General features: G+C 37.6%; 2 protein-coding genes across 3 annotated transcripts in view; one reads left to right on the top strand and one right to left on the bottom strand.

Annotated features, from left to right (window-relative positions):
- Positions 1–7,041, bottom strand: part of LOC125267602 — a 16,117-nt gene extending 9,076 nt beyond the window's left edge. Inside the window, exons 1-3 of the mRNA XM_048189393.1 lie at positions 6,840–7,041; positions 4,365–4,563; positions 2,851–2,991 (exon numbers count right to left, since the gene is read on the bottom strand). Coding sequence (XP_048045350.1) covers positions 2,851–2,991; positions 4,365–4,443 — 220 coding nt within the window. The 5' untranslated portion in view covers positions 4,444–4,563; positions 6,840–7,041. The remainder of the gene's footprint in view (positions 1–2,850; positions 2,992–4,364; positions 4,564–6,839) is intronic.
- Positions 7,042–49,864: 42,823 nt separating this feature from the next.
- Positions 49,865–70,021, top strand: olfm1a (olfactomedin 1a). Of its 2 annotated transcripts, none has more exons than XM_048189392.1 (6): positions 49,865–50,398; positions 56,602–56,751; positions 56,906–57,061; positions 60,081–60,300; positions 66,343–66,449; positions 68,191–70,021. In XM_048189392.1, the coding sequence occupies exons 1-6, from the start codon at positions 50,333–50,335 to the stop codon at positions 68,863–68,865; spliced, it is 1,374 nt and encodes a 457-aa protein (XP_048045349.1). In that variant the 5' UTR covers positions 49,865–50,332; the 3' UTR covers positions 68,866–70,021. The 2 variants fall into 2 exon arrangements, with proteins under 2 accessions (XP_048045349.1, XP_048045348.1); XM_048189391.1 differs by lacking the exon at positions 49,865–50,398 and adding an exon at positions 53,278–53,706.
- Positions 70,022–72,089: the final 2,068 nt, after the last annotated feature.

Here is a 72,089-nt window from a genome sequence, read left to right as displayed (position 1 = left end):
CATCACTCATTTTTAACACCCGGCAAGATGGACTCATATGTACACTTTGGGTGTTAATTTAACACTGTGGATTTTGTTGTGTAGAAGAGGATTAGAAATAATGGGAGGAAAAGGCAATGTCTGAGTGGTTGATGCGGGGTAGACATTGTGGAAGGTAGGGACTGGGTCAGATGGTGTGGTAGATCCGTGGTATGGGTCTGAGTAGGTAGGAGAGGGAAGTGGAAGCTGGGACCTGTCTTACTTAGGATGTGCTGCTATGACCTGACACTGGAGAAAGGCCCACTCCCCTGCAGGAGGAGGGTGGAGTTGCCCCAGAACATAAGCATGGGGCCTGACGGACCATACTCACTCGACTGGAAGTTCAGATGGCTTTGGAAGAAGGGTTAACAGACTGCAGTACAGGTTCTATAGTTAAGCTTTATTTTATATGTGAAATTTGTCTCAGCACTTTTACTGTCCATTTCTCAACGGCAGGGATGGCTGGAGGGGCCAGAGTAGAAGAAGAAGTGGAGGAAGATGGCGGGGTCAATGGTGGGCCTCTGCATCTTGATGTACAGAGACCCTTTTGTGTGGCCTGATACCCTGCAATGATGACAGACTTGGCGGTGGTGTTAGGCAGAGGAAACTCGCTCCTTGGGCCAGCGGATTGCAGCAGAGATTCCTCAGAGATGAACGATTCTTCATTGGATGGGAAAAGCTTGATTTGGGACATGATGAATCCTTAGGGCAAGGCCAAATGCCCGAAAAACAAGGGAGGGTGGTGAGAGACTTCCGTTCATAGGCTTCCTCTTGTACTGATTGGCAAGATTACCTGAATATGCTCCTCTTGTGTTAAGCCCCTGTGTTCGGTCACACTATCAAAAGAAATATACTTATATATATATATATATATATATATATATATATATATATATATATAGAATAAAAAAGAATAAAAAAAAAAAAAATCTGTTTGCCTACATTACGTGCTAACTATGCAGATGATTAAATTTACGTCATGTGCATTGTAACACTAACTTTTATAATTTATTTTTGGGCTGAAATGTTGCAGGGATATGTAACAAGCAGAGTATTTATCATTATGTACTTAAACATTTAAAAAACAAATGTCAGAAAGATATCAGTTCTGCTGTTGTTCATAAATACTAGTAATGACATTGTACAATGAGGACTTATTCACCGGAAATATCATCCATGTCCTAATGTGTAGCAAGCCAGGGTCCTAGCAGTGCCTGAATTCATGAGCATGATATACTGATTCATGACCCACAATGTACATGTTAACATGAGACTAGTTCCATAAAAAATTACTTGTCTGAGCAGTGTTTCCCAAAAGCATCGTAAGCCTAAATTGATCGTAGCTCCATTGCCACCAATGGAGCTACGATCAACTTAGGCTCACAATGCTTTTGGGAAATGCTGCCCTGAGCTTTTTTTATATCTACTAGCAATTCCTGCCAAATTCACATGATACAGTCAAGGATACCAAGGGACTGTTTACAAAGAAACAAATCTACCCACAGGAGTTATGTCAGTAACGCATAACCATAAGTTAATCCACCTACGGTAGTCTCACTGCTCAAAGGATAATTCAGACTGCTTCATAGTGAGGAATCAGTATAGGTGTTGCAACAAAAACACAAGCACACTCTACAAAGACTACCATTGTAAGAGCATTTTTATCACTGAGTGAAGAGTCATAATTATTGTCAGTCACGATCAACAACGTGTCATAGAAACTGTTAGAGTCTAACTTATTTTGAAGCCAGAGCATACCTTCAACTAAAGGAAGATCCGGCCATACACTACAGTAAAACAAACGGCATGAGCAATTGCTCAGGGCTGAGTCATGTGACAGGTCTGTGAGGCATGCTTAGCCGTGGAGGGAGGCAGAGCAGGCTCAACTTGTGAAAGTGGATAACTCTGGAGGATTACAGCTGGCCGATGATCCAACACAGAGAGAGAGAGAAATCCCTGATGATCGCTGTCTAAATGCTCTTATCAGCCTTATCAATTTGACTGTGCAGGCCTGTCACCTATCTGGAGGACTGTCTGGCTGTGTTCTGTCATTGCCATTTGGGTCATAAATGCGGTCAGGTTTTCAGGTTACAAAGAATTTTGCTCATGCAGTGATATCTGAAAGTTGTGCTGGAAGCATCACTCTTAAAAATAAAGGCTCCAAAATGCGTTTTCACAGCAATGCTATAGAAAAAGCATTTTCAGTTCCCCAAAGAAATAACCTTTTCATTTCCTAAAAAGAACCATTTTTTCCTTAGTGTGAAGAATATTTTAATGATCTTAAGAAGAAAGAACCTTTTGAACTGGGTTCTATAGATGCTAAAGGTTCTTATGCCGAATAAAGAACCAAGAGTGTGTAAAAATTCACAGACAGTCTATGAACTCAATGTATTACATACATTCAAAACCCATGTAGGTTTTTTTGGTTGATTAGGAGACAAAGGTGTTGGAAGTACAGGTTAAAGCAGGTTAATTAGATGGGGGGCAGGGAACACTGTGATCACTAACTTCAGTTGGTCTTTTCTGAGGAGCGATCATCCGCCTCTAATGCTCCTTACGCTGCCAAAGTGTGATGACAATTACACGCTGGGAGTCTCACAGGGAGGATTAAGGTGTCGCTGCTGGAGTTCTGTTTCTCAGGATTTTAGAAATCCTCACCATGAATTTAACGAACCAAATTGTCAACAAAAAACAATCATCATGATGCATTATTCTCCACAGTGATGCTCATGTAATGATTGCCTCAGCCATAGGAAGCCAGGCAGTCATTTCTGATTGTTGATAAACTAGTGGTTGCTGGTGGGTGGTTGTAGTCGAGGGCGATATTCTTACCACTTTCGGTCCTGATGCAGAAGCGATGCTTAAAGCCCTTGTGGGAGTGGGAGCAGGTGATGACTTCGGGGCTAGAGCAGCCTACATCCACATACCTCTGGTTATGCACAATGTTACAGGCATAACACTGCAGCCCATCAACTATAAAGCAGAAAGCAGATATTTGTTTTTATCTGAGCTATGGAGAATACTAATAAATCAAAACAAAAGCAGCCTACTGTATTCCACAATAAGTCAAATTCAAAGTAAATGTACAGCAATATCTTCGTTCACCATCAGTTTCTCAATGATTTCGCCCCCACTGCGGCATCAGATCAAACAGGGATGAGGTTATAGCGACTGAGATTGAATTTAGCCCTGAGGTTTTAAGTCACTCAGCCATGTGCTTAGAACCCTGCTGTTGATACACATGGGTTTAGCTGCACAGTGCTTCTGGCTACACTATGACAGGTGGTTGTTAGGCTAATGTACTGCTCCTCTTTGATAACGTAATGCGGGAAGGGCAGTACATTACATATTATTAATGAAACGCTTCGAAAAAAAGTAAATCATTTACATCAACAAGGAAAAGCATTCGCTTGAATGCATTATTGATGCAATTGTGTCCCCCTAATCTTTTGAATGATTTGCAGTGACATGCAATCTGCATCTGACATTGTGCTTTGAAACTATCCAGAAGAAATCTGCATAATGTGTGCAGTTTCTGACAGGTAATTGGCTTTTTCTTGTGTATGGTAATTTATGATTTCTGGTAATGTGATCTCCATGTCCTTTTCAAAAGGCAAAGTTCATCTGGTGGCGGTGGCTCACTTTATATAACCCCCTCAGTGGAATCTGTTCAGACAGAAATGTTGTATTTGCATGTAAGATTAGATCTAAATGAGGCTAGTGAGCTTTAGGAGGCAACACTGCAAGCAAACAAAGATATCTGAATTCATTACTGTCGTATATCTCAGATACATTTGGCATGAAGAATTATATTGTAATATAAGTGTTATTAGTTTCAAATACAAAATGTGTGTTAATTTGATTTTTGTGTTAAGAGTAATGCAATGAACACAAAGGAAATTTTTCTGAATGTTACATGGAGGTCACCAAGCAAGTTTATTGAGGTGGATTGTTCAAAAAACAAGGGCATCCAAATAACACAAGCATAGTATACACACAATTTGAGTTTAAATAAACAAGTACAGAAAAATACTGTTCAAAAACTACAAAAAAACTGTCTTGTTTTCCAGTACAAAATATCCAAATATCCTGATAACAGGATACATTTACTTAAAAAGCAGAATTTAATGAAATATTGCGTGAATTAAGCTTATTTTTCTTACCCAATAGTTTTTTTTCTTGCACAAACCTAACAAAAATTGTAAAATGAATGACAAAACAATTAATAGAGGAAGAAAAATAAAGAATAAGTAAAGAAATAAATATACAAATATATATTTATATATTTATATATTAGTTGTTGTTTTTTTTCAATGTGACTGACACAAACATACACATACACCTACCTTGTGACATGAAAAGTGTCAGCCATGCCAACAAATAATACAATCCATATCCGTGCAGCTGGCGTGTATGGAGAGTCATTGGTGCAGCTGGAGGAAAAGTCACTCAGGCTGGTAGTGAGATGAATCCTCCTGGGAGTAGTGCTCTCTGCCTCTTTCAGCATGAGCCACCACTCTCAAACAAAAAACACTCACACAGATACTCCAAAGGAAAAGGGGAGGGGCGTGATATCAAAAAGGAAAAAAGAAGAATGAATAATGAGCCATTAAGAATAGACTGCATATGTTTCATCAAAATAAAGAGCAGTCATTTGTCCCTTGTTTCTCCTATCCTTCTTAAACCCTAGAGAGAGAATCTTCAGTCCCTGCCAGAAGCACAGTCTGCCTGAGACCCCTTTGCTGGATCAGTGGTAATTTGCTCATTGATAATCCCAAAGCCCTAGATAAACACTTTCACGCCCAGTTTCTCGCTGTGACAGAAGAGTCAGTCTTGATGCTCTTATGTGTGTGGTATTAGTGTGTCTGAGTCCTCAGGCCATATTCCGTTTAATGAAAATTTGAGAAGCAAATCCACACTCGGGAAGTGATGGTTAATGAAGGAGTGGGTGGGTTTTGAAACAAACAGACACAAATCAAAAGAGCTTGCTGTGCTTTGAAGGGTACAATCAGTTTCAGAAGTGATTAGATGGGGCCCTGAAACACGTTCATATACTGTATACAGTCATTAACGTTAGATGTCTCTCTCTCTTCTTCTGCTACTCTTCCTATCTAGTTCTTTTAATAGAGTTTCTCTTCATGATACTGTCATGATCAAGGGAGTAGAGGTGTCTGGCATGTGTAGCGGGTCTAATTAGGGAAGTGGTAAGGATGCCATAAATATTCATGTGAATTAACACATTACATTTAAAGGAAGTGTATGCACATTTTATCCATTTACTTGTTTTCCAAACCACAATCACATAGTAAAACTAGACTTTTACATGTTCTAAAGAAAACGTGACTGCTATTTGCATGTGCGAAACTCCCTGCCACAGTTCTAGGCTGGTTGCTAGGGTGTTGCTGTATGGTTGCTAGGGTTTCTTAGGTGGTTTTCAGGGCATTGCAAGGTCATTGCTAGAGTGTTCTGAATGGTTGCTACAGTAGGTGGTTACTTACTGGCCCAACTCAAGAAGCCCAGCCCAAAATCTTTAAAGGGTTAGTTCACCCAAAAATTTAAATTCTGTCATTTATTACTCACCCTCATGCCGTTCCACACCCGTAAGACCTTTGTTAATCTTCAGAACGCAAATTAAGATATTTTTGTTGAAATCCGATGAGGCCTGCATAGGAAGCAAAGACATTTCCTCTCTCAAGATCCATAAAGGTACTAAAAACATATTTAAATCAGTTCATGTGAATACAGTGGTTCAATATTAATATTATAAAGCGACTACAATATTTTTGGTGCGCCAAAAAAAAAAAAAAAAACGACTTATATAGTGATTGCCGATTTCAAGACACTGCTTCAGGAAGCTTCAGAGCGTTATGAATCAGCGTGTCGAATCAGCAGTTCCGAGCGCCAAAGTCACGTGATTTCAGCAGTTTGGCAGTTTGACACGTGATCCGAATCATGAATCAGGATTTCAGCAAAAATATCTTAATTTGTGTTCCGAAGATTAACGAAGGACGGGTGTGGAACGGCATGAGGGTGAGTAATAAATTACATTATTTTCATTTTTGGGTGAACTAACCCTTTAAGACTTTCTTGTCTCTGTCCGACAGTTAAAATCTATATACTTTTAAAAGATAAAGTAAACCTCTCCTTAACAATTCATTTTATATCATTTCTGATTTCTTAATTTCCAGGCTTAAAATAGATTGTGAATCTCAAATTTTCAGTGTGGTCTCAGACAATTAGACCCTGCTGTAAATAGAATGGAAATACTGTAGTCTTTCATAGAGTTGTTTTTTGATGTTAATTATATGGCAGCAGCTACAGTACGTGCAAATAGCAACAAAAAGTATTTTTTCGTCACTGCAACTCAATTTCTGCACACTAACGAATGCTTTCATCATAACTAGCAGTGCAAACACGATGTAAAAAAGAGATTCGTTGAATATAACGGGAGTTTTAGTGAGAGTCCAGAACACAGTCACCGATAAACTCTGTTTGGAGTCAGCAACACCATCGACCCAGCCATCAGTACCAGATCCGCCCACTCACTCACAGTCCCCAGAATACTGATCATCTGCACCTGTTCACCATCATCAGTGCACCCTTTATAAACCACCACTCCCTTCACCTCAGTGTCTGGTTTCATCACTTGACAAACAGACTCATCTGTACTCACCTGATTACACAGATTATTTTCATCCTACTAGAAACAATGTGAACTGGTTTGAGTCACATAGACAAAGAACATCTGACTGTACATGAATAATTACATATCACAAATCACTGGTCACAGATCAGGCATTATAATTAACATAATTACTTACATGTTGTTGCATTACTGTCGAGTCCACATCATAAAAGTCTGTTTGCAAAGCCTGCGCCGAAAGTGACTGATTTACCAAAAAATCCACAGTGAAATGTACCGAATACAAATAAATACTGCTCAGCTGAGACATTCACATTGTTGAAAATAAATAACCATATTCCTAGCTTTAGGATCCTTTGAAAGGTCATGTTATTTTTAGTCCTGTATCCTGATCCTTTTCTTTCCTTGTCATCTCACTAACACACCAGTAGGTGGGACTAACCTTGCAATGCAGAAGTAGGCGTTGATTTTCTTCTGCAGAGGCGGACTTTTACCTATCTAGGCACATTCCACATCGAGTCCTTATCTGGGCTTGGTTACAATGAAAGCTGTTTTTGGACTAACAAGGAAGTTTTCTGTTCTGAAATTTACAGGATATTCTTATAGTATGATGACCTCTTACATGTCAAAAGCTCAAAGAAAATTTGATTTCTCAGTTCATGACCCCTTTATATATTAACAACATATTCAGTGTATATGATTATATTAAAATCATAAATGGATGCTGCTTTATTGAAACATTACTTGTCCCTGTCCCTAAAGCCCTTCCCTGTATCTACCATGACCCTAGTTAAACACTTTATTCCGACTATTAAATATCCATTAGGCACTTTATTTCCACTTTTTGAACATTTTCTTAATTTTTATTATATAATTATGCCTCACAAAGCTGATATGCGATAAGAAAAGGGAGAACAATGATTTTGGAAAAATGCAGATTTGAACTCGGGTTGGTCACGTCAAAAGCTAGCACCATCCGCCTGTTATCAGCAGGATTGCTCTTCTGCCTGCAGCACAAGGATGAAGTGTAAAGAAAGAGTGGTATTTGCCCATGCAAATGGTGTTCTGATTGGTTTCTGATTTTTTTTTTTTCTTTTGCCAGTTTTACTGTCCTGCCAGTCAAAAACCATTAATTCAATTACTTGTAAAAGTTAAAGAAACCTCTTCTTAACAAGACATACAATTGATCTATCATTCCTGCATGTAGCACAAGCAGTGTTGGATGAGTTACCATCATTGTCACAAATTTGATCATTTTATTAGTGATCCAGAAAATTTTGTAAATGTCGTAAAGAATCCCACATTTTCAATGTATAATACATAAAGTAGAATGGAAATATTATTTTATAGAGTTTTAATGTTAATTGTATTCTTAAATTATTTAAAAACAAAAATGGAAAAACTAAAACTTTAGTGAGATCTTAGTAAAGCGCATTTGTAAGAAAGCACTCTTTCCTTCTTGCAGCACAAAGATGAAGTATAAAGAAAGTGTAAGTGGAGACTGAAAAAGGTCTACGTCTTCACTCCTACTCTATTTGGCAAGATCCAGAAGTGCAGAGATTAACCCTGCAGATGAGGAACAGCTTCCCAAGTAGCTTCTGGCTTAGCTCTGGGTTAGTACACATAATTGCTCATAATAGCTCTGCATGAGTCTGTTGTTATTTAGGACAGCAAAAGAGTGAGCGACAAGCGTGTGGTGCAGGATTCTGAATCCTTCATGCTGTGCAGGCACAAAGACAAAGACAGCTGAGGCATCAGTCCAGCAATATTACAAAAATCATGAGAACACAAAAGCATGAAATTTTCATCTCGCTCCGACGATCCAAAAGACAAGCCTTCTGCTATACCTCATGTCTTTCAGGAGGTGATGAGAGATTCACTGTTTACTACTTGGGCTATTCATCAGGTGTGTGATGGGCTCATAGTGACATTAAGCAATAATCCCCTTTAGAAATGCGCCTGCATGAGAAGAATATATGGTTTCCAAAGACTATCCGATTACTGTAATTTCATTTAAGCTTGATGGTCTCACATTAGGCTGTGGCAGGAATTCAACTGAGCTTATGCATATTTGTTCTCAAATCAGGCGGCATTGTTGGAGTGAAGGTTTCATTTCTTTGCTTATTCAGAACTCGACTATAAATAAAAAATAACATTAATCAAACATTTTAGCATTTTTCATCTTTCTAAAGATGAAATATAGCACATTGTATATACTACGCACTTCTCAGGAAAAAGCTGGTTACTGTCACAATGATGAAGCCTAAGACAGTATATTCTGGCTCTTAAAACAAAGACTGCTGCAGGGCAAATCTACGGCTGAACTCTAGTGACTCAGCCTGCAGTCCATCCCTGCATGTTCACTTTCATACAGATCAAAATAAACTGGAGACAACTCACAGCTACTCACTCTGAACATCAACTCAGGAGTTCAGCACTTTGACTTGTGTTCTATCCACAGGAGCTGCTATCACAGATTTCCAAGGTTGTGATTTCAAGTCTAATAAGTTTGTCAATTCAAGTCAAGCTTAATGTCCCCAAAACACTTTATTAAAGTAAAGATTAGGAATACGCTGGAGATCGTAGGTGTAAATATACTATGTGGTAAATAAAGAAATATGAAGGAACTAAGGTCTTAAGGACTAATTAACATAACATGAAACAAGTGCGTAACTCAAATCAGAAACCATGGCAACTAGCAATGAATGAGAACTCAGGCAAACAGGAAAAGGGAAAATAGTGAAAATGAAACCAAAACAGAACAAGTCCATTACACAAACACTAGAAAATAGTTTTCTGCAATTTAAATAAAGCCTAAATGAAATAAAATATATTAATAAATAGATTAGCAACAAACTGAAATGTGTTGAACTACTAAAATGACTAAAAATAAAATAAAATAAAGCTAAATAGAAATATTTTTGAATAAAAATTGCAAAAGCACATGACTAAATGACACAGTGACTAAAACTGAAACTAAAATACAGCGGGTAAAATACGTATTAAATATGTTAACTTTTTTTTTATTATACAAAGTTCCAGTGTAGTAATTTACATAAAATTCTGACAAGACGTTGGTATTAGCTCAAGAAATCAAAACAAATAAGGAAATCATAATACTACAATCCATTAAAAAGTTATGTGTAATAAAGTGAAATGACACAGGAAAAAAGTATTGAACACACTAACCGAATTTGTATTTAATAGTTGGTGGAGAAGTCTTTTTTGCAATGACAACATCAATGCACATCCAGTAAACTTTAAATCTTGAATATTCTGGGGGTCTCTCTTGTGAATTTTGATCTTCAGTTCCTTCCACAAATGCTCTGTTGGGTTTAGGTCTGGTGATTTACTGGGACATTCTAACAACTTTATTTTCTTCTTCTGGAACCAATTCAAAGTCTCCTTTGCTTTGTTTTGGATTGTTGTCCTGGTGGAAGGTCCACCAAAGTCTCATCTTCATCATCCTGGTGGAAGGCAACAAATTCATTAAAAAAATTCCATGGTACATGGTACAAAGTACATGGCTCCATTCATCTTCCCTTCAATAATATTGATTCTGCCAGTACCATAAGAAGAGAAACAGCCCCATACCATGATGTTCCCACCTCAAAAACATCACTGTTGGTATGGTATTTTTATCATCATATGCAAAGACATTTCTTTCTGTGGTGAGTGTGCATGGAGGCTGTGGCGGTGGAGTGCATTTCTTATTGTTTTCTGTGATAGAAAACAATAAGAAATGTGACAACTCTACCTGCTGCCTCCAAGTCATTCTTTCCGAGTGGTCCTTGGTTCTTGGGCTACACTTCTGACTAACCTTCTGACTCCCTGAAGAGAAATCTTGTGAGGAGCTCCTTTGCATGGCCAGTTGATGTTTCTTTCAGTCGTGGAAAATGGCCCCAATGGTGCTTACAGGAACATTTAAGAGTTGGAAAATCCTTCTGTAACTAGTATCGTTGTTATGTATAGCATAAATCTTGTTGTGAAAGTCTTGGGAGTGGTCTTTGCCTCTACCCATCATGAGATGTCCAATACTTGCATTCAGATGTGGGTAAGCCTTTTTCTAACCTAACAACATGCACTAATCCAACTGATTCTAATTTGTGCAGGTAGCAGGTAGAACTACTTAGTGAAATCTGTTGCTTTCTTGACTTGTTCTGCCTTAGTGTACTGCTTTTTCTTAGTGTGTTCAATACTTTTTTCCTGTGTCATTTCACTTTATTATACATAACTTTTTATATGGATTCTAGTATTATGATTCCCTTATTTGTATTGATTTCTTGAGCTAATATGTCTGGTCAAAATTTTATGTGAATTACTGCATTGGAATTTTGTATAATAATAAAAAAAAAGTTAATGCGACAGCAGCATTATGTCAAGTAATGCATATAAGAGAATAAAAACAGCCTGATGTGCGACCACCACAGCAGGTGCTTTTAATTCTTAAACATAATAATGTCCTTTCAGAAAATGAACCAACTAAACAATTTGTGGCTGTGTGGGTATAATCTGATTTGAGAAACCATTTCATTGGTGCTCTTGAAGAGTCAAAAGCTTACAGTAATCCGTAAAGTGCAAACAAGTCTTAAAGTAAGTGCCGATAAGCAGCTAAAGGATATCTTAAGCACAGACAGCATGCTGTCAAAACAGTCACTGAGGGTGTCACGCTGTGTATTGCCATTAAATGTCCACTAGAGAGCAGAGTGGGTTACTCATCAAATCACAGAATACACTTATATTGCGGGAGAGGTTGTAAAACAAACCTTAATTCTCAGTGGTTTGTATGTTGATTTCAGTAACATGGCTAATGGTTTGACATTAAAAAAATGTCTTTCCTTGACACTGCTTGAGCTTCTGATTCTACACTTGCTGTCCTTTTGTCATTTTTGGTGTCCTTTTGTTTATTTAATAACAACATAACAGCAGTCTGCAAGCCTCTTAACAGCAGCAGTATATTTGTTATATAATAAATATTTTCTCTTCTTGCACAAGTTACATTCAGGGCCCACTGCTAAATGTACAGTACTGTAAATTTACAGTGCCAATCACAGAGAAAATCTTCTCTCCCTCAGCTCTCCTTATAAATTATTTGACTCACAATTTAGTCTGGAGAATATGTTCTTACGGTCATGTGAAAAAGTTAGGACACCCTATTGAATTCCATGGTCTTCCGTATCAGGAAATAGCCTAATAAAAAATCATCTGGTCCTTGGCAAGTCTTAAAATTAGGAAAATAAAACCTCAGATGAACAACAACACATGACATATCAGATATCACACCGTGCAAATATTTATTTAACAAAAATAAAGCCAAAATGGAAAGCCATGGGTGACAAACTAAGGACACCCTATATTCAATTCTTATAGATCCACTTTTAGCAGCAATAACTTTTCTGAATTACTTTATCAGTCTCTCGCATCAGTCTAGAGGAATTTTAGCATTCTTCTTTACAATGTTACTCCAGTTTATTGAGGTTTGTGTCTATACACAGCTCTCGCCACAACTTTTCAGTCAAGATGAGGTCTGAACTTGACTGGCCCATTGCAACACCTTGATTCTTTTCTTTTTCAGCCATTATATTGTAGATTTGCTGGTGATCTTCAGATCATTGTCCAGTTGCATGATCCAATTTTGACCAAGCATTAGCTGACGGACAGATGGCCTAACACCTGACTCTAGAATAATTTGGTATTAAAAGGAGTTCATGGTCAACTCCCAGGGCCCAAAATCATCAGCCCTATACCCGCATGCTTGACTTTTGGTATGAGGTGTTTGTTCTGATATGCTGTGTTTAATTTTCACCAAAATTGGCGCTGTGCATTATAGCCAAACATCTCCACTTTGGTCTTGTCTGTCCAAAGGACTTTGTTCCAGAAGTCTTGTGGTTTGTTTAGATGCAACTTTGCAAACTTAAGCCAGGCTGTCATGTTTTTGTTTTTTGTTTTTTTAGATACAAGAGGCTTTCTCCTGGCAACCCTTCCAAACATGTCATATTTGACCCCTCTTTTTCTAATTGTACTGTCTTGAACTTTATTATTTAACATGTTAACTGAGGCCTGTAGAGTCTGAGGTGTCGCTCTTGGGTTGTCTGCAGTTCCTCTGAGCATTACATGGTCTGATCTTGGGGTGAATTTGCTGGGACGCCCACTCCTGGGAAGATTGGTGTCTGTTTTGAATGTCTTCCACTTGTGGACAATCTTCCTCACTGCAGAATTATGAACTTCAAATTGTTTGGAAATGGCTGTATAACCCTTCCCAGATTGATGGCAGCAACATTTGCTTCTCTAAGACCATTGCCGATGATGTCTTCCCTCCTTGGTTATTGTGTTAACACACACCTGAAGGCTCCAGTCCAGCAAGCTGCCAGAACTGCAGAGGTGATAACACTTGCTGATGATTAATCAAAGGCATTTGATTAGCAGCGCCTGACTGCTATTTACCCTCTTAATTCCTAAGAAAACAATGGGTACTTAGTTTTTGTCACCCATGGCTTTTCCATTTTGGCTTAGTTTTTGTTAAATGAATAATGACACCTATGTCATGTGTTGTTGTTCATCTGAAGTTGCCTTTTTTTTTTTTTTATTATTTTAAGACCTGCCAAGGACCAGATACATTTTTATTATATCCTGATATGGAAAACCATGGAATTCAATAGGGTGTCCTAGTGCACTTCACTATGTTGACCAGCAGATGGGCAGTGTCCTCTATAAAGATATTATGACACACAGAAGAAAGTATGAAATTGCAACAAAGCTTTATTCCAAGAACTATTCATCAAGCCGCAAACCTCTTACAATATTTTCCCCCCTTGTGTTGCCTATGTAAAAGGTGAAGAGGTAATAATTTCAGAGATGCCTTTCCAAACTTGTGTCATTAGTGTCATCAAGTTAACCTAATGTGTTCTGTACATAGATTGAACTTAACTAGTCAACTAGTTACAGGTCTAAGCAGATGAAAACATACCTTTTTTTTTCTAATTCTTACTAACTACTATTTAAATGGCCACATATATGTATGCTTCGACTAAGCATACATACTAAATTAATCAAGTGCCAGAGCTTATGTGTATTTCCCAAAGCCTCAGTTCTGTACCTGATCATTTTTACTATGCTTAAACATTTTTTTTAGCCCAAAGAATTTCCAGTTACATACTGTAGATATTTTAGCTATGATTCCAAAACTGATAGAACCGATGTTAAATAAGGACAAGCACTATCAAAACATAGCTATTGGTATGTCCAAAATCACATGCTGACTGAGGTCCTGTCCCAAATGGCACACATCATTTCGAACTTGTGTGTGAGTGTCCATAAGTCCACAAAGCCGCAGTGTTTCCCATTTGCCATTTTAGGTTTCAGAAGGGTGTTCACAAGCTCACTGAGTAGGACCTACATTTGATTATAATAATGAATTTCGTATCTTTATGTTAAAAGTATGCTTCATATAGTATGAATGTGTAATATGAATAAAATCTGGATGTACTACAGTAACATCCACCATGTTGGCTTTGTCATGTGACCTACTGTACAGCATCAGTTGGTTGCTTCACTGCCATTTACAACTCCTCTACAGTCGTCTCATGAGATAGTAGAGTGTGCATTGGATGCCGCTTCAGAATTTAGAAGTAGTACGCCATCTTGGTACTTTTCACCTACTGTTTTATGAATACTGTGAGTTCTGACAAACTCATTTCACATGCTATTTTTCACCATATAGTATGGAAACTAGGCATATTCAGAAGCAGGATACTGTATGTTTGTTTGAGTGTTCTGTCCAGCCTGGCACAACAACACTGGCTTAAACAATGGCATGAGTTTTGGGCCGGTCTAACTCTTTGTCTGATCAGTGGCAGGAGACTGGGAGTGTTCGGGAAACCTGCTTGAAAACAGCAATTATTTTCACATACTTGATGCTGTTGAGTCTGCAGTTTAAGTATGAATTCAATATGAAATATGAGTATGACTTTTCCTTTTTATGTTACAACTCACCTCAGTAGTGGAGCACCTTAAAGGGTTAGTTCACCCAAAAATGAAAATTCTGTCATTTATTATTTACCCTCATGCCGTTTCACACACGTAAGACCTTTGTTAATCTTCGGAACACAAATTAAGATATTTTAATTGAAATCATTTGGCTCCGTGAGGCCTCCATAGGGAGCAATGACACTTCCTCTCTCAAGATCCATAAAGGTACTAAAAACATATTTAAATCGGTTCATGTGAGTACAGTGGTTCAATATTAACATTATAAAGCGATGAAAATATTTTTGGAGCACCAAAAAAAACTAAATAACAACTTATTTAGTGATGGCCGATTTCAAAACACTGCTTCAGGAAGCATCGGAGCATAAATGAATCAGTGTATCGAATCTGCTGTTCGGAGCGCCAAAGTCACATGATTTCAGCCGTTGGCAGTTTGACACGCGATCTAAATCATGATTCGATACACTGATTAATTTGTGCTCCGAATCTTCCTGAAGCAGTGTTTTTAAATCGGCCATCACTAAATAAGTAGGTTTTTTTTTGTTTTTTTTTGACGCACCAAAAATATTCTCGTCGCTTTATAATAATAATATTGAACCACTGTACTCACATGAACCGATTTAAATATGTTTTTAGTACCTTTATGGATCTTGAGAGAGGAAGTGTCATTGCTCCCTATGGAGGCCTCACAGAGCCATCGGATTTCAACTAAAATATCGTAATTTGTGTTCCGAAGATTAACGAAGGTTTTACGGGTGTGGAATGGCATGAGGGTAAGTAATAAATGACAGAATTTTCATTTTTGGGGTGAACTAACCCTTTAAAGGTTTAGTTCACCCAAAAATGAAAATTCTGTCATTAATTACTCCCCCTCATGTCGTTCCACAACCGTAAGACCTTTGTTCATCTTCGGAACACAAATTAAGATATTTTTGATGAAATCCGAGATATATCTGACTCTTCCATAGACAGCAATTTAACCACCACTTTCAGAAAGGTAGTAAAGACATCGTTAAAATAGTCCACGTGACTACAGTCGTTATTTTTGTTTTGTTTTTGCGCACAAAAAGTATTCTTGTCGCTTCATAAAATTAATGTTGAACCACTGCAGTCACATGGACTATTTTAACAATGTCTTTAGTACTTTAAAATAGTCCATGTGACTGCAGTGGTTCAACATTAATTTTATGAAGCGACGAGAATTTTTTGTGCGCAAAATCAAAACACATATTTCATTCCATTGTAATACCATGCTACTTTTATTTACACTATACCGTTTAAAAGTTTGGAGTCAGTAAGTTTTTTAATATTTGTAAAAGAAGTTTCTAATATGTTGATTTGGTGCTCAAGAAACATTATAAATGTTGAAAACAGTTGTATTGCTTAATATTTTTGTGGAAACCATGATTAAACCCATTGCAATAGCCTGCTGGTGATAAAAGCATGAATAAGTTTCTCTAAGCCTTGACTGGAAACAAAACATTTCATTCTTGCTATATTCTTGAGATTATTGCATTGACATGACTATTGAAACTAAAGTCCAAAATCACACCAAGATTCCTGACTTTATTTTTAGTTGTTTGACCCCTAGAGTCAAGGTACACCATGCGTTTACCTTGAGAACTTCATCTTTGTTTCCAAACGCAATTACTTAAGTTTTGTCTTTGTTTAACTGAAGAACATCCACTGTTAATTTCATCAATACATTTTGGCAGAGTGAGTTAATGGGGCTGAAGTCATTAGGTGATAGGGCTAGGTAAATCTGCAAGAAATGTGTAGGTGTTATCTGCATCGCTGTGATAGGTAATTTGGTTTCTTCTCACTAATTGGCTCAGTGGCAGGATATACAGGTTGAACAAGAACAGTTCAAGAACTGAGCCTTGAGGAACTCATGTACATGTCATGGATGTCCAGACTTATGGACCTGAACCATTTGAGGACCATCCCAGAAAGCCCGCCCCAGTTTTCTAGCCTGTCAAGAAGTATGTTGTGATGGACAGTGTCAAATGCAGAACTAAGGTTGAGTAGTACACTTATATTTTGCCTGTATTTGTATTTAAGCGAATATCATTTATTATCTTTTTGAGCGCTGTCTCTGTGCTGTGATGCAGTTGGAAACCAGATTGAAAGTTGTCAAAGTATCCATTCAAGCTTAAAGGTGCAGTGTGTAAATTTTAGCGGCATCTAGCAGTGAGGTTGCAAACTGCAACTAACGGCGCACACCCCTTGCACCCTCCCTTTCAGAGAAGCTACGGTGGCTGTCTGGCTGTCATGTCATCTTCTGAGAGAGCAGAGAGTAGCTTGTGTAAAGCAATGAGGTTTCTTCTTACTTCTAACAAAGAACGGTCTGCTTCTAATAAACCAGAGCACCACTACTACTACTACTACTATTTGTGTGTATTCAACGTAGTGATGATGCAAGCTGCCTCTAAAAACACAAACAACAACATAGTGATGAAACGCGCTTTGTATTGTTTGTCCGTTTAGGGCTGCTGTAGAAACATGCCGGCGCATAATGGTGACTTGACATGGAGGGGGGACCCTTGGTGTATGTGATAGAAATGGCTCATTCTAAGGTAATAAAAACATAATGGTTAATTATGTAAGGTCTTTATGTATAAAACATAGTTATGTATATTATATTGCATTTATGATATAGATGCTCCCAATTTTACACATTGAACCTTTAAGCATTTGTTCAGCTGATTGAAAACTACATTTTCAATGATTTTGCCTATGAAAGGAAGATTTGAGATTGGTCTGTAGTTGCTCAATATGATGTTATCCAGATTGATCTTTATCAGGAGGGGCTTAACAACTGCAGTTTTCAGGGATTTCTTTTTTTTTTTTTTTTTTTTTTCATGATTCTTTGAATAGACAGTTTCAAATAGAAATCTTCTATAACAAAGTAAAAGACTTCACTATTGCATTTGATCAATTTAACACATCCTTGCTGAAGAAAGTATATTTTCTTTTCTTTCTTTTTTTTTCAAATTTTAAACATTTGAATGTTAGTGTAAATAGGGTGTTTACATGGTACCCTAATGTACTTTTGAGAATACTGTTTTTATATGGTTTTCTACTGTTTTTATTTTGATATATTTCCAATATGATTCTACCATAGTACGGTATTTTAAATAATTTACAGAGTTTATGAAGATGTTGTGTTTTTAAACTACTGTAATATGTAGCAGAGAAATATGAGAATATTATATTAAAGCTTGAGATGCATAGCTACTGCAAAAACAACAACAATGAAAAATGACTTACAGACGTTGAAACAAAATGTTACAACACTCCCCAGTCTCGCCTACATAACAGATTTTTTTTTTTTACGCTGGTGCTCTACAATGAAATGAATACATTTCTACTTTGCCGTTTCACCCAAGCTAGACTAAATCTCAGCCCTGACAATCAGTGGTTTCTGCCATTTAAACAAAATGCATATAAAGGCTGAAAATGAGCCATCACCCCCTGCGCCTCAAATACGATTATTTATATGATTGTGCAGTGTGTATTGATTTAAAGGAATCAATAGCAAGCACAAGTCTGGCATAGAGAAAAGCAGCTGATCTCTTGTGGTGAACTAAAATAACTGCTGCGTAGAGTGTGATGCCTTAAATTTCAATATGTTCTATTTCAGAGCAGAAGAAACCACATTCTGACAGATTAGATAACAAATTACAATCACATTCTGACAGATAAGAATTTAAAATGAACATTCTTTTTGCTTGTTGCGCATTTAGCAGTCATGGACTATCAGATTGTCTAGATTATTAATTTTAGCACTAATGAAAAGCCATTTTCCAAAATTCACTTTTAGTACAATGATATCTGTCCAAAGAGCACGGTGTGAACCTTTACCAATTTTGATTTTTTTGTAGGTATAGGAGTTTAGCGGTTGCTATTTTTAATTATTTATTTTTTTTTTTTTTTTTTTTTTGGTACATTGCATTTAAAGTATCTTTAGAGTTCAGAGTGCTAATTGCTTCAGGCGGTTCTGCTCTTGTAGCAACCCTGAAAATCAATATCAGTCACGAGATATCGAGGCTGAGAAAAGCACAGTGTGTGAGAGATATAGAGAGATAAAGGAGTTTACCAAGAAAATGAGATCCAAGAAAAGCCTGAAAATGAATTACCTGTTGAGTTTTTTCACATTTAGCTCAATTACACCATGTCACCTTCATCTAATAAACTAAACAAGCTAGGAAAATTACCAACCTGCATTGAAATAGGTTAGAGACCACAGCACTGCAAAATGTTTTTATGTCTTGCTTTCCAGTAGAATGCATAAATAAGATCAATTTACTTTGAAACAAGTAGGTTAAAGTACAAAACAGGATTTCAGAGAACAATTTCACATTTCTTGAATTTTTTTTTAAACTCCCTTTGCATTTTAGTTTGTTCCTTGTTTTAATCCTTGTTTTAATCCTAAACTCATTCAATTTGATTCGATGCATGCTTAAAGATACAATCTGTAAGATTTTTGTAATAAAATATCCTAAAACCACTTGCACAGTGTGATATATTTCATGCAACTTACATTATCCCAGAAGTTCCCAAGGATTTGTAAATCCAGAGAAATTCCAATTTTAAATAATGGCTCGTCCCTTGTCATTGTTGCCTATCAATGACGCAATATCCGCGCTATCCCCGGTATGCACTTGTAGAAGCTATGGCAACTCACATGGACAAAATGCGAAAGTGTTGGTTATTAAGAATCTAGCATGCTGCTGTTCTGTCGTTTAGTCATCATGGATTGCGATTATTCATTGACAAGTACAGAAATCCCCCCACCACCACCACCACCAAAAAAAAAAAGATCAACTGAGGCAAGCAGGCTTTGGGACAAACGGAGAAATAAAACAAGGATCAGTATTGGCGTGGGATGAATTTTGAGATGGAGATGATTTGAATAGATAGACAGATGATTTGAATAGATATGAATGTCAATAACAGCACATATAAACAATGCAAGATACAGATATGATGTGACAGCTGATAATAGGTGGATTCACTTGAAAGACTATCGAGTGTTCATAATTACATAATTCTGTGGGTTATGCTAATGAAACTACACATACAGTTATATTGCACTTAGTTTGTACTTCAGTAATGCTTTTTATCAAATCTGGTGAACACATCTATGGCCGTGAAATTAAATATATTATGTGTTGCACAAAATATTTAGCCATTACTTGCAAATACTGTGGGTTAGTTCACATTTACTTTTAGTACAGTTATTTAGCATTAAAGGTGCCCTAGAACCAGTTTTTAAAAGATGTAATATAAGTCTAAGGTGTCCCCTGAATGTGTCTATGAAGTTTCAGCTCAAAATACCCCATACATTTTTTTTTATTATTTTTTTTAACTGCCTATTTTGGGGCACCCCCTGAGCTCTCGACTCTAATACAGTGCATTTACAAAGTTCACACAGCTAATATAACCCTCAAATGGATCTTTATAAGATGTTCGTCATGCATACTGCATGCATGCGTTGGATCATGTGAGTATAGTATTTATTTGGATGTTTACATTTGATTTTGAATGAGTTTGAGGCTGTGCTTCGTGGCTAAAGCTAACATTACACACTGTTGGAGAGATTTATAAAGAATGAAGATGTGTTTATGCATTATACTGTCACAGATCCCTTGTTCCCTGGACTCCATTTCCCAGAATCCTCATGTTCCCACACCTGCACTCACTTCCCTCATCATCTCCCCATCATCACGGATCACCTGCACCTGGACTTGATTATCTTCACTCCCTTTATATTGCACTCACTCCTTTCACTCCTCGTCTGTCTTGTGTTATGTTAAAGTGTATGTTTGGTACTCCTTGCCTGTGTTTATTAAGTGTCTATAATTGTGGAAATCTGTATCTGCCTCATCCTTCTACCAGTACACTGGTAACATATACAGACTGCAAGTGTTTAAAAATGAAAATAGCGACGACTCTCTTGTCTCCGTGAATACAGTAAGAAACGATGGTAACTTTAACCACATTTAACAGTACATTAGCAACATGCTAACGGAACATTTAGAAAGACAATTTACAAATATCACTAAAAATATCATGTAATCATGGATCATGTCAGTTATTATCGCTCCATCTGCCATTTTTCGCTATTGTTCTTTCTTGCTTACCTAGTCTGATGATTCAGCTGTGCACAGATCCAGACGTTAATACTGACTGCCCTTGTGTAATGCCTTGAACATGAGCTGGCATATGCAAATATTGGGGGCGTATATATTAATGATCCCGACTGTTACGTAACAGTCGGTGTTATGTTGAGATTCGCCTGTTTTTTGGAGGTCTTTTAAACAAATGAGATTTACACAAGGAGGAGGAAACAATGGTGTTTGAGACTCACTGTAAAACACACCAGTTATAACCCACTTGTGATTGTTTAAACTTTTACTGTGTCTTAAAATCGGCGGTTGCTAACAAATTGCTAAAAGGGACTACTTCCTTTGGCAGGGACTTTAGACGTCATCATTAAAAACGGGACATTTGGACAGCATTTCTAATGAAAAAGTGGATAAGTATTCATAACAGCACAGATCATAATCAGCGAGCATGTTTATAAATAAAGTTGTTTTTTAAATACAGTTTGAGGAAGCTTGGTGGTGACGACGTTGATCCGCGACCATGGTGTGCTGTAGTCCGTTTATAGCCTACTGTTAGCCTTTTATATCTGATGACTTTATTTAGGCTTCAAAATCTATAAATGTTGTGTTAACTTGTAAAGATTATCTTTATAGACAAAACGTGCAAGTGTCATAACCCTTTGTTAAACACAGAGCTTATTTTCTGCGATTTTCCAAAAGTCTATGTGAAAAATGCATAAGCTTTCAACCGAGGGAACCCGTGCGCCGCTAACTTCCGGGTTGGCCTACAAAAACGCGTCATCCCTGGGGTACTCTATTATGCTGCAGTCGCCCCCTGCTTCTTCCGGTCAAGCGTATGAGGTAACACAGAGCTGTTTTATCATATTAGATACATTTGACTGTGTTGAAAATGATGTTATAAAGTTACTCTGTGCGTTCGCTCGGCAGCTGTTGTGAGACACTGTTGCACACTGCAGTAAGCTAGATCGATTTCAGAATATCATTAATAAATGCTGGGTGGCTTGTGTTGATAAATGGCATGCAATTAATTTTACATATTATATGATGGAGAAAATGCTGTATTATTTAGCTATTTGACAAAATAGTGTTATTCTCTGAGGCATGTACTCTCTGATAATCAAGAAAACTAGATTTAAACAAGACTAAACGTATTGAGCTATGTAACAATTATTTGTTTTCTGTCTATAAATGTAACCAAACAGTTGTTTCTGTCATGAATGTGGCCATCCTCCGGAACGCCGAGGGAGCCATCACCGGAATATTGATTCATTCCCATTCGGACTCCATTACCCATAGGCCCTCATTCCTGGGACTGATTACGCACACACCTGCTCTGCATCACACACACCCTATTTAACGCACACATGCACACATACATCGCGAAGTCTTGATTTGCTACGGTGGTCATTTCTGAGCGTTATTCTGTGGACTGATATCTCGTTGTTACTTGGACTGTTTATTACTTCTGAACCTTTGCTGCCTACCCTGATCTCTGCCTGTACCCTGGACTGTGTTTGTTTGCCGCCTGTCTTGATCTCTGCCTGTGACTCAACTCTGATTCTCTAGTGCCAGCCTCCTCCCGCCGTCAATCCTCGCCTGGCCCTTCCAGAAAAATTTGATGGCACTCCGGCCAAATGTAAGGGCTTCCTACTTCAGTGATGTAAATCAACAACCCTCTCTGTATCCCACCGAGACGAGTCGAATATCGTTCGTTTGCTCTTTGTTGACTGGCAAGGCTTTGGATTGGGCCACTGCTGTTTGGAGGGATGACAGCTCAGTATTTCTCACTTTCACTGAATTTCTGCAGCGGTTCAGAGAGGTGTTTGAACATCCCGCAGGTGGCCAGAGCCCAGGTGACCAATTAATCTCTCTCACACAAGGTAAAGCAACAGCAGCCGAATATGCCTTACAATTCCGCACTCTAGCAGCTCAAACTAACTGGGTAGAGGACACACTGAAACTGCTGTTTCGTCGAGGGATATACATGGAGTTACAAGCGGAACTCGCCTGCCGTGATGAGGGAAGTTCATTAAACACGTTTATTGAACTTGCCATCCATATCAATAATCTCCTCCGCACACGGCGCCCTGCACGGAGTCCCAGTTCAACCAACATCACCCCTGAATCCATGCAGATTGGATACACTCCACTCCAACCAGAGGAACGAGAGAGAAGGCGGCAGATGCATCTCTGCTTGTACTGCGGCCAGGCTGGTCACGTCAAGGTTAACTGCCCGGTTCGACCCACTTCGACCGGCTCCAGGGCGGTGAGTTCTCCTCTTCACTCTGACTGTTTAAACTGTTTAAAGCAAGTCATTCCTCTACCCATTCGCTCTGTTGAAATGCACGAATCTACCCCTGGGAAGCTCGACATACCGGTCGAATACGCTGACTTGGCCATAGCCTTTAGCAAACAAAAAGCTACGGAACTACCTCCTCACCGACCTGGAGACTGCGCTATAGACTTGCTACCTAATACCACGCCTCCCAAAGGCAGAATTTTCCCCCTGTCACAACCTGAGTCAGCGGCCATGAAAGCTTACATTGAGGAGAAGTTAGCCAAGGGCTTTATTCGGCCGTCCACATCCCCAGCATCATCAGGGTTTTTCTTTGTTAAAAAGAAGGATGGTGGACTGAGACCCTGCATCGATTATCAAGGTATGAATGACATTACAGTCAAATTTCGCTACCCCCTACCATTAGTACCTGCCGCTCTGGAACAACTACGACAAGCTGAATACTTCACAGAACTCGACCTCCGCTGTGCGTACAACCTTATTCGGATACGAGAGGGGGATGAATGGAAAACGGCTTTCTCCACAACCACTGGTCACTACGAAACCCTTGTTATGCTGTTCGGGCTTTCCAACAGTCCATCCATATTTCAATCATACTTTAATGATGTGTTCAGAGACATGTTGAATCGTTGGGTTATAGTCTACATTGACGACATCCTCATATATTCCAATACACTGGAGGAACACATTCAACATGTTCGAGACTCATCCAGCAACAACTGTACGCAAAGGCAGAGAAGTGCGAGTATTGAAGTATGTCATCAGCCGAGACAGCATCGCCATGGACGACAGCAAAGTGAAAGCCGTACTTGACTGGCCGAAACCAAGCACATTAAAGAAACTACAGAGGTTTCTGGGGTTCGCTAATTTCTACAGGCGGTTTATACGAGGCTTCAGCAGTGTTGCAGCACCTCTAACCTCCCGTCTACACTGGTCCCCAGAGGCAAAGATAGCATTTAAAGAGTTAAAGGAACGGTTCACCACAGCTCCCATTCTCCGTAACTATGATGTGGGTGATCGTGAGCTGTTAGCAATGAAGGCGGCGCTGGAGGAATGGCATCATTGGTTGGAGGGAGCCCAACACCCATTCACCGTGCTCACGGATAATAAGAATCTGGAGTATCTCCGCTCAGCCAAACGACTTAATCCTCGCCAGGCCCGGTGGGCTATGTTCTATACCCGCTTCCAGTTCAAGGTAACATACAGACCTGGCTCCAAGAACACTAAGGCCGACGCATTATCTTGGCAATCTGAACACATAGAACGAACTAAACTCGAAGAACATATCATTCCTGACACCCTCCTTCTTGCACCAGTTCAGTGGGACGTAATATCTGAGATGGCCAACGAACAGTCCGCTCCCCCAGCTACATGTCCACCTGACCGTTCACGATCTGCCCAGCTCTGGACATCCAGGGATTACTGCCACTCACCATCTCTTGCAAAACCGGTTCTGGTGGGACTCCATGCTCCTCGATGTAACCCAGTTCATCCACAATTGCACCACCTGCCAGACATCCAAAACACCACACCAATCTCCTGCCGGTCTGCTCCAGCCACTACCCATTCCACAACGCCCCTGGTCGCACATCGCCATCGGCTTCGTTACCGAACTGCCACTGTCACAAGGCAACACCACCATACTCACGGTCATCGACCGCTTCTCCAAGGCCTGTCGCCTCATCCCTCTTCCCAAGCTTCCCACGGCCTTTGAAACTGCCAAACTAATATGCAACTTTGTATTCAGATTCTATGGGCTACCCGAAGACATCGTGTCGGACAGGGGACCACAGTTTACCTCCCGAGTATGGTCAGCATTCTTCAAAAATCTGAACGTCAACGTCAGCCTCACATCTGGCTACCATCCAGAGTCAAATGGTCAAACAGAACGCCTGAACCAGGAGATCACACGTTTCCTCCGCACCTATTGTCAGCAGGAACAGGTTGAGTGGAGCCGTTACTTGATGTGGGCCGGGTACGCCCAGAACTCCCTGAGAAAACCTGCTACAGGTATCACCCCGTTCCAATGTGTCCTAGGATATCAACCATCACTATTCCCTTGGTCCGGTGAACCTTCCGAATTACCCTCCGTCAACAAATGGCTAAAAAAGAGCGAGGAGACTTGGGACTTGGCTCATCACCATCTACAGCGTGCAGTTCAGCGACAGGAGGTACAGGCCAATAGACATCGGCGTCCCAATCCCCAATACACCGTGGGACAGTGGGTCTGGCTATCCACAAGGGACCTATGACTAAGACGTCCATGCAAGAAACTCAGTCCCAGGTTTGTAGGGCCTTTTCAAATTATCAAACAAGTCACTCCTGTCTCTTTCCGTTTAAATTTGCCTGCTAACTATCGTGTTTCTCCCACTTTCCATGTTTCGCTGCTGGAGCCGAGGGCCGTCATCCCCCACCGGTAGTAATCGAGGGCGAGGAGGCTTATCAAGTTCGGGAACTGCTCGATTCCAGGCGTCGGGGTCAGAGACTACAATATCTGGTCGATTGGGAGGGGTACGGACCGGAGGAGCGATCCTGGGTCAACCGGGATGATATCCTAGACCCCACACTCATGGAGGACCTTTGCCTGTCCCCGTTTACGGTACTGCCTTGCCCTTGTTTGTAACACTGCTGTGTTTTAATAAAGCTGCAAGCAGTTCCCTTGTCTAATAATACATGTAATATATTAAAGCGTCTTTGGTGTTTCCATGGTTTCTACAAAATAAAACTGGCGGAAACTGAGGATAACGCAGATATAAAAATTATCAACCTACAGAAGACTGAATTCAAAATACCCCGAAAATCAAAGTGAAGAAATGATGCAGCAGGCTAGTCCATTCTGCTGAAATTTCATTGCAGCAACTCAAAATGGTACTCAGTAGTTTGTATGGCATGTATGCATGCCTGACAATGTCGGGGCATGTTCCTAATAAGACAACGGTGGTGTCCTGGGGTATTTCCTCCCAGATCTGGACCAGAGCATCACTGAGCTCCTGGACAGTCTGAGGTGCAACCTGGCAGCGTGCTCTGTGCTCTATATTGGATTTAGGTCAGGTGAGCGTGGGGGTCATTCAACGGTATCAATTCCCTCATTCTCCAGGAACTGCCTGCATACTCTCGCCACATGAGGCTGGGAATTGTCGTGCACCAGGAGGAAACCAGGACCTACTGCACCAGCGTAAGGTCTGACAATGTGTCCAAGGATTTCATCCCGATACCTAATGGCAGTCAGGGTGCCATTGTCTAGCCTCTAGAGGTCTGTGTGTCCCTCCATGGATATGTCTCCCCAGACCATCACTGACCCACCACCAAACCGGTCATTCTGAATGATGTTACAGGCAGCATAACGTTCTTCACAGGTTCTCCAGATCCTTTCACGGCTGTCACATGTGCTCAGGGTGAACCTGCTCTCATCTGTGAAAAGCACAGGGTGCCAGTGGCGGACCTGCCAATTCTGATGTTCAATGGCAAATGCCAATCGAGCTCCACGGTGCCGGGCAGTGAGCACAGGGCCCACTAGAGGATGTCAGGCCCTCAGGCCACCCTCATGAAGTCTGTTTCTGATTGTTTGGTCAGAGACATTCACACCAGTGCCCTGCTAGAGGTCGTTTTGTAGGGCTCTGGCAGTGCTTATCCTGTTCCTCCTTGCACAAAGGAGCAGAGACCGGTACTGCTCATGGGTTAAGGACCTTCTACAGCCCTGCCCAGCTCTCCTAGAGTGTGCAACATCTGTAGGGTCCAGGTATCCCCTCATGTTACCAGTAATGACACTGACCCTAGCCAAATGCAAAAGTGGAAAAAAAATGTCAGTGGCCTCCATCTGTAAAACCATTTCTGTTTTGGGGGTCATCTCATTGTTGCCCATCTAGTGCACCTGTTGTTAATTTCATTAACACCAAAGCAGCTGAAACTGATTAACAACCCCCTCTGCTACTTAACTGACCAGATCAATATTGCAGGAGTTTAACTAACTAGATGCTTTTCTCTGATTAAAAGTGTTCCTTTAATTTTTTTGAGCAGTGCATAACACTGGCCTAGTGGTTTTTGGATATTTTACTGCAAAAATCTTACATATTGTGCCTTTAACCTACCAAATCATTTGACAAATAGTCAGATATCAGTAACAGGCTAATATAGCATTAAATTTCACGTTCCTTGCAGCAAATTCATTACGATGTTCAAACGGTACAGATAATACAAAAACTATTTCATTACCTCATCCATGAACATGATTTGTGAATTCCATACTCCTTCATTGCATCATCAAGCTTCGTCTTTGTTATTGTTTTGAAACTGCGACCTCTGGCGGCAAAAACTTACATAGTGTGCCTTCAATGAAATGATAAATTTCCTTGAGAAAGTTGAGAAATGTAAAGTATGACATGATACTTGTTTTCAGAGAACATACCAATGGCAAATAGTTTTTTCAAATTGTTTTATGCGTAAACCTTGTTCATTTTTATTAGGTTTATGGTTATGAAACAAGAAAACAAAATTTGCCAATGGGGTAAAAAAAAAGAATATATACTCTAAAAATCAAGCTCTGATATTTTATTCACTAAGATATTCTTGCATTATTGATATTATTAGTACAATTATGTTGTTTTAAGCTTGTTCAGATATTTCTTTGATGTAAACAAGATGAAATGATGCTAAAGGAAATTATTTTTTTTTTTGCAGTGCAGGGCCTTTAGAAATTCTGAGCAGTTCAAAAGCTCAATGGGCAAGACTGAGAGCTCACTGCCCGTGACTTCAAACACTGCTGCTGTAATCCTCATTTAGGAAATGACCCTGAAAGACTACAAGAGAAAAGAGAAAATCAATATCTTTGAGTACTGTGTCAGACAGTCTTTGCACTGCAAAAAAAAATGAGGATGATAGCATTGGAAACACAAAGGCATCTGAAGAGGATAGTTTGATCACTTCCAGAGAGCAGCGATTGAACTGAAATCTGATGGTTTTTGGCTTCTTTCTGTCTTGTGAGCTTGTTATTGATAATGCACTTGGCTGCAAGACTGTAGTCAAATAATGCAATCATCATGTGAGCTGTCCTAAAGGATAAACACAGATGTCCGATCATTACAGTATCCAACCAAACCACTGTGACAATAGTGACATCCAAATTACATTTCAAAACTGAATCTCAAGGCAAACATATAGCGACTCACATCATTAACAGATCCTAGATCAGTGAAGGTGACAGTTACGGCCTCTGTTGTCCCATTAGCTGCCTCTAAATCCTGTCAATCCTGAGTTCATCCCAAACATCAGATGGTTTATGATTTCTGTGCCACCCAAATGAAACTATAAATCTGAAGCAATGAAAGCTTTATTGGCTGACTGCAGCATCGCACCAACAATATATTGGTTTATTTTTTTCTCTGTGATATACTTTCATGGGACTGAGCTAACAGGGCTGACAGCTTGCAGTGAAATGTTATTCTGTGATTCAAATGTGAAGTTGTACAGCAGAATCAATGCATATCATCAGGCCATGGTGCTACAGACATCTCAGCTGTGCTCTCTGAGATGTTTTTCTTTCAAACACTATTCATTATGCATGCTCAGTCAACAGCCATGGCCGTAGAGCATTTTCAAATGCTAATTGTTGCAGTTGGCTCCAGCGAGTCTGTTCAGTGTGAAAGGAAGAGAGAGCTCGAACAAATAATTACCAATAACGATCCTTATTTTTGAATATGCATTTTTATTGGCTACAATTTCGTGCTTAAGGGCAGCTTGAAGGGGATGATTTCTGATGCAAACTAAATCTTCTGTTCATAAACTAGACCAAAAATAGCATATCTTTTCTAAGAAACGCTGGGCTGGAGTATCTGATAATGAAGGATACTTTCAAATATTTTCTATTTCTTTAGTCCTCTCTTTAAAAATTTTAACAAATCATTCATGCAATGCCTATGGTGAATTGCCAAACAGCATAAATAGTTGTTCACACACAATGTTGATTAGATCTCACTTTGGCTCAGAGAAAAGAGAGCAACGCTCAAGAGGATGCAGAAAGATCACTTGGATCATGTTGCTATGACGACGGGGGGAGTGTCAGGTGTGAGAGTGATTAAGGAGATGTGCAGGGCCACATTTAGAGATTCTCAATATAAACAGGGAGACATGGGCAAATGCAAACACAAATGTGACATATTTACTATTAATTTCTGCTCTTTTCACCATGCATCATGCTGTAAATTAACCATTGGTGAATTGATGTACTAGGTGTAGAGAGCAGATTAATGTTTTATATATGTTTTTTGAGGGGAGAGGGCATTTTACCATTTTTATAAGCAAAGCAGTTGTGAGGTGACAGGTGCTATTAATAAGTGCTATGTAATGTTAGGACAATATATTTGGACCATATAAGCTATTGGTCGATTAAGATATTTAAAGGATAATTTCACTTTAAAATGAAAAGTGCACAAAAAAGTGTATGCATCCATCATAACCATCAAAACGTACTCCACAGAGCACTGAGGGTGGGAGTGTGTGTGTGGGGGGGGGTTAATAAAGGCCTTCTGAAGCAAAGCGATGCGTTTTTCTAAGAAAAATATCCATATTTAACACGTTAAAGTAAAGTAAAATAACTAGCCTCCACCAGACCTTCATGAGGATGCTAGTTATTTTACTTTATAATGTGTGAAATATAGATATTTTTCTTACACAAACGCATCGCTTCACTTCAGAAGGCCTTTATTAAAGGATTAGTTCACTTTGAAATAAAAATTAGCCCAACCTTTACTCACCCTCAAGTCATCCTGTATATGACTTTCTTGTTTCTGACGAAGACAATCGGAGAAATATTAATAAATATCCTGACGCATCCGAGCTTTATAATGGCAGTGAGAGGGTTCAATTAAAGCTGTTTTCACAAACGCATCGCTTCAGAAGGCCTTTATTAACACTCCGGAGCCGTGTGGAGTACATGTTTATGATAGATGGATGTGAACGGAAGCACGTTTTGCCTGCCTGCTGTCTGACCTACGCTCGAAGCTTCGTGGAGTTTATCCTAAATCCTTCTCTTTATTCCTATTCACATAATATAACTTTCTTATTTTTCACTAGATTACTTAACCTATTGCATAGTATTACTAAACGGAACGATTTATTACTAGTAATCTACCAGCGTAATCACCTAGTGTCAGCCATAGCCCGCTAGCCTGCTAGCTACCGTCTATTTTCTTTTTTTCCCCCTCTAAACTAACCTTCCTTGTCGATCTAATGGCGGATTTATCCGATGTATGTTATTCTGATCTGTCCTCGCCAGATCGGGAAGCTGTGGAGACTTTGCTGCCCGGCATTCACAGATCCACCGTGAGGTACAGCGTCCCGCACATCACCCTTGCCCCAGGCACCGGCAAGCGACCGAGACATCCAGCTAGCGAGTCCCGTGTGCGATGCAGCTTTTCGGACGGCGACGGACACACTACTCTACAAAAACACGGTCAGTCATGTCCGACGATTATCATGTGTATTAAATGCAACATGTACAGCTTAGCTCTTTCTGTCAGCAGTGAGACTTACACATGTGATAAATGCAAGGATATTGTCAGGCTGACAGAGAGAATCTCAGAATTAGAGACACGCATCCAAACTTTAATTGAGGATAGTGAGAATGAAAGGGCCTTAGATACTGCTTTGGATGCGACTAGCCTAGTAAACACTGCACATTCGGTTCCGGTTGTAGAAGCCACGCAGCAGGCTAACTGGGTGACTGTGAGGCAGCATAGTGGCAAGAACAAACACCACTCTTCCGTTCCGATTAGAACATCAAACAGGTTCTCCCCACTCAGTGACGCACCCACTGAGAATCCTGTTGAAAGTGCCCTAGTTATTGGCGATTCTATTACACGGAACGTGAAAATGGAGACACCAGCCACCATAGTCACATGTTTGCCGGGGGCCAGAGCACCTGACATCAAAGCAAATTTAAAAGTGCTGGCTAATGCTAAACGTAAATATTCTAAAATCATTATCCACGTCGGCACAAATGATGTTCGACTTCGCCAGTCGGAGATCACTAAAATTAACATTAAAGAGGTGTGTGAACTCGCAAATTCAATGTCAGCAGAAGTAATTTGTTCTGGCCCTCTTCCTGTTCGTCGGAGTGATGAGATAGTTAGCAGGTTATCATCACTCAATGGCTGGCTGTCTAAGTGGTGTCCGCAGAATAATATAGGTTTCATAGACAATTGGAAAAGCTTTTGGGGCAGACCTGATCTGTTGAAAAGAGATGGTATTCATCCCTCCCGGGATGGTGCTGCTCTTCTATCTAGAAATTTGGCAAATAGTCTTAGAGCTAAACCATGACAAACCAGGGCCCAGATCAGGACGCAGACAAACTGGCTAAACCGACCGTCTGCTAGCCGCCTCATGTCACAGAACTCAGATAATTCACAGCACATAGAAACTCTTTCACCTAGATATTATCACATAGAGACTGTGTCTGTACCTCGAACTAGTAAATACAAAAAACTTCCGAAACCTTTTAAGGGTAAAAATTTAATTGATGTTCAAAAAATGAAAATCACAGATAAATTAGATAAACAAATGATAAAGCTTGGGCTACTGAATATTAGATCTATTTCTTCAAAAGCACTTATTGTAAATGAAATTACCACAGAAAATAAACTAGACTTGCTGTGTTTGACAGAAACCTGGCTAAAACCAGACGATTACATTATTTTAAATGAGTCTAGTCCTCAAGGTTATGACTATCGACACAATCCTCGACAGAAAGGCAAAGGGGAGGTGTTGCTGTAATTTATAGTAATATATTCAGAATCATTCAAAAGAATTTCAAATATAATTCCTTTGAAGTGATGGTGCTTTATGTAACATTATGTAAGTTGACATTTGTGCTGGCTACTGTATACAGGCCACCAGGGCACCATACTGACTTTATCAAAGAATTTGCTGATTTTCTATCAGAGTTAGTACTGGCTGCGGATAAAGTCCTTGTTGTTGGTGATTTTAATATCCATGTAGATAATAATAAAGACGCATTTGGATTGGCATTTGCAGACATTTTAAACTCTATTGGAGTTAGACAACACGTGTCGGGACCCACTCATTGTCGTAATCATACCTTAGATCTAATACTGTCGCATGGAATTGATATTGATGCTGTTGAAATTCTACAGCAGAGCGATGATATATCAGATCATTATTTAGTGTCGTGTATAATACAGTTAGCCAAGGCTACAAAACCACCACCCAGCCATAAATATGGTAGAACCATCACTTCTACCACTAAAGATTGCTTTATAAATAATCTCCCCGAGCAGTTTCATCGCCTTAGTATACCTGACAACTTAGAAGAACTCGATGCTGCAACAGAAACTATTGGCTCTCTCTTTTCCAGCACATTAGATGCAGTCGCTCCTTTACGTCTAAAGAAGATTAAGGAAACTAATCCAACGCCGTGGTATGATGAGCACACTCGGGCTCTAAAACAAGCTGTGAGAAAAGCTGAACGTAGTTGGAAGAAAACAAAACTAGAAGTTTTTCGCCTTTCGTGGAAAGAAAAAATGATTGAGTACAGAACGGCTATAAGAAATGCTAGATCTACTTATTTTTCAAATCTCTTAATAGAAAACAAACATAATCCTAGGTACTTATTTGACACAGTGGCTAAATTAACTAGAAACAGAGATTCAACTGCTGACGTTTCCAAAGAGCACAGCAGTAATGACTTTATGAACTTCTTTACTTGCAAGATTGACAATATTAGAGAGAAAATTATAAACATGCAACCGTCTACAGTTTCGCTTCAGACAGTGCACTGTAGTGTCCCTGAGGTAAAACTAGAATCATTCGCTGCTATAGGAGAGGAAGAATTATCTAAACTTATCAAATCATCAAAATCAACAACATGTATGTTAGACCCAATGCCGACTAAACTACTGAAAGAAATGCTTCCAGAGGTCGTAGGTCCACTTCTTGATATAATTAATTCATCGTTAACACTAGGATACGTGCCAAAAACTTTTAAGCAGGCTATTATTAAACCTCTTATTAAAAAACCTCAATTAGATCCGAGAGATTTAGTAAATTACAGGCCAATCTCGAATCTACCTTTTCTGTCAAAGATACTAGAAAAGGCAGTTTCAACACAACTGTGCTCCTTTTTAGAAAGAAATGGAATCTGTGAGGATTTCCAGTCAGGATTTAGACCATACCATAGTACTGAGACTGCTCTCGTTAGAGTTACAAACGATCTACTCGTATCATCCGATCGTGGCTGTATTTCTCTATTAGTGTTATTAGATCTCAGTGCTGCTTTTGACACTATCGATCACAACATTCTTTTAAAAAGACTTGAAAACTATATTGGCATTAGTGGAATTGCTTTGGCATGGTTCAAATCTTACTTATCTGACCGTTATCAGTCTGTAGTAGTTAATGAAGAGATGTCGTATCGATCACAAGTTCAATATGGAGTACCACAAGGCTCAGTACTAGGACCGTTGCTTTTCACTCTGTACATGCTGCCCTTAGGAGAGATAATTAGGAAGCATGGTGTTAGTTTTCACTGCTACGCTGACGATACTCAGCTCTATATTTCCTCGCGCCCTGACGAAACCTACAAATTCACAAAACTAACAGAATGCATAGCTGACATTAAAAACTGGATGACAAGAAATTTCCTATTATTAAATTCAGAAAAAACTGATATCCTAATCTTTGGACCAAAAACTTCCTCACGAAAAAACCTTGAATACTCTCTAACACTTGACGGGTGCTCCATTAAATCTTCGTCCTCAGTTAGGAACCTGGGTGTGCTCTTTGATACCAATCTTTCATTTGAAAGTCATGTTTCTAGTATCTGTAAAACCGCCTTCTTCCATCTAAAAGATATATCTAAATTACGACATATGCTCTCAATGACAAATGCGGAACAGTTGGTTCATGCATTCATGACCTCAAGACTAGATTACTGTAACGCTCTACTGGGTGGTTGTTCTGCTCGGCTTTTAAACAGACTACAGTTGGTCCAAAATGCGGCAGCTAGAGTTCTTACTAGAACCAGAAAGTATGACCATATTAGCCCAGTTCTGTCAACATTACATTGGCTCCCTATTAAACATTGTATAGATTTTAAAATCTTGCTACTTACTTATAAAGCTCTAAATGGTTTAGCTCCCCAATATCTAAGCGAGCTCTTGGTGCATTATAGTCCTTCACGTCTATTGCGATCTCAGAATTCAGGCCAGTTGATAATACCCAGAATATCAAAATCAACTGAAGGCGGCAGATCCTTTTCCTATTTAGCACCTAAACTCTGGAACAATCTTCCTAGCATTGTTCGGGAAGCAGACACACTCTGTCAGTTTAAATCTAGACTAAAAACACATCTCTTTGCTCTTGCATACACATAACACATTATCAATACATTAACATTTTTCAAATCCGTTAAAGGATTGTTACGCTGCAATAATTAGGTCGGCCGGAACCGAGAACATTTCCTATAACACTAGATATACCTGTACATCAGAATAAGAATGGCATCTACGCTAATATCAGTCTCTCTGCTTATCCTGAGGTTTGCCGGGTGCTGGATCCAGGCCGTATCCAGATCAGATGGAGAACCTGTGTCTGGACCTGACTACAACGGACCTGACTACAACGTAGCCCAGGAGACAATTGGCCTACAGATCCAGTTCTGGCTGCATCTATAATTCAGATTTTTAAATCTCCGTATCCGCTTACATATATTTATATATAATCTATTTTTAATCTCTATAATAAAAATGTATAATTCAGATTTTGATCTCCATATCCATTTACATATATTATATATATCTTCCAAGGGGTTTTTTCCCTCCTAGGACTTTTTTCCCAGTGCTAGCACGCTGGGTTTTTCTCCTAGGGGGTTTTTTCCACCCCTGGGAGTCAGCCGACATTGGCTTAATGTAGCACCATCTTGTATATGTTACATATTACCACGCTTGCTTGTACAGCTTATTTTTAACCATTTCTCTTTTTTCTGTGCTCCTAATATGTAAAGCTGCTTTGAAACAATTACCAATTGTAAAAAGCGCTATATAAATAAATTTGACTTGACTTGACTTTGTTCAGCTCCTACTCATTGAACCCTATCACTGCCAATTATAAAGCTCGGATGTGTCAGGATATTTATTAATATTTCTCTGATTGTCTTCATCAGAAACAAGAAAGTCATATACACCTAGGATGGCTTGAGGGTGAGTAAAGCTTCATTTCAAAGTGAACTAATCCTTTAACCCCCCGGAGCCACGTGTAGTACGTTCATAATGGATGGATGCACTTTTTTGAGCTTCAAACATGTGGTTTGCGCACACTGCCATTATTAACCCTTTACAGCACAGCATTGCCCTCAGGCAATGGAAAGTTTTAGTAAATTTTTCTTTAAATGATTACAACCAATTAGAAAGGTCGAGAAAGTACCAAATAACAGTCCAGTAAGGTGTTGGAGTCAATATCAAGCACCATTAAGAGGTGGAACATCCTGTTCTGACACATGGTCACAGGAGCACATGGTGTGAGAAGAAGGCAATATTATTTGCTTTAGTAATCTTATTTAAAATGACATGAACTGTACATAAAAAATATGTGTGCATGTATGAAGGTGTAGAGAAGCCTTTTGTCAGGTTTTATGAAGGGTTTTTTTTGCATGTTCAGAAATTCAGTTTTTCTTTTCGTTGCCTCAGGGCAACGTTGTGCAATAAGGGATACTTTTCGAGGAGGTTTTAGACAATACCTCACATTGGCAACAATGTATTATAAGAAGGGAAGATGCAGGGTTCCTGGGTGTGCAGGAACACCCAAAGTGATGTGCAAAAATTGTAACATACACCACTATGTCACAGCAGAGAAGAACTGCTTTTTGACGTTTCGTACGGAGTGAAATCTTATCACATGAAGTACATTATATGGCATAGCACACTACATGATACAGACCTATGCATGTATCAAATTCAGTATATCAGTGTCTTTCAAGTGTTTTTCCCTTTTTACTTAATGATTTCTTGAATTAAAAAAAAAAAAAAAATTGATTTTGATGATAATTTTTATCAACAAATTTTTTTTTTTTTATATAGATAAAATGTTCCCAACTGAACCAAAAAATGATGTGGAATATTTTTTTTTTTTCATGTGCCATCAACATGGGTCAGGGTGATTATTAATATAAAAAAGAAAAAAGAAAGTCATATACAGGATGGCTTGAGGTTGAGTAAGTCATGGCGTAATCATTACAGTTAGAGTGCAGCTTCAAAGCGTTCTACGCGATCCCAGGCGAGGAATAAGAGTCTTATCTAGAGAAACCATCACTCATTTTCTAAAAGAAAATTTACATTTAAAAAGTAGCCAAATTTATTTAAAGAAAATAGTATAGCATTTTAATATCTGCATCATCCATTTATCACATAACATGAAGATAATATATAATGCATATAAAAATCACTGCATAATGTGCAATACCTGCCAAGTTACGTCTATGGAAATTATATTTGTGGTTCAGTTTAATATGGACATCCCAGGAGATGATAGATTTTGATTGCTTGTTCATGTTCTTGCATAAATATCCAACTAGTGCTTCAAACAAAGAGTTGAACAGGCATTTGAGTACATATATGAGGAAACAGAATAGACTTAAAACCAAACCATGGCTTTAGAAGTCAATTGCTGTCCCTGAAGTGACAAAAAAGTTTTAATATGTATATATATCTCTCTAGACACAAGCCAAACAATTCGGCATGCTCATCATAGGAGTACAGGAAAGTACACCCACTCTACTACCACCCATAGAGGAACCATCTGTTAGCGTGGAGAAGGATTGGACTAAATGTTATACGCACAGCCCAGGTAACAACGCTTTTCTTGCACAGATATGGAAACATCATGGCCATGCCAAATCCTACCTGTGAATGAATATGCCTCAAAGCAGGTTTCAGAGAGAAGAAAAATCACAACTTCAATAGATTTTCTTCAGACATGTCTATCAGTTCTGCTCGTCTGTAAAAGCTTCCCTGAAGCCATACTATTAGACCTTTGATAGAGTGGTTAGACAATTCACCCTGAATTTGTGATTTACTCAGTTTGGCGCAAGGACTCTGACTTAACAGGAAACTACAGGATAATGGAAATTGTGCTGATGGGAAATATGTTAAGAGAATTAAACACAGAAAATCAGAGGATAGAAAAAAAAACACTAACCCGAAATTCAAGTTGTTGCATTATTCTCATCAGTCCCTATTGTGACTTACCATAAAAGTCAGTGCGTTATGAAGTCATGATTATGCAGGCCTGGCGGACCCTTGCGAGTGATGCATTTAGCCCTGGCCGTGCAGGTGACATGCATTTTATTCATGGAGGTGCAGTCTCTCTCCACTTCAATCTGCTTTTGATGTAATGCAGCTGGCAGCTGGTTCTGGCTCAAGACTCGGCTATATTCCATTATACATGAGCGGAACGCATTAACACTAGGAACAATGACAGCTCAATCCATAATAGAGTGTGTTGAACTAGAAATGTACATTAATGATCATGCTTTAACTCAGAGCTTACCAGGCTTCGGAGAGCAAAACAGAGCTCAGCAGAAATTCATAGCTATTACTTGGTTGAAAATGAATGAACGCAATACAGACAAAAATAAAAATGAGAGGTTTTTGAAGATGCTTAACATACAATGTCTTTCTGAAATGCTTTGGTTTTGACTGAAGGGAATGGCTTACCCAAAAAAATAAAAATATATATATTGTCATCATTTAACACACTTTTTTTTTTTCCATGGAAGACAAAAGGAAAAGTTTAGCACATGTACAGATTTTTTTTTTTTTTTTTTAACAACATACCGTGACACCAAATGGTGACCAGGAGCTGTCAAACTCCAAAAATGACAAAAATCAAAAATTCTCTAATCTCATTCAAACTTCATTGGTTGTTGTGGGTCTCAATATTAACACATCAAACATGCATTTGCGATCTCATGTGGTGTCACGGGTAGCTGTGTAGTAATAATCAAAAAGACGATGTGTGACGTAGAGTGAACGATAAAGAGATTTTATCAACACCAGAATCACAAAACCCACTACACATAAACCATTAATGACGCAAAACAAATGAACTGATGAAACAGAGTGCTTAAAAACACAGGGAATGATCATTAACGAAACAAAGGAAAAGTGTGGACTAAAAAGAACAATATGTCTATGACACAGAAACTAAACAAAACATGACAATGAAACTAAACAAGACATGATCATGACATGTCGAGGGGAAGATTTTCAGTGAACAATGACTGAAATATCATTTTACTCTTTTTTTTTTTTGTAATTTCTGGAGCTTGGCTGCAGCTGGTCACCATTCCCTTTCAATATATGAAAAAGAACATTGTTTGTTCTGTGGTCTATAATAAAGAAAGTCACTGAGGTATCTGTAATGATATGATGGGGAGTTCTTTTACCTTTATCCAACAATGTTTTCTCTTTTGTAAAAAAAAATGTTAGCATACTCTTAAAAAGAGTACTTATCACACACATAAGCAATTGCATGTTAATTGCATTTAAATGGAAATGTATTACAATTTAAATTATTTGTAATTAAATGTAATTATGTACATATATTATATATATTTTCATAATTCCGTCATCTTTGAAATAGGTTTTAAGTGTACTTCCAAGTGTACTGACAAGCATTTATGGTAAAAAGTGTATTTAAGTGCAATACAAACATGAAATTCTAAGTACACTTAAGTAGCCTTTTATTTCATTAATAATGTGTTCTGCAAGTACAGTTTTTAAATACACTGTACTTTTAGGATTTGAAGTACACAAGTATGCATTCAATACAATTAAGCACACTTCTTTTTCACAATTGTTATCTGACTATAAATATTTGCATTACATCTATTATTTGTTGCATCAATAGCTTTTCTGTCATTATATTGTAATATCCTGCATAGTTAACTATACACAGATGAGCCAAAATATTATGACCACCTGCCTAATATGCTGTTGGCCCTCCGGGTGCTGCCAAGACAGTGTTGACCCGCCAAGGCATGGCTCTACAAGACCCCTGAAGGTGTCCTATAGTATTTGGCACCAATACATTAGCAGCAAATCCTTCAAGTCCTGCAGGTTGAGAGGTGGAGCCACCATGGCTTGAACTTGAATGATGCTCAATTGAATTGAGATCTAGGGAATTTGGAGGCCAGGGCAACACCCTGAACTCTTCAGCATGTTCCTCAAACCATTTCTGAACAATGTGTGCAGTGTGGCAGGGTGCTTTATCCTACTGAAAGAGGCCACTTCCACCAGGGAACACCATTGCATTAAGAAGTGTACCTGGTATGCTTGATGTAAAAGAAAACACGAATCATCAGACCATGAGACCCTCTTCCGCTGCTCCAAGATCCAGATCCCACACTCGCATGTCCATTGTAGGCACTTTCGATGAAGGACAGGGGTCATCATAGGCACTCTGACTGGTCTGCAGCTATGCAGCCCCATACGCATCAGAGTGTGATGCACTTCGTGTTGTGACACATTCCTCCCAAAAAAAAATCATTAAAATTTTTTGTGAATTATGCCACAGTAGACCTTCAATTGGCTCGGACCAGACAGTATAGCCTTCGTTGCCCCCAAGCATCAATGAGCCTTGGGAACCCATCACCCTGTTCCCAATTTGTGGTTTGTCCTTCCTCGAACCACTGTTGGTAAGTTCTCACCATTGCTGGCCGGGAACAACCCACAAGCCTTGCCATTTCAGAGATACACTGACCAAGTCACCTTGCCATAACAATCTGGCCCTTGTCACTCAGGTATTTAGTCCTGCCCATTTCCTCATCCAACATGTTGATTACAAGAACTGCAGTTGTGGCCTAATGGTTAGAGAGGCTGTTTCTCAATTCCAAGAACGCAGAGAACGGACAGAACGCATCATTTGAGAATTGAGATGTGCTGCGATCTAGTTGCTCAACTGACCGTCCCAGCATCTTATAAGTGGCTAATGCACAATAAATACAACATAACATCACAAACAAATGTCATAACCTATTAAAAGATTTCTTTCATACTATTTTAGACATTGTTTTCATATAATTTTATATCTTTTTATTTCACCGCGTGTATTTATGAAAATGAGTAGCCTTTGTGTTATATGCTTTGTCAATGTTAAGATAATTTTTTATATTCCAATAAAAATACTGCAGGCTTTCTTCAGGTTATCACTTTATTAAAATTAAGCAAAAGAAACGAGCTGTCACGTATTTGCAAGTTTGTAGTGGGAATCTCATAAGTGAGAACGAGAACTTTAAAGCTTGCAGGCTTCCGTACGTCGACTGCCCGCAGAGTCTTCTGGGATTTTTAACGGTTTGATTATCTCAAGTCTGCATTCGATGCATCCTCGATATCAAGAACACATCCGGGTACTTTTATGTGTCCTCTGTTCTTGCATTCTTGAGTATTGGAACTGAACTTCGATGGTTGATAATGACGTCGAGCAAGAACACAAGGACGCAAGATCGCTTAAGAACACATATTGAGAAACAGCCAGAGTCATTGTAGCCTGAAGGTTGTGGGTTTGAGTCTCAAAAAAAAAAAATGGCTGCCCACTACTCACTGCTGTGTGTGTGCACTTGGATGGGTGAAATTCAGAGCACAAATTCCAAGGATGGGACACCATACTTGGCTACACATCATTTTATTTTATTTTATTTTATTTTATTTTATTTAACCATCTAGACCTTAATTTTATGGCCTTGTTAGGAGATGATCAGTTATATTCACTTCACCTGTGACTGGTCTTAATGTTTGGGCTCATCAGTGTATATAGCCTTTACTGAAAAACAGAAAAAGACCAAGTAAGGCACTCTAAAAAGAAAGGTTTCTTTCTCTTTTTTGAGGATCTAGCTTGGCATGAAAGCTTTGCCAATTATATCCAAAGCTCTGGCTGTTTGACCCACACCACTCTGACAGCCACCCAGATCCAAACAACCTGTCTAAGGCTATTCTTACCTCTTTTAATGTTTTACTGAGCAGCAAGAGAATTGAAGTATTCAGGAGAAATGGGAGTATTGAACTAGACTTGTTGTTTACACTTGACTTGTGAAAGGATTGTATGTGAAAACTTCTCATCCTTCATCCCTCCCAATCTATTCACACAACACAATTCTGCCAGTGACCTTTCTGCTCAGAACTCAAAAACAAAAGATAATTGGCTGCGTCACAAGGCACCTCAGACTATGCACAATATAAAAATGATATACTGTTCAAAATGATGCAATTTTCTGGTAAAGTTGTTGCTGATGTTTAATTTTATACAGTTTTTGTTAAAGGTGCACTAGAATGCTTTTTCACAAGATGTAATATAAGTCTAAGGTGTCCACTGATTGTGTCTTTGAAGTTTCAGCTCAAAATTAAATTATTTTTTTAAAATTAATTTTTGTAACTGCCTATTTTGGGGCATAATTAAATATGTGCCGATTCAGGCTGTGTCCTTTTTAAATCCTTGCACTCCCCGCCCCCGAGCTCGCGAATCTAATACATAGCATAAACAAAGTTCACACAGCTAAAATAACCATGAAAATGGATCTTCACAAAATGTTTGTCATGCATGCTTCATGCATGCATCAGATCATCTAAGTACAGTATTTATTTGAATGTTTACATTTGATTCTGAATGAGTCTGAGGCTATGTTTCGTGGCTAACAGGCTAAAGCTAACATTACACACTGTTGGAGAGATTTATAAAGAATGAAGTTGTGTTTATGAATTATACAGACTGCAAGTGTTTAAAAATGAAAATAGTGACGTCTCTTGTCTCTGTGAATACAGTAATAAAGGATGGTAACTTTAACCACATTTAACAGTACATTAGCAACATGCTAACGAAACATTTAGAAAGACAATTTACAAATATCACTAAAAATATCATGATATCATGGATCATGTCAGTTATTATTGCTCCATCTGCCATTTTTCGCTATTGTCCTTGCTTGCTTACCTAGTCTGATGATTCAGCTGTGCACAGATCCAGACATTAATACTGCCTGCCCTTGTGTAATGCCTTGAACATGAGCTGGCATATGCAAATACTGAGGGGCGTACATATTAATGATCCCGACTGTTGCGTAACAGTCGGTGTTATGTTGAGATTCGCCTGTTCTTTTAAACAAATGAGATTTATATAAGAAGGAGGAAACAATGGTGTTTGAGACTCACTGTATGTCATGTACTGAACTCTTGTTCTTCAACTATGCCAAGGTAAATTCAATTTTCGATTCTATGGCACCTTTAAGACAAAAAGAAAACACTTGTTGCTCCTCTTGAAACTCTTATTTCGCTCTTTTAAAGTGTTGATAGCTTCCAGGCCTTTAATAACAGGACTACTGGGGCATGTCATACTCACTTACGGAGTGTTTTATTATCAGTCGTAACTACAACGCAAAGTCTCTGCTGTCAAATCAAAGCTAAATGTAATTTTGTGAATGTGCTTTGTTTATGCCTTAACCCCTCTTCAATCCATGTTTGAGTCCATAAAGGCTGACACATTGTTGCTGTTTTCCTGTCTCCTTTTTATTTCTCTCAGCGTTTCTCCTTTAAACTCATGTGAAATGATGGGAGGTCTGTACTTGTGCTGGCTGACTGCTGTGGTTAGCTTGTTTAACAGCTTTAAGGCATACTGCGCTCCAGTGAGCTATTTCTTAGATGAACAACTGACGGGCTTGTTCACAACCTACAGTACAGTCAGTACAGGGTCATTACCTGAGATTAAACACAATCTATCAACCGCATGTGGAAAACGATAAAGTCTGAAGCAGACTCTATCAGATGGGTCAATAATCAGACATAGTCTAAAAAATAGCTTTTTTCAATGCAACTTCCAAAAAAAAAAAAAAATTATTGTAGGTAAAAATGTTTGTCTAAAATGCTGTAGTAGAAATTTAAATTGCAATTTTATTTGTATAGCGCTTTTTACAATGTTTCAAAGCAGCTTTACAGAAAATCATGATGATAATGATCATAATATTTTCTTGCCTTAAAGGGTTAGTTCACCCAAAAATGAAAATTCTGTCATTAATTACTCACTCTAATGTCATTCCACACCCGTAATTCATCCTCGGAACACTAATTAAGATATTTTTGATGAAATCCAAGAGCTCTCTGACTCCTCCGTAGACAGCAATTTAACCACCACTTTCAAGTTCCAGAAAGGTACTAAAGACATTGTTAAAATAGTCCATGTGACTACAGTGATTAAACCTTAATTTTATGAAGTGATGAGAATACATTTTGTGTGCAAAAACAAAATAAAAATTTTAAACGACTTTATTCAACTACATCTTCTCTTCTGTGTCATTCTCCTCCGCTGTTTATGTTCAGCGCTTCCAGGTTCTACATCTGAAGTTTTTCCTCTTCGAGTGCCATATTCTGATTATATCATACTATATGAGCCATAAAAGCCTGATGTATTAAATAGAACAGATGCAAGTATCAAAAAGATGAATGAAGTTTTTTTTAGATTACTTTATTTTATTTTTACATTTAAAAATGTTTCTTTTCTTTTTTTTTTCTTCTTTTTTTTTCATTATTTCTTATGTCAGGCTTAACAGTGTTAAACTGAAAATGCTGTCATCATCTACCCCACCCTCATGTTTTTCTTGTGGAAATAAAATGTCAAAGCTGCAGTTATTGTTGGTTTACTAAATATATGAACATTGGTCCCATGGCTTCGAAATAAAAACACTAAACTCTCACATATTTATGGAAACCCTTTTCAGGCCCAAAAATGTAAAAAATGTAAAGTCATAACTCACATTATGACTTTATATTTCACATTTGTGACTTTATAGCTTACAATAACCTTGTTTGTTTTACTCTGAGGCGAAAATAAGATTCCATACATCTTATACTTTGGTCATTTTTTAGCTAACTGGCACTATTGTCCCCTCAAAATAAATGTAATAATAGTGTATATTGGTTTGAAATTTACTTCTCAACTGTTAAAAACTTATGTTCTGTATAGTATGAATGTCTGTACTATGTCTACTATTGTCTTTATCATGTGACCTACGGCATCAGCTGCGTCCCTTGAGTGTCATGATTGTCTGGAGCTGCTGTGCTTGTTTTGACTAACAGCGAACACTTGTTTGTATTTACTCTTGTTTACTGTATGTTCATTTTTTGTGCTTCCTTGTCGTCCTATGCGTTTCCATGGCACCACTATCAACGCCTAATAAATCAATCTGCAGCGGTCAGGTGGTATAGCGGCAACATGGTACATGTGGGAGCTTTCAGAAAACTCCCAGCTTACAAGCTGTAATTACGAGCTCTACAAGGACGTGAACGCTTTTTACAAGCAGGAATCTCGTAACAACAGGAATTACGAGGCCGCGTGAACGCACCTATAGTAGTGAGAGTTATGCAGGTAAACCACTGCACACTGACGACCGCTAGAGAATGCGGTGTTTAGTGTCATTTTCAGTGCACTCGCCTGCCAGTGCCAGCAGCGATCGGGCCGGAGTTTGAGACCGAATCGGAGCAGGGTGGTTAGGATTGGAGGGTGAGTTTTGGAGGCGGAGCAATGAAGAGAGGGGTGGGTTTGTTTGGGTTGATTTCAAAAATCAACAATGTCCAACAGTGTTGTTGAAAAAATACATACCCTACCTTTAGAACAATATAAGGTTTATAAGCCAACTAATGTTATAAGGCTAATTCAAAAAGTCAAGCTCTCAACCTAACCAACATCTTATCCACTGAGACAAGTTGCATTAATCTGCTCTTTAGTAAGTTGCCAGTGCCTTCATGTCCTCAGCAGCAGAGCACTGTGGGTAAGGAAAGGAACCAGAGTGAGGTTCTTGTTTGGTTACTGGATTAGAGAGTGGCAGATGGTCCCCACAGTCAGATCTGGAATGCCATCCTTCTCTTCTTGGCAGCAAACATGACAGCCTATGACTCAAGTCACAGATCTTTTGGAACCGCGTGTACGTGTTGAGTTAACGGAATGATTTCGATGACTAATTTTGATTTGCAATTAAAATTGGAGATACTGTGAATGAGCAGTCAGTGTGGAAGGACCTTATAAATATTTCAGAGGCATGTTAGTCATTCTTAAATATAACCATATCACTTCTTCTGAAGTGTGAACTCCTCGTCTGAACAAAGGTGCTATCTGTTCCCTTGAATGCTATGAGCCTTTTTACTACTAAGAACAGGAAATGTAAACTCAGTTAGAATTGTCAAAAGTAGCAATCTCCAATCTTGAAAGATACAGTTCCTTCACAATCAACTTTCATGGTCCACAGAAAAAAGAAAGTCGAGGAGGGTGTCAACAACATTGAGTACAACTGACTTTTAATATTATGGACAAAAAATCCTAAAATGACATGAGGGTGAAATAATGACAGAATTTTCATTTTCATTTTGTGGAATCTTATCTTTTTAAGAAGATCAAATTATGTCAAAATGAGATTGAAATGTGAATAAAAACAGTGAATTTAAACTGTGAGTATTTCTAAAAATCTGCACATCATACTTGGATGTTTGTATAATATAATGACACAAACAATGTGTCATCTCGCAGAAGTGAGAATTGTGAGATAAAAAGTCGCAATGACCTTTTTTATTTCATGGCAGAAACAAGCTTCCAAACAATTCAGATTCTTTAACTCCTTCAGAAAAAAAAACTTTAGATGGAAGCATGAGAGAATGATACAAGCTCTCTGTCACAACGCTACAAGCAGAATAGCTAGTCACTGTGTTCTGTTATTGATACTGGGATTTTTAGAGCATACAATGGATCCAAAGATATCTCTGGAACCAAAGAACTTATTGGCAAGTCTGCTTTATACCAAAGACATCACATTGTCTTGCTTGTCAAAGTATCTGTTCCATAACACAGATTACAAACGCTGCGTTTTAACCCTCTGAATGTTTATTTGGAAACATAAATCCAGATGCATCACCAAGCTATCACAGCCACTTCTGGCCTTACAATCAAATATAATAATGAAAAATGGGCAGATTTGCATCAAAAGATTACCACCACAAAAATGAGACATTTTTCTACTGCCCTTTGTTTTAGTATCTACATCAAAGGTTAGTCCTTAGCATCCCACTGAAATTGTTTCAGAGAGGGTTTGTCCTCTAATGAGAGTCAAAAAAGTGTTTTAATCTTTCTCTATGGTGCCACTGAACACTGCAGCTGAAGACTAAATGCTGTTGATTAGCATAAGCGAGTTAATAAGATCTCCTTTTGATGCATGTCACAGCATGATTTTAATTCACACTTCTATTTTTGCACGATCTCTTCGAATACCAGTCGTTCGGTTATTGTTCTGGCAGACAAACTGCTCTATCTTATTTGATCCATCCCATTATTTGAAGACTTACTAAAATCCTCCACCCATACTGTATCATGAGCAAGACACTTGACCACAAGTTGTTCAGTCGGGCTGTCTCTGACATGTAAATAAAGAATCTGCAAAATGACAAGTAACCAGGCAACTAAGGAAAAACTTAAATTATGGAATACTGCACTTGTGCAAACCAAGATATCTTCACTGAAATGTTAAATGAAGAGGATGGCAGGGTGAAACGATATAGAAAATTGATGTGTGCGAAAGCAGCATGACCTGAATTTCTGTAAAAGAAAGTGGCTGATGTTGAATTTCACTCCTCTAGAGACATCAATCAATGTCCAATCTGAAATATAATGAGTGTTCCTCTGTGTTACACTGAGCTATGATTCATTTACAAGTCCAACATTATGTAACTCAAAGCATTCATTTGCCCCATAATTCTACTTTCCCTTTCACACAAACATGCTTGAAGACTTGAAGCTTTTTTTTTTTTTTTTGTCAACATATGGTTTTGTTTTGATAAAAAAAAAAAAAAACCTCTTTGTAAAGAACAGAACGATTGTGCCAGCAGGTATTGAAAAGAAACAAAAACACATTGTGTATTTTCACTGATCTCAAAATCAAAAGGAGAAAGAAACTGAAAAGTGGGACATCTCCCCAAGCTTGTCTCAAAACCTCTCAAGAGCTTCATTTTGCCTAAGCAGGGAGTCTATTTATGCATTCATTTATAAGCCTGGTTCAAGTATTTGCAGCGGAAAACAAACTATTTGCTGTATAGACACTGATATAAGAGCCTGTTGTGAGAGCACATTTATCTTAGGATAAATTTGGTATCTATTATTAGAATGATATTACATGAAAAGTATATATATATCCACAAAGAGATTTGTGTTCTTCCAATTCTCCAGTGCTTTTAGCCCAACGCTAACAAGCACAATTCTATGCAGGTGGGCTCCCCTAGAGTCTCCTGCGTCATGGACTGTCTTATACTGACAGGCAACAGTTTGTGAAGCTGTGTGTGTCAGAGATTGTAGTGAGCAGCTCAGGGTGCTGTTCTCTATTCAACTTCACCTTCACACATGTCCTATATATATATATCACTAGTTTACACTGCAGAAGTTTCTCAACAATACATCGACTGCTGCCTAGCATAACAAATGGAGACTAACGGACTCATGGACCTGAGAGTCCCCCTACACAGACAACACAGCTACATGTTCAAGACAAGCTACACAATACTTTCTGAAGTGGTTTAGTTCTGAAGAGTTTATTTCCGTGTTGTGATAATCTAGAAAGTTAACATCAATACCATATTGCCCAGTTTCATTAATGTTAATAGCATGTTATTTAAAGGTTAGAATGATGTACCTGAAACATTCTTTCAATCATTCAAACAACGTGAACAAGCTGTAAACAAGCACACAAATAAGAACACAAACTACAACTTTCTTCAGCCACAGCCTTAGATGAAATCAACTGAAGATAAAAGACATTAAATCTATCAAGATCTCAGAAAATGCAGTCATTTGACCATTAAAGCAGCCATAATGGTCTGCTTTATCAATGTAGAAATGTTTTTTAAAACACCTGCAATTGCTGAATAAAAGTAACTTAACAAAAGTCAAGGGTCAAGAGGCCAACTAAAGCGAACACTGTTTCAAACAAAACATTTTCAAACAAACCTCTGTTAATTCTCAGTAAGAACTGCTATAGACATCTGACAGAAATAAAGTCAATCTGGTTAGTAATAAGTGAAGCTGGCAATGCTATTTTTGGAGCTGTTTAAATGCAGTATGTAGATTATGCCGCAGTTGTCACTTCTGCTTCTTCCGGTCAAGTGTATGAGGTAGCAGTGCTGTTTATCATATTAGATACAGTTTACTGTGTTGAAAATCATGTTATAACTTTACTCTGTGCGTTCGCTCAGCGGCTGCTGTGAGACATTTGTTGCGCACTACAGTAAGCTAGATTGATTTTAGAATATCATATTAATAAATGCTGGGTGGCTTGTGTTAATAAATGGCATGCAATTCATTTTAAAACGTATTGTATGATGGAGAAAATGCTGTATTACTTAGCTATTTGACAAAATAGTGTTTTTCTCTGAGGCATGGTAAAGCATGGTACTCTCGGAAAATCAAGAAAACTAGATTTAAACAATAAGACTAAACTTGTTGAGCTATGTAACAATAATTTGTTTTCTGTCTATAAATGTAACCAAACAGTTGTTCCCTTGTCTAATAAAACACGTAATATATTAAAGCGTCTTTGGTGTTCCCATGGTTTCTACAAAATAGAACTGGAAACCGAGGGTAACGCGAATATTACGCCATTGACAGGTGACTCCCGGACACGTCCCGTATTCTTGGTTAAAAATTGCGATTTTCTCACGAATTATAGTAACATTTGGGATATTATAAGTACTCAACTGAACAAAATATATAACACTGGCCTAGTGGTTTTTGGATATTTAACTGCAAAAATCTTACATATTGTGCCTTTAATCCTCCTCTGCTGAGATCTTGAGAGATTTAATGTCTGATTTCATCTAAGGCTGTGGCTGAAGAAAGTTGTAGTTTGTGTCATTATTTCTCTTACTGTCAGTGCTTGTTCACAGCAGGTGTTTGAATGACTGAACGAATGTTTCAGGAACATTATACTAACCTTTACATAACATTCCATTAACGTTTTTATGTTCTTGGAATGTTCCAAATCATGGAATGGTGAATTTTTAATCGAAATTATGTTGAAAGAACATTTAAGGAACATCATACCTTTTAAAACACGTTCCTCTAACGTCAAAAAAAATGGACATTTTTTACGTTCCCAGAACCAACACTGAATATTTGGAGAACGTTCTTATAAAAAAAATCTATTAAATCTGGGATGGCGTGAAAAAGCCCCCTGAATATGTAAATGTAAAAAGTAGTCTTCAAACAAAGACTGCTTGCACATTCTGTTTGTTGTAGTACTGCAACAGCAGGTGTTAATTCGACCTTTAATTCAAGGAGTTTACTCTAGACTGTTGTGCTTCTTAAGGCCACCGTGGTGATGACATTTAGCCTATCGCTCTTTTGGGTGAGTCAATTACTGTCAGTAAATGGAGAAACCTTAACGATGGCATTTGAGGACGTTTCTATTGATTAAATGAGAGTGTTGAAACTTTAATGTCCTGAATTTGTTTTGTATAGGTTGGTTTGGTAGGCTATAAAACGACATTTATTTATTATAGTGCTTATATCTACATGAAAGTAATACAATTTTGTATGTTTTTCATCATTATTATTTGTGATACCCAAGGAGGACGCAGTATCCATGGCAACCTCGCCACTCTTTTTATTATCCTTTAGTTAAGCCCTGACACTTCTGCTGTGACCTGCGCTGTTTCACACGCGCACTGAGAGCTCATGTCCAACAGTGAGAGGTTATTAAGAGCGCGCTCTCCACTCCAGCAGCTCTTCTCACGCTGCTCGCGTCCTTCTCACTGCTCATGTCCCTCGTACGTTTTTTGAATTTCCCACTCCAGTCCGTGTCACATCCGGTTCAGCACCACTGCTTGGCCCCGCTTCTCAAATTTCCTGCCCACACCTACCCTCTCGTATTAACCAAGCCAAGTTTGTCTAGTGATGAAGTAATATTTTCGCCGCTTTCGTGCACATCCCTACATTCGCGATCGGATCGGTGGTCCAGGAGGAAAGAGGACGAGGAGGCGTCGAGAAGCTGAGATGAGATAAATATGCAAAGAGACGGCTGTGCAAACCATTTCAATCTTATTTTCCCATTATTTTGGCGCTGAATTAAAACAGCCTATACGCAATTTGAAGAGGAGCATCTAATAGAGAGCCGGACAGCTGCACAGAAAACAGCTCTGCATGTGATATCTTCGGATCAGGTGGCATCGGCAGCTGAAGATGCAGCCTGCAAGCAAGCTCCTGAGTCTCACCCTCCTTGTACTGATGGGCACTGAACTCACCCAAGTAGGTTTATAAACGCCATTTTCAGCGCACATCTCGGGCTAATTAGGCAGATATGCTCAAAATAAGCCGGTTACATGTATTATCATAAGTGCAAATTAATCTATTGGGCAGCAGAGATCGGGATGGACTGATATGATTAAACCTCATTTAGAAGAAAATCACAGCAAGGTTTCTCCTATCTGAGCTTTTGGCTAGAGGGGTTATTTTATAGTAACTTTTATGTAGGTTATTGTGCATGATAATGAATGTGTTTTCATAATAATAGTTGACAGTTTTAGTATTTAAAGATAAATGCATCTTGGAAGCTGTGAAGTCTCTGTGTGAGAGAGTGATCATCAGTATCATTGTATCATTTGTATGATTATTCCTATTCAAGATAAAACACTCCAGGGCTTGTGCAGTGTATTCTCATTATCAACACGCTGTGATTGTCTCTGACACTCTACAATCTCACTTTGAAGACAAAAATAGCAAGTAAATTGCTTTCTCCACACTCCACATTGATGCTTCCTCTTCAGTTTTACACCTTTGACATTGTAAATCACTGTTGGTGAGTTAATCAACTGGAAACAGCTATACTGAAGAGGCAAGGTCATTAGCTTTTATGAAAATTAATTTTGCAAATTTAATGCAAGTTTTCCTTATCTTCATTCGTTTTTTTTTTTTTTTTTTTTTCTTTCATGGGCTTATTTTTTATTTCACCTTAATACTACAAGTAGCTATTAAGAAAATGTTCATATGGAGCTAGTTTTTGAACTGCCATTTATTATATGGTTCATTAACTGAATCGGTCGTCTGAAACTAAGTGCCCTGTGCCATGATTTGTAATCTGTCTCAAATTATGAATCACTGAAGAAGAAAAAAAAAAAGCTCCTGTTTCATGTGATAAAATGCAAGTTGATAAAAAAAAAAAAAATTTACATTGTTTCCAGTTATTATATCAACAATGGAATTAGAGGCACTTAATATTACAGTATATAATAATTTCAGATGTCAAACATTATTTTAGACAACACCTTTAATTATTTTTCAATCAAAATAAGTTGTTTCGCATGTTGTTTTTTGGTCCTACTTTATGTAAGTACTATGTACTTACATCAAAAAATAAGTACAATGTACGTCTTGTGTTAATATTGTATTGCAAAACACCTTTGCTGCTATTGAGGTGGGATATGGGTAAGGTTAGTGACAGGTTCAGTAGTATGGGTAGGTTTAAGGGTGGGTTAAGGTGTAAGGGATGGGTCAACAGTGTAATCACATGCAGGAGGTATTTTTTAAAATATAAGTACAATGTAAAATCATGTATGTACACAATAGGTACATTGTATCAAATGATCCATTTAAATGTAAGTACATAGTTAAGGCCACCTAATATAAAGTGGGACCTATATTTATATATATATATATATATATATGTGTGTGTGTGTGTGTGTGTGTGGTAACACTTTACAATAAGGTTCATTAGTTAACTATATACATACATATATATATATATATATATATATATATATATATATATATGTATATATATGTATATATATATATATATATATATATATATATATATATATATATATATATATATATATGTATATATATATGTTTGCTCAAAATGTTCATAAATATTGTTGACCTGCATAGGAAAGAAATGTCTCATGTGTAAATCAGTGACCTATCAGGTATTCCCCCTTTTTTAGAGCAGGTGAAATCAAGTGTTGCTAGCCAAAATTAAAAAGAAAAAGAACAAGGATGCTCTTACGTTAAATATGTTTAAAAGGTCTGGCTGCGAGTGCTATTTGTCACCAGTTCATTAGGAACGTGTCTATGGTGTATATGTGTATAAACCAAATATGTTTGAAAAAAAAAAAAAAAAAAACTAGTGTATGCTGGGCATGGGTGGTGGGTGGCAGGGGGTCTGATTGGAACTTGTTCAAGATAAAAAATAAATAAATAAATAAATGAGAAGGCAACCTGTACTGCCCTCTTTTGGTCAAATAATATCATGACATGTTGAGAGACAATTGGTCAGGCTATCCTATTAAAATCCCCCTGTTCAGAAGTGACTCATAAATAGCACTCATAAAGCACTGTTTCAAAGTTAACTGAGTTATCTAACATCTGCTGATATTTAGAGTTTAATTAAATGCTCAGAGAGCATTAACAATCATAGTTACTTTATTCTAGCATATAAATAATGTGTGTAGGCATGTGTGTACTGCATACCGAAAAGAGAGAGTCGTTGTACCAGTAATCGCTACACTACACCGATGAGCCGCAGTATTACACAGCGCGCAAATTATTCAATGGAGTCGACTTTATAGAGTAACTTTAACCAGTGGGTAATGTCGTCTCGCGCAAACCAAATTTTTTATCGTCTCCAGCACCTTTGACAGCACCCTGTGTGCATATGTAAATTTATAACAAAGCGATAAATAATCACAGTAGGTCTACTAATGTTTTCAATTCTGAACCTATGCGCTCCGGGAGCGAGCCGTTGCCAGAGGCGAACGCGATTTCTGTTCGCAAGCGTCTATTTAGCACATATTCTGAAAAACTTGTAATCCGTTACCCACATTTGGTGCACAGGCTACTAAAACGTTGTTTAAATACACTTTTTAAATAATAAGTTGACTTATTAAGACATCGCTCTCTGCATCAAAGGCACGCGCCTATTTAACATAGCCTACATTTAGCGTACACTTATAGGCAATTTGAGAGCAGAGTGCACTATTTTATCTATTAACCGTTTTAACTATTGCTGTCAGTATGGGTATTGTGATACTAAGGAAAACTTTGTACGTGTTCAGTGATTTAGTTCGTGCGTCAAGCGTCAGGAGGAGGTTTGTGATATTTATGAATATTTCACCAGTATGCCGTGTGGGCGGGGGCATGGAACCAATGAGATGAGATGATCTGCTGAACTGCCGTCATTATTCGTGTGGAGAGAGAAGACAGAACAGCAGTCTTCTCATAAACCGAGAGAGCTTGCGTAATTATAAAGTTCAGTATAGGATAGGTGCGAGTAGAAATGTCCGAGATGAATTCATTTAAACTGGGTGCTTTACAGAAGCACATCTCCTCTCTCAGCAGCGCCGGTTACCAGTACAGTTCTCCACTGGAATGTGTATAATGAAGGTTAGGGAAAGAGACGAGCAGAGATGTCGGTGCCTTTGCTGAAAATTGGAGTAGTGCTCAGCACGATGGCGATGATCACCAACTGGATGTCGCAAACGCTGCCCACTCTAGTAGGTCTGAATAGCACCAAATTAAGCGTGGCACCTCCGGGTGTGCCGGACCGGAGCACTGGCGTGAGTTTACTTATTTCCTCTTTCTTCATGTTCTGTTTAGACAATATGAGCTGCAAAACATTTATATTATTTATACGTTAGAAACTGGGCCTATACTATTTAAATAATGCATGCTGTAACATGAAAAAAAATATGTTATTCATACAGCACCCTAAAAAAATCCATTCCGTCTCAATAAAAAGAAAGAACAAAACTCAGTGGTTTTTACTTTTTTTTACATTGTAGTCTAATATGCCAGCGTATACCTATTGCATTACATTGGAGTACCATGTAAATACCACAATATATGAATATGGTAATTATTTAGTACTATAGATTTAAGTACTATGGTATTACCCTGCATTACCTATAGTCTACTACTGCCATATATATTTTTTATAAGGAGAGTATCAGTATGCAGTGCAAGTATTTAAGTGTTTGCCCGTCTTTAATGTTGATTTGGATTTTGTGCATCAGTCACAGACCTCAATTATTCTATGGGATTGCACGACTTTAACTGGATATATTCCACTTTTATGTCACTGCATAAATCATGTAGTGTAGCAACGCAAAAGGTGGCAAACAATGACAATACAATTTTTTTTTTTTTACTTTTTTGACTTTTTTTTTTTTACTTTTGACTTTTGCACAGGAATTAAAAAAAAATACTTCATTAGTTCAGTTTTAGACATTAGACATATTTATCAGAAGGTGCTCATTTATGGGATGACATTAAGGAGGTGTTAGGAACCTGACAGTGACAGTGTGTGATTAATTTTAATTGATATCCAGTGTTATTCATCTCTTTCAATGGACAAAAACCTTTGTCTCCTCAGGTTTAAATGCTGCAGTCGGGTAAAATGTGTCTCAGCGGGGGGATTATTGACTTTGAGTGTGTTTGTATCCTTGGGTAATTTCTATGAGTCACCTATAGAAATCCTATGCTGAAATCTATACTATTTAAATCAGTTGTTTGTGAGCAAGACAAAAATACTATCATTTCTATTTCTATTTATTTATTTATTTTTTTTATTTTTTATGTATGCCTTCACTATTTTGATATTGTGGTAAGCTCTGTCCTCATACAATAATAAAAACATTAGATTGTATTTTAATCTGAATTCAGCATTACAGCAGCAGCAGATTTACAAAGATGTTCCTTAGATTTAATAAAAAAATGCTTTCTGTCCACACTGGTTTTGAATATGGATTATTCATTAGATTACTCAGGATTAGGGCAAGACATACGGAAACGCTCACTCTTCCAGATGGCTCTTTTATGTAAAGCCACTGGGTCATAAAATCCTCTTCGAGAATCCATTTCACATCAAAGCACCAAACATGAAAATCCTTAGAAAACTGCATTTTGTCAGTATATATTGACCACTAATACACTGCTCTGCTCTTGATGGACAAGGAGAAACAAAATGAGAGTGAGAGAGACAGACAGATAGAAAGTAAAACAGAGAATAAATACTGTAGCTGAGCTCAACAATAAGTTTTCTGAACAAGTTGGAACTTAGTCCTGCACAAATAATCATATATATTATTTTGTTAAACTATATGCTTTATAAACACTTTTGCTGGAAAACGATTGCAGAGTGTGACACATTACTAATTTGTTTATCATTTTCATCTTATTTTGAATAAAACTCATGTTTCCAAGATTATCGCAAGTCATACAATTACAAAACCTTCATCTATATCATCCAGCTAAATAACCTTACCTTGGTGACATATTTACTTCAGCAGAATTCACAAAAACAACATTCCATAAACCACAGACAACCAAGTGTTTAAGTTTGTGTTGCATAAAAAACACATGATCAATTAAAGGATTAGTTCACTTCAGAATTAAAATTTTCTGATAATTTACTCACCCCCATGTCATCCAAGATGTTCATGTCCTTCTTTCTTCAGTCGAAAAGAAAATTAAGGTTTTTGAGGAAAGCATTCCAGGATTTTTATCCATATAGTGGACTTCAATGGCAACCAACGGGTTGAAGGTCCAAATTGCAGTTTCAATGCAGCTTCAAAGGGCTCTACATGATCCCAGCCAAGGAATAAGGGTCTTATCTAGTGAAACAATAGGTAATTTTGTAAAAAAAAAAAAAAAAAAAAAAAAATTAATTAATTAATAAAAATATATATACTTTTTAACTAAAAATGCTCGTCTTGCACTAACTCTGCGATACGCCACGCATGACAATCACGCGTGACATAGGTGGAAGTAGCGAATGTCCGAAGCGAAGTCAAACGACCTTTACAAAAAAAAAAAAAGGTTAAAAAAAAGTATGTTGGACAATTTTGAAGTTGGATGAGAGTTTTTTGCCCTACCGTGGTACTTCCACCGGTCACCTGTGACCTTTCCAACATGATTAAGTAATGCGTGGCGCATCGCAGAGCTAGTGCAAGACGAGCATTTGTGGTTTAAAAGTATGTAAATGTAAATGGCCGATCTGGTCTTTTCGCTAGAGAAGACCCTTATTCATCAGCTGCACTGAAACTGCAATTTGGACCTTCAAACCATTGGCAACTGTTGAAGTCCACTATATGGAGAAAAAAGCTGGAATGTTTTCCTCAAAAACCTTGATTTCTTTTCAACTGAAGAAAGAAAGACATAAACATCTTGGATGACATGGGGGTGAGTAAATTATCAGAAAATTTTAATTCTGAAGTGAACTAATCCTTTAAATGTAAGATTATTGCAACGCACTGTAAACATTTAAGAACTGGCATGACCGTTTCCGTCAACTGGCCAAAAACTATTTTAGTCTGACCCTTGTGTAAGTGTTCAGGCAATTAACCTTCCCCAAATACTGCAGTGAGAGAAAGGATAAAATTGTTACAAAGCTGCTACAGCATATCCCGATCATTCACTGACCTTGTTTCCTCTTTGTTTTGCCCCTTGCCCAGGTGCTGCCTGCTAACCCTGAAGAGTCGTGGCAGGTGTACAGCTCAGCACAAGACAGTGAGGGCAGGTGTGTGTGCACTGTTGTGGCTCCTCAGCAGACCATGTGTTCACGGGATGCCAGGACCAAACAACTGAGACAGCTCCTGGAAAAAGTAACCTTTGAAAATATTCCACGCACATATCCACACAAAGCCATACTGACAGAATAAATAGCTCACTGGACGCCTTTCATAGATCTTTTTAGCAGGGTTGTCACGCAGAACATGGCTTATTACTCATCTCTTATGTTCTGTTTCTCTCTTTCAGGTCCAGAATATGACTCAGTCCATCCAGAGTCTTGACCAGAGGACCCAGAAAGACCTGCAGTATGTGCAAAGAATGGAGGTGCAGTTGAAAGGCCTGGAATCTAAGTTCAAACAGGTGGAGGAAAGCCACAAGCAGAATATCGCAAAGCAATACAAGGTGCGTACAAATATATGAGCTCATCCAAATATTCTTCACTGTGGTTATTCCATTTGTAAATGTCAGATTTCATTCGTGACCACATATAATATTTCCCATTTACAAAAGGTTAACTCACTTATTTCATTCAGCTCCCAACACTGGCCTTTAACATTACATTAACTAATCGATCTTGGAGAAAATGACTGAGCATATTCATTTTCTGTATATCTGCAAGCCAAGTGAGCTCAGAATATTTGTTATGAATGATTTTCTCCTCCAGAGTGGACGACACAGGCATTTTCCCACGAGAAGTGAATTACAAAATATGATTCATTTTCCATCTTAGGTATTGTTAGCTGCCTGACATCAATTGCATCTGCATGCTAATGAGGCCGTTGCTATTTTTCGAAATGGAGGCGCAGTGATTTTGTTGCACACTGCAATTTGTTGTGTGTGTATCGAGCTCCCAAAGTGGCATAGATTTTATAGATCTGTCTAGCACAATCTTTAGCTCCTTCTGCATCATCTGGCCCTTCAGAATCTTTTAAACAAAAATAGGGCATTGAACATTTTGCTCGTCAAACTGAATATTATGGTCAGGAATGTCCACGCAAATCAGGCAGGTCAGCAGGCCAGTGTTGGAGGCACCTCTTGTTCATTTACCAAGTAAGAAATCTACTCAAAACATTTTATGGCTTGACCTTTAAACATTTATTACATGAAAACATCAAATATTTGGATGCAATCACTGGAAAAGGTCATCTTATTCACCATCATTATAGCAGAGTCTACATGGTGCTGTTCATTCTCAGAAGTTCAGGTCTACACAGAGCATATACAAACATGGTATTTCAGCCGAAGTAGGAAAACATAAAGAATGAATTTGATAAATGCAATCAAGGGACATGGGAAATGCATTTTTCTTTGTTTGGACGAGAATGATTTTGCACTTTATGATCCAAGTACAATATAATATAATATAAAACGTCCTTTCAAAAGTTTGAGGTCAGTAAGTTTATTTCTTTCTTTATTTATTAAGTGATTTTTTTTAAATAAATTAATTGTTTTATTCAGCAAGAATGTGATTTACAGTAAAGACATTTCTAATATTACAAAAGATTTTCTATTTCAAATCAATGCTGTTCTTTTGAACTTTCTATTCTTCAAAGAATTTTCAACACTGATAATAATAAGTAATGTTTCTTGAGCACCAAATCAACATATTAGAATGATTTCTGAAGGATCATGTGACACTGAAGATTATATTAAATTATAATATTTCACAATATAACTGTTTTACTGTGTTTTTTTGTCAAATAAATGCAGCCTTGGTGAGCATTAGAGACTTATTTTAAAAACATAAAAAAAATCATACTGACTCCAAACCTTTTGAACGGTAGTGTGTGCATATAATACTTGCTATTAAAGGGTTTGTTCACCCAAAAATGAAAATTATGTCATAAATTACCCACCCTCATGTCGTTCCACACCCGGAAGTCCTTCGGAACACAAATTAAGTTATTTTTGATGAAATCCGATGGCTCAGTGAGGCCTCTATTGCCAGCAAGATAATTAACACTTTCAGATGCCCAGAAAGCTACTAAAAACATATTTAAAACAGTTCATGTGACTACAGTGGTTCAACCTTAATGTTATGAAGTGACAAGAATACTTATTGTGCGGCAAAAAAACAAAATAACGACTTTTCACCAGTATCTAGTGATGGCCGATTTCAAAACACTGATTCAAAACAAAAGATTCGTAAAGCTTCAAAGCAGTGTTTTGAAATCGGCCATCAATAGATATTGTTGAAAAGTCGTTATTTTGTTTTTGGTTTTTTGGTTTGGAGCACTAAAGTCACGTGATTTCAGTAAACGAGGCTTCGTTACGTCATAAGTGTTTCGAAATTTGAATAGTTCACGTGACTTTGGCAGTTTGATACCCGATCCGAACCACGGATCGAAACAAAAGATTCATAAAGCTTCAAAGCAGTGTTTTGAAATCACCCATCACTAGATATTGTTGGAAAGTCATTATTTTGTTTTGTTTTTTGGCGCACAAAAGGTTACACACTGTAGTCACGTGAACTGTTTTAAATACGTCTTTAGTAGCTTTCTGGGCATCTGAAAGTGTTAATTATCTTGCTGGCAATGGAGGCCTCACTGAGCCATCGGATTTAATCAAAAATATCTTAAGATGAACGAAGGTCTTACGGGTGTGGAACGACATGATTAATTAATGACATCATTTTCATTTTTGGGTGAACTAACCCTTTAATATTACGTTCTTTCTTAATCTATGTCCTCATTTATGTGTATAAACTTGGGCATAAACCATCATGATTATTTCCATATGTGCAAATAATTTCAAGCATGCGTTTGTGTGTTAGTTCATCCCATCGAATAATTTTTCAAATAAAATGTGTTGCATCATTTCTGTACATACAGCTGTATCTGTGAAAATGTGTGTATTAGAAAGGCTAGCGAGTTAGCTATTCAACCAAATTTCATTTTCTTGCTTGCAGGGCTAACTTTATGAATTAAAACAAAGCTGCAGAGACTGAAGAACAAGTTCAATCCCATTGTAATCCTCAGCTGGTCAACTGATCGCATCATTCAGTTTATTTTAAATACAAAGCACCTTTGAATTCTGTTTGCGCTCTTTTTCTGCATGCCACTATTGCAGCCTTCCTTGAGTAGATTTTCTTATGTTATGACATCTCTATGTCTTTCCTAATTCAGATTTGTTTATGCACATTTGGATATTTTGAAACAAGAAAAACTATTGTTGTATATGTGAAGCATGTAACCTTCGACACCTTGCATTTTAAACACTGGAAAATAAAGAGAGATTTTTCAAATTTTTGCTGGTGTACTGAGAACTTGTTTTATACCATGTTGAACTCTACATCTGTTTGCTAGGCACACTCAGAAATCGTTATAGAGTAGGCAGAGAGGGCAAGTGTAGGGCAAGACAGGTGTTTGGACGCAATCGTTGCACACATGCCTACTGAACCAAGCCTATTTTAACCTTTCAGGCCATAAAAGCGAAAATGGAGGAACTTAGGCCAATGATACCAGTGTTGGAGGAATACAAGGCCGATGCAAAATTGGTAATGCAGTTTAAAGAGGAGGTCAAGAATCTGACATCAGTGCTAAGTGAACTGCAGGAGGAGATCGGGGCCTTTGACTACGAGGAGCTTCACAACAGGGTGTCTAATCTTGAGGAGAGGCTCCGTGCATGCATGCAAAAATTAGGTAGGATGAGTTTGAGCACAATCACAAACAACCTTGATATTTAATTTCAAAATATTATATATGACAGTGCACAAGAACACCAATTTGTTGCTATAACACACACACTTTAGCATGCAAGAAAATATGAGATTTTTCTCTATTTCACTTCTTTGTTTTTTTCAATTACGATTTGAACAGCCCAGAAAAAGCAGCTAGAAAAAAATATATTGGTGTTGCTTTTATACAGTTAAAAAATAAAGCATAAATAAAGGCACGCTTTTTGTCTAATTAAAAAATGTGCTTTTTACAGCACATTTGAAATTGCTGTGTAGCCTCAATATTCAAATTCAAGATACTTCGCATCAGATACATTGGTCCTGACTCGTTGAAGGACGATTGAGCAAAACACTGTTATTTATTGTGCTGCTTGGAGGCATTAGCATGCTGAATTTAAACAACACAACATATGTGCCAGTCTTCCTTTATCCCTGTCATTTTCCCTGTTTGAAATGCTGTGTCTCAGCATAGCTAATCTGATACAGATAGCAGCAGCAGATTCAGATGTTGCCTTATTCTAAAGTGAGGAATGGATCTCATATGGATGTTAGACACAGACGTGACTAATGAGAAGCTGCTGTGCTGTTCTCTCATATAACAAATGCCTTTGGGTCCACCTGAGCCATGGCATGAATTCATAGCGACTTTACAGGTAAATTTAATAACATTATCAAATTCAATATGACAGGAAACAGTCTTTGACACATTTATAGACAAATCCTCAGTTGAATGAACATCCAAATGATTTTATCCAAAAGCAAAATGTACATTTTCAAAGAAATCTTAATAACTATTCATACATTGGAATATAGGTCAGAAGCTCCGAGTAACAATAGAGAATTTCTCTTCTTTTTGGAGCATTTATTTTAGATTCAGACGAATAACAGATTTAGTACTCATGCATAATGCAAATGCAGCCTTACTTTGATTGATTAAAGGAGGACAGCATGTTGGGTTTTGGTGCTTAACAATAAATACCAAAAAAGAGCTGCACTCTTAAGTTTTCTACTGAGCTAAAGCTACATGCAGTGATAAAGAGAGCCATCTAAATATGATCACGGGATTCTATTGAAAGATTACAGTTCCCAGTACAGTAATCTCCTGGCTGCCTGAATTTCTAATACTTCATTACGCAAGGGAGTTCACTGGATGAGAAAAAATCACTGGATGAGAAAAAAAACACTGATAATTTGTTCACCAGTACAGTATAAATGAGGTGGACTTCATTGTAGATAATAGTGTTTTGAGAGAAGCAAGTCTGAACCAGCTATTTTGTGATTGTTGACCATAAACAGTGTCCTGCAATGTGATGCTATAATCATCTAATAATTTCATAATAATTTAAACCATTTTTTCCCAATTATTCTATAATTATAATGTAATTAGTATGAGGTCATATTATATTATATTATATTATATTATATTATATTATATTATATTATATTATATTATATTATATTATATTATATTATATTATATTATAGACAAAATTGTTGGTACCCTTGATAAATATGATCAAAGATGACTGTACAAATAAATCTGCATTGTTTATCCTTTTGATCATTAATTCAGAAAATTAGCAAAAATCTAACCTTTCACTGAAGGAAAAGAATTGAAAGTGGGGTTAAAATCACATTATGAAATAAATGTTTTTTCTCCAAAACACATTGGCCACAATTATTGGCACCCTTTTATTCAATACTTTTTGCAACCTCATTTTGCCAAGATAACAGCTCTTCACCTATAATGCCTGATGAGTTTGGAGAACACCTGACAAGAGATCAGAGACCATTCCTTCATGCAGAATCTCTACAGATCCTTCAGATTCCCAGCTCCATGTTGGTGCTTCTTCTCTTCAGTTCACTCCACTCATTTGCTTTAGGGTTCAGTTCAAGGGACTGATATGGCCATGGCAGAAGCTTCATTTTGTTCTCAGTGACACATTTTTGTGTTGGTTTTGATGTTTGTTTTGCATCACTGTCCTGATGGAAGATCCAACCACGGCCCATTATTGGATTTCTAGCAGAAGCGGTCAGGTTTTGATTTTTTATCTGTTGGTATTTGATAGAATCCATGATGCCATGTATCTGAAAAAGATGTCCAGGACCTCCAGCAGAAAAATAGGCCCACAACATTAAAAATCCAGCAGTATATTTAACAGTGGACATGGGGTACCATCTGGTGGGTTTGCTGCCAAAAAGCTCTTTTTTTAGTTTCATCTGACCATAGAAGCCGGTCCCATTTGAATCTCCAGTCTTGTCTGACAACTGAATATGCTGGAGATTTTTCTGGATGAGAGCAGAGGATTTTTCTTGAAACCCTCCCGAACAACTTGTAGATGATGTTTGATCATTTTTTTAGGCTTTCTGAGACTCAACTAATCTCTGCAATTTTCCAGCTGTGATCCTTGGAGAGTCTTTGGCCACAAGCATTACGACGATTTAGACACACGTCCTCTTCCAGGCAGATTTGTAACATCTTTAGTTGATTGTAACTTCTTAATTATTGCCCTGATGGTGGAAATCAAGCCACTTTCTATGTTGTGAAGCTCATCAATCTTTTGCTGCACATCAGAACTATATTCTTTGGTTTTATCATTGTGATGAATGATTAGGGGAATTTGTGTTTCCTCATGTTTATACTCCTGTGGAACAGGAAGTCATGGCTGGACAATTTCATGTTCATGATCACCTGGTGTGCTAAAAAAAAATGTAAATATGAATGGGAATATACTTCAGAGATATTTTACTCATAAAAAAATTCTAAGGGTGCCAATAATTGTGGCCAACATGTTTTGGAGAAAAACATTTATTTCATAATGTGATTTTAACCCCACTTTCAATTCTTTTCCTTCAATGAAAGGTTAGATTTTTGATCATTTTATTAATTAAAGATCAAAAGGATAAACAATGCAGATTTATTTTTACAGTCATCTTTGATCATATTTATCAAGGGTAACCAACAATTTTGTCCACGTCTGTATATTATTATATTATATTATATTATATTATATTATATTATATTATATTATATTATATTATATTATATTATATTATATTATATTATATTATATTATATTATATTATATTATATTAAAGTATCTTATGCTCACCAAGGATGCTTTTATTTAATCAAAAGTACAGTATGGTAAAAACCTTTATTACAATTTAAAATAACTGTTTTATAATTTAATATATTTTCAAATATAATTTATTCATTTGATGGTAAAGCTGAATTTGCAATGTCACATGATCCCTTGGAATATGATTCAAATATGCTGATTTGATGCTCAAGAAACATTTCTTATTATTATCAATGTTGAAAACAGTTTCGCTGCCTAATATTTTTGTGGATGGAAACTGTGATCTGTGATACATTATTTTCAGGATTCTTTGATGAATAGAAAGTTAAAAAGAACAGCATTCATAATGTAAAAGACTTTACTGTAACTTTTGATTAATCAATGCATCCTTGCTAAATAAAAGTATGAATTTCTTTCAAAAAATATTACTTGGTATAGTATAATGGTATAGTTGATATTATGCTTTATTTACACGCATATATGTAAAATTTAATCTAAAATCTTAAAAAAAGTCAACCGGTTCCTTTATTTCCAGTTCCATTTATTAAGGTGCATAATGTTGTGCCATAAAAGATGCCTTCATTTGGTAGCTTGGATAAAAATGACCAAGTCAAAGCAAAGAGATACTTTAAGAGTAGTAATGGGTTTCTGCTAAGCTTCTCTAACCTTTAAAAAATTGGGATGGGTTGGCAACAGTTAATACCATGACATTATGTAAATATCTGGGAAAATTACATAAACATGTTATCTATGCAGCGCAGCAGTCACAAATTAGGGATGTAGGGCTGTGAACAGTCACAAATTAGGGATGTAGGGCTGTGAACTTGTGTTGCTTGCTGTATATTTCAACATAATTGCATCAACAGTCAGCATCATCAGCACTATAGATCCTATCCTTCATTTCATGTATATTCAGTTGTACCACTACTTTACAATCCAACAAGAGGTACTTTGCAATGTATCTCCTAAATACACTAATATAAATTCAACATTTGGCCACTGGGTCTGGTGTAAAGACTGACCACCTGTGCTGAGAAAGTTAGTCAGGCTGGTACTTACTGAATATTGTGTGTCATAGAATATCTTTGAATGCAGATTCTGTTTGCAGCAGTACGTCTGAAACAGAGAATTGGGTGAATAAATCACATCTCATTCAATCCCAAACGGATTATGGAATTGCACAGGTCAATATTAGCAGATTATGAGTAATCGTATAGAGGTCAGTCTGTTCAAGGGCTTTTCAGTGAAATTAATGTTCAGTTTATGTAGGGTAAATCAGTATTATTTGATTGCAGTAATTTTATGCCAATGCTTATATTATAAAATACGTATAATATAGCCCACTGATTTGTAATTTGAAATGAGAGGACAATATAAAATAAATAAGAGATAATGGACAGTCAGATGGTCATGATCGCAAAATAAACCCAGACGTGAAGCAGAAGGGTTGTATATCATATTGGAAGGGTTTATTTTGTGACAACGACTAGCTGACTCACCAAATAAATAAATACATGAACATGAAAAATTGATTTGAGTTTTATTTATCCTGTGAGAAGAAAGAGAGCACAGAGGGAAACGAGAGACTTGAAACTAGCATGGAGATTGGTTGTCAGGGACAATTGTCAGATATACAGTTTAGTGTCATTATATTTCAGTGATTGACCTATCAGAATCAAGTATTCTGAAGAGCCATCTAATGACACCAGAAAGCCAGGTCAGTGAAATATAAAACAATTCTTTTTCACCAGAACTGGCTCCAGTGAGGCTTTACATAAACCATCATAATGATCGCATTTCAGTGGCAAGAACAGAATATTGGAAAAATATCATGGGAAACAGAGGAGTATCTATAAATGTACATTTCGTTTAAAAGCAGTTGCTATTCCCTAGTGAACTGCCAGAACAGCACAGCCAAAGAAAGAAAGAGAAAGTGAGAGAAAGGGATACAGCATCAATTCTCTGAAAGACATAAAGTGACAGAAAAAGAGTGAAAAAGAGGTCCAGAAAGAAGTGTAAATGAAAGAAGAACACGTTTCCTTGTGTATACGAGGACTCTTACAACACTGCAGACGTCTACACAAGTTATGCTCCAGTGCGTCTGTCTGACACTGTGTCAAAACAGTGAGTATGAGAGCTTCACTGATGCCTGCAAACTTCTGCCTGAGTGCCTAACACACACTAGAATATGACAGGAACTCCAATGCCTCCCCCATCTGCCACAAGCCCATTTATCAGTGCGGAACACTGAAGTTTAACAGCATTTCGCTCTCTCTCTCATGAGAAAGCAAAGGAGCAACATGTTAAAGGAAATAGAAGAATGAAAATTCTGTCATCATTTACTCACCCTCATGTCATTAAGAACCCATATTCCTTTATTCTAAGAGGTGTTACAATGGATTGCTCTTTTCTACACAATGAAAGCAAACGATGACCAAAGCTGTCATGCTCCAAAAATGACAACAAATCACCATAAAAGTAGCATAACTCATGCACTATATTCCAAGTTATTCATGCAATTTGAATATGCACATCACATTATGAGAACAAATGACGTTTGGTGTCACTGACGTCAAACCTGGTGTGATACAGCTTGGCGCACAATAGAATATTATCAGTGAATAGCTTAAATTTCCCCCTGATGGTGATATGAGGGCAAGTTCATCAAATATTTACTGTCTTAACTGAATTCCTTCAAAAGACTTATATAACACACTTGTTTTTGGTTCTTTTTAATATTGTTGGAGCTTGACAGCCTCTGGTCACCATCCACTTTCACTGCATGGAAAAGAGCAGCATAAATACTCTCCTTTTGTGTGTTCTATGGAAGAAGAAAAAAGTCATACATGTTCGGAAGTACACATGAGTGAGTAAATGATGAAAAATGATGAAAATAAAATTGTATTTTCTACTGTTATTACCAGCTTGTGGGAAACTGACAGGAATAAGTGATGCTATAACCATAAAGACATCTGGATCAAGATATGGATCCTGGATGACAGATCCGCTTGCTCCTGATGGTGATACGAGGGTGAGTTCATCAATTCTTTACTGTCTTAACTGAATTCCTCTGGATTTTATTTTTTTTTTTTTTTTTTAAAACAAAAATAGCTTTAATCTCTTCACATCCCTCATTTTAATCACAACTGGTTTTGTTTTGTTTTTTGTTTTTCTTGGCTAAAATGTATTTGACTTCATCTTATCAGCACTCTTTTTATCCCTGCAGTGAATTTTCTTGCAAACATGCCAAGAGTGTGGCTTATTAAATTACCAGCACACATTAAGATGCAAATGATGGGTGTAAATCTTGCAGGATTTCATTAGTTTGGCAGCAAAGTCATTCCCAGTAAGAGCTGAATGATGTCTGTTAATTCCTGTGTCAGTATTTCCCACACACAAACATTGTTATATTGCTGTTGTTTTCATATCTTTGTTTTCACACATAATTTAGTATTTTGTGCTAAAAACAAAAATCTTGTAAGACTATTTTAGTTCCCTGCCTTTGTACAAGCTTTCTGTCTTTCTCCAATTTCTTGAACAAATCTAACACATCCATCTTGGTTAGATGTCAGTAGCAAGTAAGTTGCTTGACAACTAATCCATGATCCCATCATATATTAATGCAACAACTTCAAAGAGGATGGCTGAAGGTGAAGCGGTGGAGTTTTTAGCCCCTTTGAGATGGATCGATCCAGTAGAAAAGCCCAGAAACAGAAAGGCATCTGGCCTGCAGATCTGTCTGAGCCTTAAATGATTGATGAAGGGTCAGAGAGTTGCCCTTGCGTGAAGCCTCTGATAGCCTTAGTGTGCAGCTTCCATATATTTCAGGGTCAGACCGTTTTAAAATGTGCTTGTTTTAAGGATTGGCTTTTAGGAAATAGATTCGCAGCAGGGATATGCTAATATAGGCGAGTAAAAAAAAAAAAAAAAAAAACATCTGTCCCAAGGACTCAAGTTACATGCTAACCTTGACTGTGAAGGGATTAATGACATAAGAGTTTCCATGATAAAGAAAAGGGGGGGAAAAATCACACGTGCCAAGTGAATGTCATGTGATGTAAACATCAAGTAAAAAAGTAATAACATATTTTCCTTACTCCTTGAATACATGTGAGTGTATACGTTTAATTATTATTTAAAAATAAATATAATATACTTTAAGGAAAAGCTTTTTTAAACAAATATACTGAGTTTTTCATTCATTAATAATTCATAAATGATCAACAATTCATATTTATTAATTCATACATACAATTCATATTTTTAGGGAGTCGCACCACATGACATTTTACAACCTGAACTCACTTTGCCTTGTCATAAAAAGGTCAGACTATTTGATAATTGAAGAGGCAGTCACGAGGATCTGCAAGCATCCTCTTTATGATATAATTTCCTGATTTGTTTTTCTTTTTTTGTTTTTTTTTGTTTCACATGTTGATGCATATTGGTGCATATATACTCCATAAGACTTGGTTATTTGGTTGACAGAAGTTTTCAAATATTAAAAACTGTGAAGCCATTTAATTTTATGTTTTTTAACCTATACAAAAGTGCTTAAAAATTTGTTCTTCAAGAATTTAATTCTTTAATGAGACTTTCCAGGACAGTTCATATCATGACAGTTGTATCACCCTGACATTTTTACCCAAATAATATCAAAATTAATTTGAGTTTTCAGAAATAAAAAACATGCTCAATAGCATGAGTCACTATATGCATTTGTAATGCATTCACTGATGCACACTGATGCTCATTCATTGTTCCACTACCAGGTGTGGTACATGGACGGTTACCACAACAACCGCTTTGTCCGGGAATACAAGTCCATGGTCGACTTCATGTATTCGGACAACTTCACCTCACATCGACTTCCTCACCCCTGGTCGGGCACAGGACAGGTGGTGTACAACGGCTCCATCTACTTCAATAAGTTCCAAAGCAACACCATCATCAAATTCGACTTTAAGACAGCCACCATCAGCAAGTCCGGTCAGCTGGATTACGCCGGCTACAACAACCGTTACCATTATTCCTGGGGTGGTCACTCCGACATTGACCTTATGGTGGACGAAAGTGGGCTTTGGGCTGTGTATGCCACCAATCAAAATGCAGGAAACATTATAATCAGCAAGCTCAACCCATCAACCCTGCAGGTCATCAAAAGCTACACCACCAACCACCCAAAGAGGAGCGCGGGCGAGGCCTTCATGATCTGCGGGACGCTTTATGTCACCAATGGATACTCGGGAGGGACAAAGGTCTACTATGCTTTCCATACCAACTCCTCTACTTATGAGTATATCGACATCCCCTTACAGAACAAGTATTCCCATATCTCCATGCTGGATTATAACCCTAGGGACAGAGCTCTTTATGCATGGAACAATGGACACCAGGTGCTGTATAACGTCACCTTGTTCCACGTCATTCGCTCTGAGGAACTCTAAAGTGACATTCACCATTCGATATACAGTAGCACTGAGGAAATTTATTACTGAAAATTAGAGTAATGCCTGATGATTGTTCAATAAAAGAAGGTGTATCAAAAGTAATATTTAATGGCAACATACGAACAGCTGCCAGAAAGCCTTTTTTTAAGCTCTCCTTAGATGATTGTGTTTGAATTTTCACTGCTAAAAAAAAAAAGATTTTATTAATTAGTATTTTTATCTTATTGTCCGTTAAAAATATTAAAACACGATTAAGCTAAATTACATACGATAAGCTTTTTTCTTGTTTTAAGCATAAATTGAACAAAGTTCGTTTAGATTTATCCTTAAAACAAAAAATGTATATATATATATATATATATATATATATATATATATATATATATATATATATATATATATATACACACTTGTACAGCTTTACAAACATGATTCAATTTACATATAGAGGGCAAGGAAGCAAGAAATGTCATTAAGTTACCGTTATGTCCTTTGTATTGAGAGCAATCAAAACTATTTAACATCAACTAAAGAACCGAAGGCACTGACTGTTGGAGGCAATCTGTTAAAGAACTGCAGTGTGTTGTTGTGACTGTATGTAGTTTCTAATCTTCGCAAAGATTTGCATGAGATTTTTTAGCACTACAATTCACATGATTGTATGTTTTTTGTTTTTTTGTTGTTTTTTTCCCCTGCAGTAATATGAACCTTGTATGTGAAAAAGAGATTAGATTAGTGATGGGTTTGCTATTCTTCCTGCCATGTTTCATTTTTGCTATATCTTTTGTGTTGTGCTATCTTTTTTTAAATTTGTGTTCATAAAGTGACTTAAATAGTAGGATGGATTGTAAGAAAACGAAGCCAAGAGATATATATATATATATATATATATATATATATATATATATATATATATATATATATATATATATATATATATATATAAAAGTTGTCTGCAAAAAAGGTATCAAAAGACAATTTAAAAAAAAAAAATGTATTTACAAGGTATTACTCTTTGATTGTATTTCAAGACAGATTCATGTGTTAGCTATCTTAGTTAGAAGAAATAGATGGTGTCATCTTAAACTGTTATGCTTGCATCTGTGTTGTACTTGCAATGTGATTCATATCAATAAAGCCAGTCTTTATTTTACACTTCTTACCTGAAGGAAATGAAATCATGAGCCAGATATGTGTAGATCAAATTACAGTCTCCAAAATAAAGATCTATAAATAAAGAAAACAATATTCTCTTTTGTCTGCTGAGAAAACGATTTCTGCGGATAACGACCCAACTCCAGCTTCTGGAGCCAAGGGAAATGTCAAGTGGGACTGAATAGTCTAAAGAAAAAATAAAGGTGGATATCATTACCAACTTATATTCTTTCTCCATGGCAACGGGGGCAGAAAGTGATGACCTCATCTGTTTGTCTGCAGTGAAAGAGCTGATCCGGAAGCAGTGGGACACGCACTAAAGACAGAGCAACTCATTAGCCCTCAGCTCTTCTCTAAAGGCAGTGTCAAATTGAATTGTCTGGTCTGTCTGCGCTCAGCAAATGCACATTTAATTCAAGCCACTGTGACACTGGCAAACCGCTATTCAGGGAAGACATCAAGCACTAAAGGTGCTTAGATTTAATGCAATTCTTTCTTCTTTCATCTCAAGGTAGCCATCAGATCTAATCAGCTAATCTAATTCCCCTCAACACGTCAGTGCCATGGAGCCACCACAGTCATAAATGAGCCTCTGTGTTACGTTCTCATTGTGATGAGAGAGTCACCTTCATTCTTTATAATCAACTAATGTAATTATTTCACAATGAAAGCAAATCTTTTAATGCTTCCAGATGCAAAGGATATATATAAATACAAATTCTCACCCCTTTACTGGCTCTCATGTTGTTCCAAAACTATTAGATATTTTGAAAACAAAGTGTTGTTTTTTTCAGTGTTGTTTTGGATTTTTTTTAAATAAAATGTCTCATTTTGTGTTCCACAGAAAGTCATACTTGCTTGCAGCAACATCAGGGTGAGTAAATGAGAGAATTTGGGTGAACTATCCCTTTAATACCATATTGAACCATATTGCGGTTCTTTAACAGGCTGTTTGGCTGGCTAGTGTGGCCCTGTTAGCCCCTGCTGGTAGATGGCGTGACTGGCACCATCTGGCTGCAAAAAAGCATATTTCTCTATTGAGGGCCATTCAAAACCAGTAGTGCATTACATTCTGATAAAGATATAAAATGTTTTTACATATTTCAAGTAAGAGCTTTTAGATTTTTTATAAAAAAAATTTATGGGTACTTGATTTTTATGTTATCCCATGAAACTGCCATTGAGGGGAATGGGAAATCCAAAATAAAGCTCTCTACAGGTATTATAGGCCTCCTTGAACCTAACCTGTAGTGGTGTTGCAAGGTTTTCTAGGCCCACTGTAAGGTTCTTGCATTGGGCCCCCTCTGTATAAATCACGCTGGGGCCTTCAGGGGAGATCGTTAAAATAAGCGAAGTGAAGACTTTTTTTGTTGTTTGTCCTTGTTAATATATTTGCCAAATGTGAACTGAATAAATTACATGCTATGACCTTTAGATTTCAGCACTTGACCCTAGTATAACTTAATTAATGACCACAGATGGTGAACAAGTGACCATACCAACCACAGAATTGCAAAAAGCTATATTATCTATGAATTGTCTGCTAGCCCGGTTTTAGGTCAGTTGCTCAGATATGCTGTTCATCAGGATCTGAGATGTTGGGCCAATAGGCTTCGGTTTGTCCCTATGGACATCCTAAATGTGCACTTATCTTTTTAGCCGCATGCATCGACTTTCTTCCTCTTACAGCTCTCCTCTCTCAGTTGTCTTCCTATTGTGGGAATGACTTTTATGTAAATCACATAAACCACACTCTAAAGAGTATTTCCCATGTTGCTTTGCTCCAAATACCTCTGAAGTGGAATGTTTTCTGTTATATCTATAGGCTAGGATAAATCTGAGAGATATCCCAAACTGTATTTATATATATATTTTTTTTTAAATACCGTTTGGGATATCACTCAGATTTATCCTAGCCTATACAATATACTCTAATAGCCACTCATTATGGGCAGTATTTCAGATACATGTATTTAAAATACTGGAACATCATTCAGATTTGCCTTCAGTTAACATGAAGAAATAAAAGAACACTGGCTAGGGAAAAAATAGCATTAGCCAGTCAG

Source organism: Megalobrama amblycephala, linkage group LG4 (assembly GCF_018812025.1).
Source record: "Megalobrama amblycephala isolate DHTTF-2021 linkage group LG4, ASM1881202v1, whole genome shotgun sequence".
In the NCBI taxonomy this organism is placed as follows: Eukaryota; Metazoa; Chordata; class Actinopteri; order Cypriniformes; family Xenocyprididae; genus Megalobrama; species Megalobrama amblycephala.
Note: the sequence above shows the minus strand (reverse complement) of the source record. Positions and strands in the feature narration are given on the sequence as shown.

Bases quoted from the DNA above. Each gene is read 5' to 3' on its own strand.
- olfm1a (XM_048189391.1), top strand. From the start codon at position 53,557: ATGTCGGTGCCTTTGCTGAAAATTGGAGTAGTGCTCAGCACGATGGCG. The intron at 56,752-56,905 runs GTAACCTTTGAA...TCTCTCTTTCAG, and splicing joins TGAGACAGCTCCTGGAAAAA to GTCCAGAATATGACTCAGTC. The intron at 66,450-68,190 runs GTGAGTTCATCA...TTCCACTACCAG, and splicing joins CTCCTGATGGTGATACGAGG to GTGTGGTACATGGACGGTTA.